This window comes from Aegilops tauschii, chromosome 3 (assembly GCF_002575655.3).
Source record: "Aegilops tauschii subsp. strangulata cultivar AL8/78 chromosome 3, Aet v6.0, whole genome shotgun sequence".
Taxonomy (NCBI): domain Eukaryota; kingdom Viridiplantae; phylum Streptophyta; class Magnoliopsida; order Poales; family Poaceae; genus Aegilops; species Aegilops tauschii.
In genome coordinates, this window is record NC_053037.3 from 555,116,344 (window position 1) to 555,183,933 (window position 67,590).

Below are 67,590 nucleotides of genomic sequence, written 5' to 3' on the forward strand. Positions count from 1 at the left end.
CGTTTGGGCCGTCGGATCTCAGATCCAACGACATCTAAGGAGTTGTTGTAGCTACTGTACTTGTGTGCATTTTTTGACTTCTCAAGGACTTTTTTGCAAAATTGTTCATCATCTCACTGGAGCCCTTGGATCTGAGATCCAACATGCGAGCTCCCACGGGAGTACCTGAGCTTAGCAGATATTTTCCCGAAGCGAACAAGTAGTTCGCTATGAGGAATCCTCTAGCGCAAACAAAAACGTTCGATAGGAATCAGTGGCGGAGCTAGGAGGAAAAAGCTGGGTGGGCCGGCCTAGAGGAGAATACAAGAGGAATTTAAATTCTGAACCATACTTTTTCAGCAGGCATTAGTTGGCATGTGTGTGTGCAATGCTGGTTGCTACTCCCTCCGTCCCATAATATAAGAGCGTTTTTATCCCATAATATAAGAGCGTTTTGACACTAGTGTAGTGTAAAAAACCTCTTATATTATATTATGGGACGGAGGAAGTAGTGTAATAATTCTTGGTGCTTAGCTGATAATAAAATCCTGCACCGGCATGTAGGGGTGAGCTGGTTCGGAGCTAGCTGGCCACTAGCCTACCTGACAGACCAGTGCATAGGAAGCAAAGAAAAATCCAGTGAAGCATGCGAGGAAATGAGCGAGTGAGTGTTGCATGCCAGTGGTGGAGTGTTGGACTGCACAGTATAAATTTGTTCTCATTGGCTGGGCTGGCCACTACCTGGTTTTGCCCTCATGTAGCTCCACCGGTGGATAGGAATAAAACCCCTCCCCCAGTTTAGGCCATCTCGTGGACAAACCCTATTTGGCGCCTTTAGCGCCAGCATTTTCACAAACTGGCGCACACTCTCCCCTTAGCGTTCGATCCAATTGGGCCAGGCCGTTACAGTTTTCCAAACAACAGCTTCGTTCCAGTTTCAGAGCTTCCAGAAGCTTCCCGGGCTAGTTTTGGAAGCTTCTGGTATGGTTTTTTTGGTCATTTTTCTATATGTTTTTTCCCACATTTTTTCTTTTCTTTTTATTTTTTCTGTTTTCTTTTTATTTATCAAATTATGAACTACTCCCTCTGTCCCATAATATAGGAGCGTTTTTTACACTAGTGTAGTGTCAAAACGCTCTTATTTTATGGGACGGGGGAGTACTATGGAACTTGCAAATATTTATAATTTTCTTTATTCCTTTTTTAAATACATGAACATTTTTCAAATACAAAAATGTTCTTCGAATTTGTGACCCTTTCTTCAAAACACATGAACTTTTTTAAGATTTGTGAAGTTTTTCAAATGCATGAATATAGTTGAATCACCAAACTTTTGTTTTAGAAATTCGTAAAAAAATCAAATCTGTGATTTTTTTCATTAAAAATGATTTTATTTTCAATATCGGCAAACTTTTTTTCAAATTAGTGAATTTTCTTTTCAAAATCAATGACCTTTTTTGAATACGTGAACTTCTTTTTCAAAATCCGCAAAAACATTTCAAATTCATGAACTTTTTTCAACCCCGTAAACCGTTTCACAAAATCCACAAACTTTTTTTTCAAATTCCTAACCTTTTTTCAATATCAATGAACTTTTTTCAAGCCCGTGAACTTGTTTTCAAAATCCACTATTGTTTTCTGAAATTTGTGGTTCTTTTAATATCACAAACTTTTTTCGAATTCATGAACTTTTTTGAATTGTTAAAGTTTTTTAAAATTCATTAACTTTTTTAAAACTCATAAATTGATAATAGTCAATGGTTGACCGGTCAACGGGTCAATGGGTGACTGGTCAACTGATAAAACACAACATGGTGGCAAACTAGGCGACCGACCTACTGTACGTGTGTTGGGCCGGCCCATGCGATGCACGTGCGTGAGCACTCCTCCTAACCGCACAAGGCACTGAAGAGGAGAGAGCAACTAATCAGCGAGTACTTTTTTGGAGCCCCCCGCTGTCGGTGTCAAAACCGGCGGATCTCGGGTAGGGGGTCCCGAACTGTGCGTCTAGGATCGATGGTTACAGGAGACGGGGGACACGATGTTTACCCAGGTTCGGGCCCTCTCTATGGAGGTAATACCCTACTTCCTGCTTGATTGATCTTGATGAATATGAGTGTTACAAGAGTTGATCTACCTCGAGATTGTAATGGCTAAACCCTAAAAGTCTAGCCTGTATGACTATGGTAATGAGTATATCCTTTCCGGACTACACCCTCCGGTTTATATAGACACCGGGGGGATCTGGGGTTACATAGAGTCGGTTACATAGGAAGGAATCTTCATAGTTGATCGCCAAGCTTGCCTTCCACGCCAAGGAGAGTCCAATCCGGACACGGATAGAGTCTTCGGCCTTCATGTCTTCACAGCCCACCAGTCCGGCCCATTGATAATAGGCCGGACGCCCGAGGACCCCTTAGTCCAGGACTCCCTCAGTAGCCCCTGAACATGGCTTCAATGACGAGGAGTCCGGCACGCAGATTGTCTTCGGCATTGCAAGGCGGGTTCCCTTCTTCCCGAACTCTAAGATAGTCTTCGGACGCAATGATAGTATCCGGACCTGTCACACGCGCCATACACAACCATAGAGAAAATATAGTTTTTACACGAATCCAATCCGCTGACACATGTTTTGTAGAATGACATCACGTTCGACCGGTCATAATTCCGGACCGTTTTATGCCCGACGCTCCACGCCCCAAGACGCGGTTGCCATTGGCACGTCCTGTCAAAGCAGAGATCGTGTCCCCTTATCGTGGGATTCTCATCAATGTGGGCATGGGTAACCCAACCGTGTCGTTTACACAGGCCTTGGGAATAGGCGAATTCTAAGGCGAGTGGGGAGGCGTTCAATATTTATTGCCTTTATAAGGGGATAAGGACTCCCTCTTCTTCTCCCACGCTCCGCCCTTCCAATCTCGAGCTCCAGCGCCCAAGTTCTCATCTCCTTTCCACTCTAGCTAGCACTCGACCATGTCCGTATCCGGAGGTCAGGGCAAGTGGATGGTCTCCTCCGTCAAGGAGGAGGACATTACTGAGCTTCGGGCGGCCGAATACTTGGCGAAGGAAATCGCCCACCATCTGCAGGCCGAGGGACAAGTCGTTGATACGTCTCCAACGTATCTATAATTTTTGATTGCTCCATGCTATATTATCTTCTGTTTTGGACATTATTGGGCTTTATTATTCACTTTTATATTACTTTTGGGACTAACCTATTAACCGGAGGCCCAGCCCAGAATTGCTGTTTTTTTGCCTATTTCAGAGTTTCGCAGAAAAAGAATATCAAACGGAGTCCAAACGGAATGAAACCTTCGGGAACGTGATTTTCTCACCGAACATGATCCAGGAGACTTGGACCCTACGCCAAGCAACCAACAGGGAAGCCACGAGGTAGGGGGGCTCGCCTACCCCCCCCCCCAGGGCGCGCCCTCCACCCTCGTGGGCCCCCTGTTGCTCCACCGACGTACTCCTTCCTCCTATATATACCTACGTACCCCCAAACGATCAGATAAGGAGCCAAAAACCTAATTCCACCGCCGCAACCTTCTGTACCCACGAGATCCCATCTTGGGGCCTGTTCCGGAGCTCCGCAGGAAGGGGCATCGATCATGGAGGGCTTCTACATCAACACCATAGCCCCTCCGATGAAGTGTGAGTAGTTTACCTCAGACCTTCGGGTCCATAGTTATTAGCTAGATGACTTCTTCTCTCTTTTTGGATCTCAATACAATGTTCTCCCCCTCTCTCGTGGAGATCTATTCGATGTAATCTTCTTTTTGCGGTGTGTTTGTTGAGATCGATGAATTGTGGGTTTATGATCAAGTTTATCTATGAACAATATTTGAATCTTCTCTGAATTCTTTTATGTATGATTGGTTATCTTTGCAAGTCTCTTCGAATTATCAGTTTGGTTTGGCCTACTAGATTGATCTTTCTTGCAATGGGAGAAGTGCTTAGCTTTGGGTTCAATCTTGCGGTGTCCTTTCCCAGTGACAGCAGGGGCAGCAAGGCACGTATTGTATTGTTGCCATCGAGGATAACAAGATGGTTTTTTATCATATTGCATTAATTTTTCCCTCTACATCATGTCATCTTGCTTAAGGCGTTACTCTGTTCTTATGAACTTAATACTCTAGATGCATGCTGGATAGCGGTCGATGTGTGGAGTAATAGTAGTAGATGCAGGCAGGAGTCGGTCTACTTGTCTCGGACGTGTTACCTATATACATGATCATACCTAGATATTCTCATAACTATGCTCAATTCTGTCAATTGCTCAACAGTAATTTGTTCACCCACCGTAAAATACTTATGCTCTTGAGAGAAGCCACTAGTGAAACCTATGGCCCCCGGGTCTATTTTCCTTCATATTAATCTTCCAATACTTAGTTATTTTCCTTTGCTTTTATTTTACTTTGCATCTTTATCATAAAAATACCAAAAATATTATCTTATCATATCTATCAGATCTCACTCTCGTAAGTGGCCGTGTAGGGATTGACAACCCCTTATCGCGTTGGTTGCGAGGATTTATTTGTTTGTGTAGGTGCGAGGGACTCGCGCATAGCCTCCTACTGGATTGATACCTTGGTTCTAAAAAACTGAGGGAAATACTTACGCTACTTTGCTGCATCACCCTTTCCTCTTCAAGGGAAAACCAACGCAGTGCTCAAGAGGTAGCAAGAAGGATTTCTGGCGCCGTTGCCGGGGAGGTCTACACAAAAGTCAACATACCAAGTACCCATCACAAACCCTTATCTCCCGCATTACATTATTTGCCATTTGCCTCTCGTTTTCCTCTCCCCCACTTCACCCTTGCCGTTTTATTCGCCCTTTTTCCGTTCGTCTTTTCGTTTGCCTTGATGTCTTACTTGGCTCGTTCGCTCGTTTGGTTGAAATAGTTGAGTATTTATTCCTAAACAGAGAAGCTAATATCTATGGAATCAACATCTACGGAGGTCAAAATACATTTTCGATTTAACACGATTTTTTGGGCAACAAGAAACGCTAGAAGCTTTGGGAAGGGTCGAGGGGACCCACTAGTCAGCCGCAAGGGCAGGTGGCGTGGGCAGGGTGTCGCCACGCCACATGGGCTTGTGGGCCTGCTGGTTACCGCCTTGACCTGATTTTGCCACCATAAATTCCTATAAATACCGAAAGCATCCTTCGTTCGTCTAGGAGATCGTCGCAAGCCTCTATTCCAAAGAGATCCCATCTGGAGCCATGTTCCAGAGTTTTGTCGAAGGGGGATGCCATTGTCGGGAGGTTCTTCATCAACCTTGTTGCCTCCATGATGATGTGTAAGTAGTTCCTTTAGGACCAACGAGTCCATAGTAGCAGCTAGATGGTTCTCTCTGTCCCTCTCCCTCTCTCTCTCTGGATCTTCAATACCATGTTCCCCTTTCTTCCTTGTTTGGCGGGATCAATTCGATGTAATTTTGTTGTGTGTTTGTTGGGACATGATGAATTGTGAGTTTATGATCAGATTGTTTATTGAATATTATTGATCTCTTGAAGTTTCTTCGTTGCATAATTAAATGGCTACGTATGCTTTCTGATCTATTTGTCTTCTCTGGCAAGATTGATGAGTAGTTCTTCAGAGGGAGTAGTGCATAGTAATGGGTTCAATCTTGCAGTGCTCTAATCCAGTGGCAATAAGGACAGAGACACGTATTGTATTGTTGCCACTAATGATAAAATGACAGGGTTTAATTTTATTGCTAGATTTCTTTCTATCTACATTATGTCATCTTGCGTATTGCAATGCTCTATTTCTTGTAAAATTAATAGAGTGAGATGCATGCTGCATAGCGGCTTCTGGGTGGAGTATTAGCAGTAGATGTTGTTGGATTAACGGTCTACTTATCACGGACGTAATGCTTATGTTAGATTATGCCATGAATTATCGTAGTCATACAAATTACTATTCTTGTCAATTGCCCAACTGTAACTTGTTACCATGCCAATTGCTTGCTTTTGACAGAGATACCTCTAGTGAACCTATGTCCCCGAGTACATTCTCTATTAATTCAAGTCTTCTATACAATTTTCTCTTTTCATTTATTTGCTTGATTTATTTTGCCGTTTTGCTACACAACTATCTATCTATCTATTTGTTTGCTTGTTATTAATATTGCAACTAGAAAGGACAAGGATATTGACAACCCTCTTTGCCGCGTTGGGTGCAAGATTTTTATTTTGTTTATGTGCAGTAGATGCTTATCTTGTTAGCTTAAAGCTCCTATTGGTTTGACAAACCTTGGTTCTTAACTGAGGAAATGCTTTGTTGCTAACAACATCACCCTTCCTCTTTGGGAAAACCCAACGACTCCTGCGGGAGTAGCAAGGATCATTGTTCAAGAAATCTTCCGATTCAGCGATTTATCGTCCGATTTATCGCTACTCTTGGGGTGACCGATAAGATTATGCCTTATCTTCACCGTTTATCGTTTCGACCGATTTATCTCTTTGACAAGCGATTTATTGAGAATCTACCGATAAATCAGGCCTATTCCTAACATTATGTTTGCAAAAACTATGTTTATTTGTGTTTTGTGGACCTTGTTTTGCAATATGTACTATTGTCCTATTTTGTTTGTCATTCTAAGAGGATTCAAAGGCTAGGAATCAAGGTAACACTTCTGTCCAATATTGTTTTGGTGTTGAATATAACATATTTTAGTGTTGGGAACCTGGGATTTGCAAAAAATGGCCGATTAATAGTCGACCGATAAAATCGATTAATCGGCCGATTTCCGATTAATCTCTAATCCCCAGCTGACCGAAACGCTAACGATAAGCGATATCCTCAACATTGGCAAGGATACCCCGGGTGCCATGTGTTCCCAGCATCAGCTTTCTTGCTAGCTCCTGAGCCCGATGGGTTGCACTAGCCTCCATCTCCACGGGTGAGTGATAAGTCGCCAACGTACCTATAAATTTAATATATTTTAGGGCCATTATCATTTAGTTATGCAATGTTTTTCAAACTTTTTGAAGGATTAACCTATTAATCCAATGCCTAATGTGAGTTCATGTGTTTGCTATTTTTGAATTTCAGGAAAATAAAATACCAAAAGTCCCCGATTTTTTTTGAGAAAATTCAGCCGAAAGTTTCAAGTCATCAAAGGACCGAGGGCAAGGCCCCACACCTTAGGAGGTCTAGGGTGTGTAGGCACCTTGTGCTGGCGCCTAGGGCCCAAGGGCGCCTACACTAGGTGCTTATAGCCCTAGGGCACCCTCGGCTGCCAACGACACCCATTGACTTTATACCCCCAAAAGTCACCTCCAATTTATTGACATTTGTTTTGCTGCCGCCACTTCGTGTTCTGAGGCAAGCTTCATTTATTGCTATGATCTGGCACTCTGCGGTAGGGGGGAATTCATCTCATCATCACCAACGTATATCCTCGATTCCAATATTAGTTGTGAGTAGTCCACCCCCTACACCACGGTTCATGGATGTAGCCAAGATGTAATCTCTCCACCTTGTAGTTCAATACAATAGCCATATGAGTTGCCCTACATGATTATGGTTAATTTTATGTGAACTCTAGCGGTGATGTTGATCACATTTATGGGCGCCTTTATGTTTGATCTATTTTTCTCCGGTTGCATGTCTTGCAAGTAAACTACCACAGTGACAGAAAGTGGAACATGGCTTGTATTGTATTGTATTGTTGGCACTAAGTAAAAATGTTTGTCTGAAGACTAAAATGAGCCATATGCAAAACAATATGTCATCTTGCTCAATGCAGTTGTTAATGTTTACACTTAAACTTTGGATGTTGCAGAGGGTATCTCAACCTAGAAGCAGTGAGGGTGTTGCTCTTCACAATTACGGACATACTGTTGGGGAACGCAGTATTTCAAAAAATTTACCTACGATCACGCAAGATCTATCTAGGAGATGCATAGCAACGAGCGGGGAGAGTGTGTCCACGTACCCTCGTAGACCGAAAGCGGAAGCGTTATATCAACGCAGTTGATGTAGCCGTACGTCTTCACGATCCGACCGATCCTAGCACCAAACGTACGGCACCTCCGTGTTCAGCACATGTTCAGCTCGATGACGTCCCTCGTACTCTTGATCCAGTTGAGGCCGAGAGAGAGTTCCGTCAGCACGACGGCGTGGCGACGGTGATGATGAAGTTACCGGCGCAGGGCTTCGCCTAAGCACTACGACGATATGACCGAGGTGTGTAACTGTGGAGGGGGGCACCGCACACGGCTAAAAGATCAACTTGTGTGTCTTGGGATGCCCCCTTGGCCACGTATATAAAGGAGGGAGGAGGAGGAGGCCGGCCTAGGAGGGGCGCTCCTATAGGGGGAGTCCAACTAGGATTCCCAATCCTAGTTGGAGTCCCCTTCCTTTTCCAAGAGGGGAGAGAGGGAAGGAGTAGGAGAGGGAGAAGGAAAGAGAGGGGGGCGCCGCCCCCTCCCTAGTCCAATTCGTACTTGCCATGGGGGGGGTGGCGCGGCCACCCCTTGAGGCCCTTCTCTCCTTTCCCGTACCCATTAAGGCCCACTAATTCCCCCGGCGAATTCCCGTAACTCTCCGGTACTCCGAAAAATACCCGAATCACTCGGAACCTTTCCGATGTCCGAATACAGCCTTCCAATATATCGATGTTTACCTAGCAACCATTTCGAGACTCCTCGTCATGTCTGTGATCTTATCCGGGACTCCGAACTACCTTCAGTCATCAAATCACATAAACTCATAATACAAATCGTCATCGAACGTTAAGCGTGCGGACCCTACGGGTTTGAGAACTATGTAGACATGACCAAGACACATCTCTGGTCAATAGCCAATAGCGGAACCTGGATGCTCATATTGGCTCCTACATATTCTACGAAGACCTTTATCGGTCAAACCGCATAACAACATACGTTGTTCCCTTTGTCATCGGTATGTTACTTGCCCGAGATTCGATCGTCGGTATCCTCATACCTAGTTCAATCTCGTTACCGGCAAGTTTCTTTACTCGTTCCGTAATGCATCATCCCGTAACTAACTCATTAGTCGCATTGCTTGCAAGGATTATAGTGATGTGCATTACCGAGAGGGCCCAGAGATACCTCTCCGATACACGGAGTGACAAATCCTAATCTTGATCTATGCCAACCCAACAAATAACTTCGGAGACACCTGTAGAGCATCTTTATAATCACCCAGTTACGTTGTGACGTTTGATAGCACACAAGGTGTTCCTCCGGTATTCGGGAGTTGAGTAATCTCATAGTCAGAGGAACATGTATAAGTCATGAAGAAAGCAATAGCAATAAACTAAACGATCATAGTGCTAAGCTAACGGATGGGTCTTGTCCATCACATCATTCTCCTAATGATGTGATCCCGTTCATCAAATGACAACACATGTCTATGGTTAGGCAACTTAACCATCTTTGATTAACGAGCTAGTCTAGTAGAGGCACACTAGGGACACTTTGTTTTGTCTATGTATTCACACATGTATCAAGTTTTCGGTTAATACAATTCTAGCATGAATAATAAACATTTATCATGATATAAGAAAATATAAATAACAACTTTATTATTGCCTCTAGGGCATATTTCCTTGACATACTACGTATATACTATCGACACATCACATATGTTTGGCATGCGCATGAAATATTTCATTATGTACTTTTTCACATGACTTTGTTACTTACTGTACTTTTATGTATTAGAGGGTTACGCTTGGTGAACCTATGAACGCTAGTCCAGTTTTTAGCACAAAAAACACCTTCCAACAATTCTATACACACTTATGTTTTTAGTTTTATTTTATTCCAAAATTTTAAAAATTGTATACCACATTATCTTTTAATTATCTATGCAACTAGCAAGACTAGCAAAAGTTGACACCCTTGTTCGTGCTATTGGGGACACAAGTGAAGTTTTATTTGTGTTGCCTATGGCTGTTACAACACATTTATCTTCACAGATTGATACCTTGGTTTCTCACTGCAGGAAAACTGGTGCTTGCTATGAACTCCTACACTTGGGAATCCAACAACATCGACTTGTTATATTCCTTGTTAGTGTTAGTGAGTCAGCGCAAAATTTACCTTTCAGGAATTATCGGGATCTGGTCAAGACCTCGTCACGCAACCCGAACACAACACGTTTAGTCAACGTCAACCTGAAGGTGGCCAAGTTCAAAGACCAGTTCAGGAGCTACTGACGGTGCCATGTACCACGGGTTTCTCGGGCCATCGAAAGTCAGACCAGTAGGCCGTGTACTAGGGACACGGTACTTGTTTATGTATTCACACTTGTATTTAAGTTTTCGGTCAATACAATTCTAGCATGAATAATAACATTTATCATGATTAAGGAAATATGATAATAACCATTTTATTATTGCCTCTAGGGCATATTTCCAGCAAAAATTTACCTTTCGGGAATTATCAGGATCTGGCCAAGACCTCGTCATGCAACCTGAAGATGGCATGTTTAGTCAACGTCAACCTGGAGATGGCCAAGTTCAAAGACCAATTCAGGGGCTCCTGACGGTGCCATGTACCAGGGATTTTCGGGCCATCGAAAGTCAGACCACCGGGCCGAGCAGAGGCTCACTAAGCTATGATACGACCTAGGCTTGCTACACTTCCTACGGCCTCCCAAGAAGGAAGGAACCGACTTGACGTCCAAGTCAAGCCTACAAGAGATCACACAAAGACTCCTAGCCACCATAGCCAATTAGGAATCATGTAACCATGACGAGGTCGAGCTAGTCGATAAAGGCATCTCTCATACAACACAATCCACCGTCAAACCCTTGATACGCCTACTGATCCTCTAGATGACAACCTTGTAATCTATACACCTTCCATCCATATGATCAAGCAGGGAGTAGAGTTTTACCTCCACCGCAAGGCCATGAACCTGGGTAACTCTTGCCTCTTGTTTCCCATCTGTGTCATTCGGCTAGTCGCGACACCCTATCAAGGGATCTTCTGGAATATGAACCAACAATTAAAAATTATGCCCAGTGGCACACTGAAAGAGATCCAAATAATGCGAAGGTAAACTTTGTTGAGGATATTGCTTGCTTAAATGATAAGGTTAGTCTGATTATTTTTATGCTTGCTACCAAACATGTTCCTACCGATCCTAAGGATGTTTCTACTGCATGGCTTGTTGAATGAAATAAGGCACACTACGGCTACCGTCAACTGCTGAAATTGCCGACATCGACCTCCCCTGCAAACACAAGCTGATGTTCATGTGGTACATGAGTTAAAACAAGTAGAGTGGCAAACAAGGCAGCCAAATATACAGAGCCAACATAGCTAGTGCTTTTTATAGTAACCTATCTAGTCTAGAGGCTAGAACTAGCTAGTGATCCACCTGCCGCACGCACTCTCTGCTAGAGCATCGGCATCGATCCATGCATCCGTCTACCCATCATGTCGCTCCGACCCCGAGGAAATCTATGAAAGTCGGCGACCGCGACGCGCCGTCCAAGTGAACGCCAGCTTGATCTGTCACGGCAAACACGGCGGCAGACGCTCCATTTGCCTGGTCGGAGTCGAACCGTGCCATCTCGTGGCGGCCGCCGCCGATCCAGCCTCCTTGCGCCGGCAGCGGCTCCCAGTGAATGCCGCCACCTCCTGCTCCTCCTCGCACGGCCATGGCGTCCGGCCACGAGAGGCGCCCGTCGTGCACCGAGTTGGACGCGGCGCCGGGCCCTGCAGCCAGACGAAACAAACACAAGCGAAACATTACTGCCATGTACCTCTGTTCTTAAATATTTGTTTTTCCTAAAAATTTCAACAAGTAACTACATACGAAGCAAAACGAGTGAATCTACGCTCTAAAATAGGAGTATGTTTATATACATTCATATGTGATAGTTTATTTGAAATTAAAAAAACAAATATTTAGGAACGGAAGGAAGGAGTACTAGTAGACACGGTAAAAACTCCGATCGGCATCGTCAACCGACGGAGAAAAGGGAACAGCTCAAGGACAGGAGAAGCGGTGGTGGTTACAGTGCAGGTGAGAGGGCCATTTATGAGGACGAGGCAGATGGATCTCCTCCCCCATACCGCTCGGCAGCAACTGCTCGGCCCGTGCGCGCCTGATCCCGAGCGTGCGTGTGCGGGATCACTGTGCTTGTCGCTGCGCCCTGTGCCTGTGAGGGAGGTGAGCGATCGACTGAGCGTGCGTGTGCGGGAGGATCACTGTGGCTGTGCTGTGCGTGGCAAAAGTCCAAAGTCTTCCCGGCCAGTGCCTGGTCTTCGTTGGTTCGATCCATCGTCTCACGCCCACATGCTGCCTGTTTCCAGCGAGGCATTTATTTCGGCTGCCGGCCGGTGGCAGTGGGGAACCGACGAAAAGGCCGGCCGTGTACCGCACGGTGGGGGCCTCCCTTGCTCTACGCGTGCGCTTCGCCGGAGTAGTACGCAGCAGATCCATTGATTTAGGAAGGAGTACGTGCTATGCGTCAGCATCCTCAAAACTCTATCCAGGTTTTTTCTTAGGGTAATCCAGGTTTTTCTTCTTCTATTTCGCACCTCTTTTGTATGTAAGGAAAACCATGTTTGCTATATTTTCACTTTATTAAAAAGGAAAAAGAATGTGGATATCTCATTCCGTCGAACATATTGCGTGTAAACGGTAGAGAGTGCAGAGGCCGGCAGGAGGTCGCCACATACGTCGTCGTGGTAGCCGGATGGGAGGGAGGTTGTGCCAAGTTTGAATTCCTAGTTTCGGCAACGCTCGAGGCTGTGGTTTGGCTCGGGCGGCGACGAAAGCCTTGCGGAATGTGCCTTGAGATGTGGGAGGAGGCTCGAAATTGGCAGTGGTTGGGCGCGGTGGCAACAGCCATGAGCACTGGCTCAGTGTCGGGAGGTAACGGCGATGGGAGGAGGCTCAGGCGGGAACATGGTCGATTAGACCTGCGCGGCTCGCTGGAGTTAGCGGCGTGGTGAAAGATGTTGTGGTATGATGGGTTATCCAATTCGGTTAGAACGCTCATAACTGGCGAACGTTTGTCAGGAAGAGTGGCATCTGCGAACGTTTTAGATGTCATTTTTATTGTGCGGGATGGCCGTTTATTCAGAATGACATGACATGTTCTTCAGAGAAGGCATTTTTTGTTTTAAAACTGTTGTCGTTTGATTTTTCTTCTCAACTGAAACTATCATCAAATGGCATTCGCTTGCCACCGCTCTCCGAGGAAACGTCTAACATTACCGATCTGTTATCGTTCGCCTAGTTTTCTTCTGAAATGTGTTTGCCCAATCTTAATGGGCGTGAAGGATTGTTTTTTGTTTGCCGTATAAAATGTGGGTACTAAAGGGGTGTTTGGATAAGTTTTAATCCCAGGTTTTTCCCCTATAAATTAGAGATGATCTAACTTTGAAATGTCTACCCTCCTAAGAAAACGTAGAAATATTTTTCAAAAAAAAAACGTAGAAATATCTACCTTTCTTCACTTATTAAAATAACTTTCGACCACTATAGAGTATTTTATGTCCCGAAAGCTCAGTCGTCTAGAATAATCAGCTAGGAATGTGTGAGGGACCACCAGTCAGTGTGAACAGTTTTGAGATTGCAGTGCTGCTATAGAAAATCTACCGCCTCTATACGTGGTGGTGGTGGTGGTGGTGATGATGACGATAGATAAGTTACTCACCGGGGAACAAGCAGAAGGTAGGCTCCAACGCCGAGGCAGCGGCGGCGCCGGCAGGGAAAGAGAGGCAGCAGTGGCTGAAGCTGAAGCCGTAGGGATCCGCAAAGATGGAGGAGTCGTTGGCGGCGAACAGGTGGTGGTTGTGGTGGTGACCAACGACGTCGGCGTGCCCGGCACCGGCAGCCACCCCGGAGGACGAGTCAAGCTTGCGCTGGACAGCCTGGTTGAGCTTGCGGCGGCGGTAGGCGATGGACTGCTCGCGGTACTTGCGCGCCATGATGACATGCCAGTGGTTCTTGACGGCGTTGTCGGTCCGGCCGGGGAAGAGCCGCGCGATCATGGACCACTTGTTGCCGTAGAAGCGGTGCGCCGCCATCAGCTTCTCCTCCTCTTCGTCGGAGAACGGGCGCTTGCTGATCCGCGGGTCAAGCTGGTTGAACCATCGCAGCCGACAGCTCTTCCCTGTATCTCGCGCACAAAAAATTAGACGTCATAGTGTCATGTACATCAGGTGAGGAGCACGGCGGCCGGGACATACATACCGGATCTCCCGTCGAGCTTCTCGGCGATGAGGTTCCAGTTCTGGGGGCCATAGAGCGCCACGAGCTCGCGTAGCTTCATGTCCTCGGCAGGACGCCAGTGGCCGCGCGCCGCGAGCCTGGACTGCCCGCTACTGCTGCTCTCCTGAGGGTCGGCGGCATTGCCGCCTTCCCCGCCACCGCCGCGGTATCCCGTGTCTATAGTGGGCGTGCCAGTGGTGAGCACGGCAACCCCGCCCTTGGACGAGGAGGACGACGATGCCTGGTCGTCGTTTGCCGCCACCATGCGCACCAGCCACGGAGGACAGGCCGACGAGCTAGGCATCCCAACGCTGTCAACGTCGACCTAATTGAACTACCTATGTAGCTACGGGGCTCCAATCGAACGAGCGGGGTAGTCAGTGGGTAGGCGGTTGGAAAAAAAGGAAGAGGAGTAGGAGTAGAAGAGGACGCAGCAGGAAGAGAGGGTAAATGGCAGGGAGAAGATGGGGCAGCTTGCTTTTCTTAACCCAAACCTGCCTACACGGTGCTAGAGCTCTCACAGTGTCACTCACTCGCTCACTCCTAATGCAGGAGTCGCAGTGCGAGCTTTGCTTTTTTACTGTTGGATGCGGAGCTCCTAGATGGTGAGATGAGCTAGGGATCGTCTACGCGCGGCGGGCTGTCGCACCTGCCCGGACATGAGACGGAGGAGCCGGCGATGGCTATGGAGGTGGGGCGCGCGCTCGTCCACTCGCTCGGAGTAAAGTCTTTCGGCTTGGGCTGCCCGGGGTAAAAAGTTAAGAAGGTACTAGTAGAGTGCCCGTGCGTTGCCACGGGCTCTTGAAATAGTTTACCAGAGTTACATGTTAAAATCCACACATACAAACAATATAACACAAATTGAAGTCCATTATTGCAATGTAACAAGCTGAGTGATGTTACAACTTAACATCTATTACAAAAATACTAATAGCTAGATGATGTGCTTAAGAAATTCTTTCACAATATCAGGAAAGTTTCCTCTAGCTTCATTCCCGCGATGTTTTAGCAAGTATAATAAAAAATGCTTCCTCAATTCATACCCATCCTGTAGAAAAAATAAATGTAGTTAGTATGAAAAATTCACGGAGAAGGTCTTAAAACATGTAACCCACAATACTCACCGCGCAAACCGGCTTGACCAATTCTTTACCGTTCCACCAGAGCATAAAATGAAAAACAAAATAGCCAGACACATTCCTGGAAAACTTTCAATTAATATTATAAATAATATAATGATAACAAACGTAAATATTCTTGTTATGAATTCATTACCCGTCTATACTCGTTGGAACACCGGCCAGAAATAAACGATGCCATTTAGATATATCAAAATTCCACCCAGGCAGCTTTATTTCGAGTGCTTCTTTGAAATCCCTTGAAAAACTTTTTAATTTCAGTGAATGCCTCAAGTTTTTATCCTCTGACGATTGTGATGATTGAATAGGATCCATAATATATAGACGACGTGCCTCTTTGTCGATGATGTAGAGGATGTATCGGCCGATGGATGCATAGGGAAGATAAATCTACAAGTGGAGCTATTAGAAACAAAAACAAACCATGCTAACAATGGTCAAAATATTTTATTTACCTTATTGCAAGATGAGATGTCGGTCTCCATCCCAGGCCAGCTATCAAATAATGTTGCCAACGTCTGGATAGTTTCCTTCTCACAAAATTTCTGACCTCGTGTTGACTCTAGCAGCATGGACTAAGTAAAAGAAAAAATATATTGTTTCAACATGTTGATACTAATAGCACCTAGAATGAAGAGTTACGGTAACTTACACAAAATCGTAGATCCATGTAGTGTATAGGAGGGTCTGTGAACAATAGTCCCTCATCACATGCCAGCATAAGCACGGCGGTGTTGAAGCAATCATTGTCCATGGGCTGCTCCATGTTAAGTATGCACTGAAGTTTCTTAAGACTTAAGCTCATTGGATCGGATGTGGAGCTCCGGACCCATACCTTCCTGTAATTTGGATGGTAAGAAGAACAATAATATACATCCGCACATTAAATATTGATACATGATACTTACTCCAAACATCCAGCATCATTGATCGACATGATGTAGTTGCAGAGGCCGGCAAGTATTTCACGTTGGTCCGCGGGAATGATAGTGATTGGGACGGGACGTTTCTCTTCGACCACGTCAGATGGATTATCCAGGATCTCAAGATCAGAATTAGCTAAAGTTTCTTCGTTGAGAGGTTGATGGTACATGGGACATCCTTTTAACTTATTAAGCTCTGAATCGAGCAAAATAATTGCTAATTTTTGTCGAAAATGTTTCATATCCTCCTACAAAAAAAATATGAAAACAATTTATAAGATATTTTGATAAAACATTATGAGATAATGTATAAAACTGAAATACCTGCGTAAACTGGTCTGACAGTCCATGTGGTGTCCAGTATTCCATATAATTTAGCATAAACAATCCACATGATACGCTATAATATTATAAAATAATGCTTCAGAATATCACACAGATGAATCTAAAAACAAACCATTGTAACAAGTGCTTACCCATCGGTTTGTATTGCCTCCTGAATTTGCTCTACAACCGTCCATTTTGTAACATTGAGATCAGGCCACTTATGACCTTTGATAAACTCCGGACTATGCTCTACAAGTTTCAGCCATTTCTCGAGCCCTAGCAACTATTTTATATGTGAGAAATGCTAAGGACGAAGTCAAACAAAATAAATGCTAAGATGAGAAAAGAAATAGATATTTACGGTAGTAGCAAGGTCATTGCGTTTGACATTCTCGCCAAGTGAGTCCAATACTTGGATCTCTCGTTTTTTGGCGTTGGCAACTGCTAGATACCAATGGTAGCCCGGCATGTTAATCGGAATGAATAACTGGTGTAAATAAGATACAAGTCACAGTCACAATTAGATATAGTTATTAATAAATTATTAAACATATGAACTAAATAAAAACAATCCATAATTATATGCATGGATTACGAGACAAAAACTAACCATATCTTGTTGTAGATAACAATTAACATGACGCACGATGCGACGATATTTTGATGGGTCTATGTCTCTTTCCCCGTCTTCTTTTATCTGGCCCGATACAAACGTGCTAATAATGTGTACCTTTTCACCCGCCCTGTCTTGTAGATGGTCGTGAGCAAGCATGCAATATATGTAAGCATTTATCACCTGTAATGGGCATTTAGATTATATTTATATTTTATGATATTATATATTGTTTGTATTATTAATTACAAAGTTTGTGCAATTGGTCTTACACCGTCATGTAAGAACATATCATCTTTAATAAGGCATTCCAAATCGTCGGTTGATAACAAGGCATCTCCAATGTCTACGAACTGGGTATTCTTCGGGGCAGACTTGATTGATTCGATGACTGTAATATCCCTAGCGGTACAAACATAGTCTGTCGAATTCATAAAAATATGAGCCAACTTAACAATCAAAATGAGCAAAATTAGTTCAATACAAAAGACAATATTACAAAAATAAGATTGATAATAATATTAAAAAAATACCTTGTGGGATAATATGTAAATTAGCATCCTTTTTTGGTTTGTTATGAGATATAACCTCTTTGACATTTTTATGTTGTGAATCTTCGTCCCCTTTCAGCGACATCGCATCTGAACCCTCAATGGATTCTTTCCGTGCATCTCCAAAGTCCATATCCATGTCTCCTGTATTCTGAAAAAACAAGAAAAATAAAGAAAGCCCTTCCGTATTATCATCTATAAGATACATACAGAGGAAGGTTAGCTATAAGCCTTATGCATATTCTGTCGTTTAGATGAATTGTATACTTCTCATATGAATCCTAATGTCTGCGTTACTCATCCATGTGCAGAGGGGAATAGCAGGTTATGCGTCTCGGTGAGAGACTACTACTGTTACATGCTCCAGACACGACCTGGGATATTCAATCCCATACTCTGTGGAGCACGATTGCTCCAGCAATGGGGGGTGGACATGTACATCAAGATTGAGAGTTGTAGGTTGAAATGGTACAGGAAGAACCAAACAAAGATCCGTGTCGACCTGTATAAAGGAGTTGTTGATGCAATTACATCCGGGGAGACCCGGGCAAGCGCTGTTGGAGTAAGGATAGTGCTACCTGGAACGTACCCACGTGGCGACCGCGACATGAAGCGGAGGCATATGGATGCCATGGCAATTGTCCATACTTACGGGAAGCCTGACATCTTCTTGACCATGACCTGCAACCCTAACTGGGAAGAGATAACGAATGAGTTGTTTCCTGGTCAGACAGCGCAAGACCGACATGATCTTGTGGCTCGTGTGTTCCATGGCAAGCTAGAGGCTATGAAAGAGATGTTGTTCAAGAAGAATATCCTGGGTGTTGTTGTTGCACATGTATACGTAGTCGAGTTCCAAAAGAGGGGCCTCCCCCACGCACACTTTTTGTTGATCATGGATTCTGCCTATAAGCTTGTCGTTCCAGAGCAGTACGACCGACTCATTTCTGCCGAGCTCCCAGACAAGCAAAAGTATCCTGAACTCCACGCCTTGGTGGTGAAACATATGATGCATGGACCATGCGGTGCTCTCAACCCCAAAAATGTTTGCATGCAACAGAACGAGTGCAAGTGCAGATACCCGCGGTCGTTCAATGAAAACACGGCACAGGGCAAGGACTCATACCCTGTTTATCGTCGTCGAGATAATGGTCGGCAGGCTAAGCTCCGGGGTAAAATGTTGGACAACAGATGGGTTGTGCCGTATAACCCTTACCTGCTGCAGATGTTCAATTGCCACATAAACGTTGAGGTTTGCTCCAGCATAAAGGTCGTCAAATACCTTTACAAGTACATATACAAGGGCCATGATAGGGCTTCTTTCAGCATCGACCAGCCTGACGCTGATGGTAACATTGATGAGATCAAAAGATACATAGACGCGAGGTGGGTTACTCCTCCAGAGGCGATGTGGAGGATATTTGGCTTCCCCTTGTGTGCCAATGACCCGTCTGTCCTACAGTTGCCTCTTCATCTCCCGAATATGCACAGGGTGGCATTCAATGAGCAAGCTGACTTGACCGACGTAGTCGCCTCTGAGAAAGCTTCCAAATCCATGTTGACAGAGTATTTCAAAGCTAACCAAAACCACCCGTGGGCTAGGAATATATTGTACAAGGATTTTCCTGGAAGGTTTACATGGCAGAAGGGTAAGAAGTATTGGAAAGAGCGGGTGGAGCGTTATCAGATAGGTCAAATTGTGTCTGCCAATCCTGCCGAGGGGGAGCGATACTATCTGCGTGTGCTGCTAAACCATGTTGCTGGTAAGACATCCTATGAGGACCTGCTCACCATGGACGGTAGGCTATGCGGGAGCTTTAGAGAGGCTGCTGAAAGGTTGGGACTCATCGAGGCAGATAACACGCTCGACGACTGTCTTACTGAGGCAGAGCAGTGGGCGATGCCATGTTCGCTCAGGAGGCTCTTCGCAACAATTTTGGTGCACTGTGAGCCAGGCGACGTGCGTGGTTTATGGGATAGGCACTTCGAGCCTATGTCTGATGACTATCGGCGATCACACACGTGCCCGATTGAGGTGGAACAGATGGTGTTGCTTGACATTAGGGGTATGTTGCAGTCCATGGGCAAAGACATAGCTGATTTCTCTCTTCCATGCATGGGCAAAAATACCTTGTGGGATAATATGTAAATTAGCATCCTTTTTTGGTTTGTTATGAGATATAACCTCTTTGACATTTTTATGTTGTTAATCTTCGTCCCCTTTCAGCGACATCGCATCTGAACCCTCAATGGATTCTTTCCGTGCATCTCCAAAGTCCATATCCATGTCTCCTGTATTCTGAAAAAACAAGAAAAATAAAGAAAGCCCTTCCGTATTATCATCTATAAGATACATACAGAGGAAGGTTAGCTATATGCACCTCTTCTCGTGGTGTTTCACTGTGGTCTATCATCGTTTCATCAGTGAGTATGTCGGAACCCGTCAATTTATATCTATGCTGAAATATAATTAGTACTTTTTACTGCATCATAAAATTATATATAATATATGATAAAACTGAATGTGAAACTAACACAACTGTTTTCTCTGCTAATAAAAATAGTATTTGGTTATATTAGGAAAAAATGACGCTTAGATCATTTTACTAACACAACAAATCGGGGAAAACAACAAAATATAATGTTCATATATAACTAATTAAGTGTCTGAAATTGCTTAAGTTATTTTAAATTATTTGTATAGGCTATGAAAAATTACCATACAAAAACTAAAACAAACAAACCAACATTAACCAAGTATATTTATTTTTATATGATTTGTTTTGTGATACCCTTAGTATATGTCATAAGAATATAAATATTTATTTTTATGCACCATATTTAGTATATATATATATATTCAAATTTGTTTAATTTTTGAGGTATGCATACTGTAAATATATATGATATTTTGTGAGGTATAAAAATAATTAAAAAAAATTCACACGTCCACTAATAACAAATATACCATGATGAAATATTTAAGATGAAATATAAATGGTATTTCATACTGCATCATATTTGTATATATAATATATAAAAAATAAAAGTGAAACTAACACAAATTTTTTCTGTGCAAAAAAGATACCTATTTAAATAAATGTTGTTTAAATAAATGTCCTACCCCATGAAACTCGGGATAAACAACAAACCTCAATGTTCATATATAAGTAATTAGTCATTTGATAATTATTTAAAATATTTTGTAGGCTATGAACAAATGTCCAACAAAAAAAACAGTTGTAAACTATTTCAAACAAAAAACTATAATGAAAAATTACACGGGCCATAAACAGCACGTCCAGGCCCAGACCAAATGCATCACGGGCTAGGCGTCGGCCCACCTCCCCCGCGTCGGCCCGCCTCCCCCGCGTCGGCCCGCCTCCCCCGCCGCCTACCTTATCCACCCAGTCGCTCCTCTTCCTCCACTCACTTGATCTTCCCACTTTCCCCTCCGCCGCCGCATCGCCGCGGGGTAGGTAGCGGCCGCCCGACTCTGCCCGCCGCATCAGTCCCTCTCCCCTCCACTCATCTCTCCTGTCCACTCACTCGCCAGCTCTCGCCCTCTCAACCCCCCACACCCGCCGCATCGCGGCGCGCGTCGCCGAGCCCGCAACCTCGACGCCATCTTGCCGCGACCACCGCACCAGTCTCCGGCGCCACCTCTCGCCCTCCCACCTCCCTCCGCCGCATCGCGGCGCTCGTCGCCGAGCCCGCAACCACCGCACCAGTCTCCGACTTCACCTCTTGCCCTCTGACCTCCCCCCGCCGCATCGCGGCGCGCGTCGCCGAGCCCGCAACCACCGCGCCATCTAGCCGCGACCACCGCACCATGCTCCGGCGAGACGTGTGCGACTGCTGTCGACGCACGCATGGAGCTTCATCGCCCAGACGCGGGTGCTGGATCCCGTCACCCTCCGGTCGGATCCGCGGTGGTGCTGGTCTCCGAAGAGTTCGACGGTGGATCCGCAGCGCGGTGCCTCGATCTACAACGCCAGCAGCTCCGGTACGCAGATCCGACCCCTTTCCTCCTCTACTTTTCTTTTTTGTGTATGCATTTATACACTGCATTTTTTGTGTATTTTCATATGATTTACATGTGGATCCGCACCAATATTTGATTTCAATTTTTTGTGCTTGTATGCTATATTTTGTATATACAGATTATTCTTGTATGGAGAGACCAGGGGTGTGCTTCAGGGGTTCTGGATGAAGTAGGTCGAGGCGTTGATGTTGTGTCCAGGCTTTTCTTTTATACAATGGTGGCGATGAGGGATGAAGTATGTGAGGATCAGTAATGTTGTCGCACGACAATGTCCGTTCACTCATGGGTTTTCTCAAGGTGAGGTGGTATCTTTTATTTCTGTGCATATGTGTGTTCGTCTGAATTATTACTTTTGCATGCACATTTGTTGTTTGCATTTGCACCTGCGGATGTACATACATAATCATACCAAAACAACATGCACTAATTTATCGATAGTTGTTTTCTAATCAGTCATATACTACAACCAAGATTTCTCTAGAATATTAACTCTTGAGATCACGCAACTGAGAGTGAGTGTAGTGAGTGTGCGGCGTTGTCCAATCCAATTTGCTTAGATTCGTAAAAGAACCTTCATGTTAAATTTTGTCGAAGTGCTTGCTTGCGTCATGATCCTTGTAACTACAACTATAATTCAGAAGAACAGGGAAGAGTGAAACACTGAATGAGGTCTGGTCTTTGCTCTGCCTTAGAATTATTGTAAAACAAACGCATAACGTACATAGTTTTTTATAAACAAAGTGGATTTTTAATTAGAAGTCAAACTGTCGTTATGATTTTTAGTCTAAAAGGTATGTGATCGTCATCTTAGAATGCCAGTATGACACAAGTAGTGCCAGTATGCACGTGCATTGCTGCCTATTTGTATGAAGGTTTGACATTTTCATTACCAACAGCCCGACTGTTAGAGCTTCAATTTTTTATTTTTTTTGCAAAACACTCTATTTGTCCATTTTGGCAAGGATAAGCCTACTGTATGTCCACTTGTTTACCCACTGGGTCCGTTTACTTCAGAACTAAAATTAGAGACCTAACTATATTGATGAGATGCCGTCAACCCAGCATATAGAAGTGTTAAAAGGAAGAGTTTTATGGCACAGGATAAAAGAGTTCCTTTTTTTTGCAAAATATAAGGAACACAAAGTAGCAACAGCATTGATCTATAGACGTTTGTGACAGTTAACGTACAAGGTGAAAATGTCCTCTAATTTGGTAAAGGCATGCAAATTTTCTAAATTTCAATATTCTAGGCGTGCCCTGAACTGATCTCCTACTCGCTGCTCTATCGAGGCGCCGTGACCCGGCCTCACAGGCAGGGCCAGGGCGAAGACTACTCCCCGACGGCCAAGACACGACCACGGTGGTGCAGCCTGTGGTCTACATCGCCTACCACTCCGCTGTCTTCCGGAACCCCCACCACTTCCGCGGCAAGGTGAGACAGACGGCCCCTCCATGACGACAACAACAATAATTACTGTAGCATGCCTCTTTCTTGGTAATTAGTTGTTGCACTCAATTCAATTAGCCTAATAACTAATCTAGTCCATTATTAATTATTGCTCTTCCACTGTTTCGGTATCTCTTGGTTTGCATTGGACAACTATGTGGTGAAAACACATCACCAGTTTTGGTTCAATTTCTATGTATGCACATTATTCTAGTTTCTTCAATGAATGAATATGCAACAGCATTTTTTGGTTCAAGCAATGTATAAATTCTGTATTACCATTGGTCCTTTAAGTTTGTTTGGCTTATTACTGCTCTCATGGCCATAATTCTGCTCTATGGTTGTTTACACCTGCCCATGGCATGCTAATGTTTAAAGCCGCCTCTGCTCTCAGACTAAAGCTATATGTAATATGGTTCAGATCGCCCATGGCGCGGACGAGACAGCGACGTCGGCAGGAGGGCACTTTGTAGCCCCTGGACTGAGGAGGATGGGCGCACATAGCCACCAAGCCCTCCGCTCCTCTTCTTCCAAGGCGAGCGATCAAGGGTCCCGAGCTCGACGAGTCCAGCCTGGCCACCACGACGCATTGCTCCCAGCAGGTAGCACGTCCCTCTCCCTCTCCTCACTCACCTGCTACTATGCTAATATTCCAGTGATTGCTATTTTTCAGTTGGATTAAACATTATATTTTGATCTGACTTGTAATTAACAAAAATAGCAAACTGCTTTCTTCAACGTTTGGGAAGAGGGTTCAGTTGTTAGGTTCTCAGTCTGCCTATCAATAAAACTAATCAAAAAAATTCTGTGTGTGAGCCGAGATGTGTGTCATGCGGTGTTGAGAACGAGCACTGAGAGCAGAGAGATGGAGCCAGGGGACGACAATTACAACTCCTACAGCACCAATATGTTAAAAGGCATGGGAGCAGGTACGTGAGAACAAAATATCGACTTAAATGACCGGTTCACATTGATTTCATACATTCGCGTGTCTGGTTAACTATCAATAACCATTTCATTATTTGTCTATGCTATGTGAGGGTGTAACGATGATGGAGTACATTTACTGCTATGTGTGTTGAAGTCCAGTTTGGGTGCGTTTGGGAGTGAAGTATTTTGGTTTTTTTCACTAAGCCGGAATCCGTTAGCACACACTGATTAATCCTTCCAACATGTTGCTTAGGTGAAGCCAAGTTAGCAGATGCTAATTTATTTGGCCATGAAGTAGTTATCTGAAAAAACCTGTAGGAAAACAATACCAGCAAAACACTTCGGTGGACTTGACAGTACTCAGAAAATGTATGTTTTTTAGCATCCAGAATATTTGTTCTTCCCTATGACCCATGTGAATCAGCATGAAACATCTCTTCGGAATATGACTGTTACAAATAAAATTCGTTTTTGATTGTAAAAATTCAAACAATTGTCTCTCTTCGAACATTTTGTAAATATTTTATATTTTCCAATAGGAAAACTTAACAGGTGTATTCATCTATTACTTGTAGCTATTTACATACATGCAAGTGCCTAAATATAATCTGCAATGGTGTTCTTTCTCTGGGATTTGATGGTATAACTAAACATATAAAAACTATTAATCTAATAAATAACACGCTATTATATAAGAGAAAGATCCTGAAATTGACATACCGAGAGGAACTCCAATTCTTGATGGTTCTTGCTTACACAACGTAGTCCTCGCAAATCATCCTCCTGGTCTGGGCGAAGGGACAGTAAGGAGGGAGAGGAGGGATGGCATAGTATTTTAATGTTAACATATATATAGTATGCCATGCGGAGGACATCTGGGTATCAGATCATGCCTTGATCCAGTCATGCCGTTAATATTTCTGTATGGCAAGGATCTGTTTCCTTTTCATATCAAACACACCTATTAATAATTTAGAAAAGATGTCAGACATATTAACTTACCAAAAAATTAAATTACTTATCATTAATTCAATGCCAATTTGCTTCTTTCTGACTATAAAATCTCTGCATAATATTTTCAAGATATACACAGCTAATAAACATATTGATATGTTTTCCCATCAATAAAGAGTTTACAAAGTACGTAATAATAATCTTACTTGTGCCAGAAAAATAGGAGGAATACAAAATTCGATGTAAATCAGCTAACAAATTTTGAGATTACTCTTTTTTATATAACACCAATTGAGATGCATATTGCTTTTTTTCATCCTATGAATCATTCGTTAGTGCCTCTTTTAATTTAATTTTACTTACCCATATGTCTATTCTATTTAGATAAAGTTCATACACAGAACACATCATATTTTGAATTATATTATATTAGAAGAAGATGTGACTCCCTTAGGGTAACTTAATAATAATTTTCTTCCTCACCAACTAAATTTAAAAATGTTGGTAACGAATAATAATTGTCGGAACATCCTGGGACAGACTTGTACTTTATGTAGTCAATAAGAAAACACTTTGGCGACTAATTTTGGCTACTATATTCAGGAACACATACAAGATAATCAATGCTATATCAGAAACATCTTGAGCATGACAGAGAAATGTGGATCCTCTGTGAACTTGAAGATCGGTGACAATTGAAGGTACGTGCCTTATGACCATTCGATTGCTGGCTTGAAAGTATACATCGTATCGTATAACAGTGCGTGTATGGATGAAGTTATACGATACAAGATTAGCTACAGCAAAAGAAAATTAACGACGTGCACAATAACGATGAAATATTAATGAATTTATTTGTTCACTTAAATAATTCACTGAAAAAATAATCAGGAAAGCGCTACGCGCTAATCATGCATTTGGCCAGCAATTATTTAGATCTCTACGTCACAAGCGTTAGGCTTTATTTCTTTAGTGTGACGAAATAGCCCAGATGGTCTGCCCTGGCCCACTTAAACACAGGGATATATTGTGGTTTTCCAGTAAAGATCGGTATGTGCATAGTCTACTCATGCCGCCTCTCCCCCTCGTCCTCTATCCTTGATGCATCATGGCGCCTCTCTCCCTCATCCTCTCTCGATTGCAACACTGATCGGGAACCGGAATGTGAAGCTCGATTTCTAGCTTGAGAAGCTAGCCCCCTCGCCGGAATAAGTTGCTTTGTCGTCGGAGCGGTTGAATCCTCGTAGGGTAGGAGATATGATTGTGGGTGAGATTGTTTTTACGGCTGATTTGCTCGACCCCTCACCGGTTAAGCTGATTTATCTCCGAAGGACATGACCCCTCACAGTAATGATTTTACTGTGAAAAAATTTCATATCCTCTTGAGTCGCTAAACATATCAGAAACGAGCATCAATACATAATGACTAATACAACTATCAAATGTGGCTCAATGATCATTGACGTCAGACAAACAGAAATTACCAAAACAACAAATATAACAGCGAAACCAACTTGTAGTAGTACCAAAACTCCAAATAGTTCTTAAATATTCTAAACCCAAAAGCAAAAATTATAGTTTCCATCCATAACCAAACATGACAAGATGATTGAAGTACTCCTGACGGTTCTACATGCATAGAAGCATATTTAGGTGTTCAAAACCCTCAAGGCCGCCGTAATCTCCTGAGGGATGTTTCCAGCAGCTAGATTGTCTTTGACCATGAGCATCTGGACTACCACTTGGCTCCTGAGCATAATTGGATCCTAGAAACTATAGAGCATGAAAATTTCTGCAGCACCTTCTAGCAAAAGCTAAAATTAAATAATAATTTATCTGTAAGAACAATACTAATTTGTTAGAATTTAAGACCAGGAAAATTTAGGTAGCACCCATTATACCAAGTTTGCTGGCTGTTGAAAAACAATATTAAATAGTTGTACTGCTGGCCGCAAAAAGTAAGATTTAATCTAAAGAAAAACAAATCAAGCAATATCATACTCCTATATCAAACAGAGTCTGCTGTGTACGACCTAGTTCTAATGAGATTTCTTTAGAGAAAATAAACATACAATAGCATAACTTACTCTAGTGTCTGCTCGTCATGAACGCCGTTCATAAAGCCGAATATATATTCGAGTGCATCTTCCACGAAATGCCTTGGTGGGGGCAGAAGATGCACGGGTGCGGGCAAATACTCCTGGGGGTCGGCCACAGCATCGTGGAGCTGCACGGCAGACTCATTGGGGTCGGGGGCAGCGGCATCCAGGGGCCTGGGCACAGAAACCTCCTGGTAAGTGCGCGCTGCCACAACCTGGATCGCCGGCGCATTGTTTCCAATGATGGGCTCCATCGCTGATCGATACGCGTGAGTGATCGTTCACTGAGGTGTCTTGGCAATTAGGATGTCGATGCAGCATATATATAAACGGATATATTTTTAATGCTTTTTATTGCCTGCCAAAAATATCAAGTCGTTTTTAAGACGTAGATGATTCTTTCTAATTATAAAAAAACGTGACGGGGGCGTATCAGATCTTTCTCCTTTTTTAGTTGAATATTTTGTTCCTAAAGCATGACATATTTACAGTTCAATCTCAACGAATCGAAAAAAATCAACCTTTGTATAAAACCAGATATCCCGAATTAAGTATGCGTACAAATAATACATACTGCCATAATGGCTACACTTAGAGTTGACATGCAAAAAGAAAACACACTTTAACAGAAATGATTGTTCTGTGTGAATACATTATTATTCCAAATGTAGATAAAAGGACCGAGGGAAACGAGCTTTTTATTGAGCCGTGTTGAAAAACAAAGTCATCTACTGTCCATTATTCCTGGCTACAACTGCAGCATTGACGTATGATAGTGTTTCGTCAAGTGTCATTAAGCAGGCTTCGTGTATATCTACGTAAAAACAATTTGTTAGTACTAATAACATCGTAATACAGAAAAGAACAAAAAGCCATAAAAATCGAAATAGTTTATATAACTTACCTTGAAGATGATGAGCATCATCATTAATGTTGGGGGAGAACAAGAATGTGCTCTCCCTCATAGCCTCCATGCACTTATCCCTCCGGTTTACCTGTATGTACGTAACTGCAATTTTCTCGAACAAATTTTCAGTGCTCTGCAAGTGGTACAAGTGACGACCAGCATGCTCTTGACTTAGGCGTATAAACAGTATCTCCCGTCTGGAATGATAAAGATATGTTGATGGTAGGCAACTATTAAATATTAATAATCATATAAAACCTCAAGTACTGATTGGAATTTACCGAAAATTCATGATGCCTATCTCAACAAAATGGACCCGCCGTCTATATACTGAATCCCACCAATGTTGTATCCTACCAGCATAGACAAGAATACCAAGAACATCTGGAAAAAATTAAGTCTGGGTGAGACAAAATGTTAAATCGATAAATATGCAAAAACAAACTAAAAGATGTTGCACCGGTAATGGTTTTGTCCCGTAGCAAGGATATGGCACCAAGTTGTGGGAAAAATGGTGGACAGATTGTCGATGCAATACTGTGCACCGATGTCCTAACCATGGTTATAGCATTTAGTTCAATGACAAACTCCATGCATAGATACCAGAAGTGACCATCTAGCATTTCCGTGGGGTTTATCCCGACGTTACTGAAGTCATATGTTAGCCCAGTCTACAGAATGTCGTTGAATCGATAAGCTTGGCTGCTGAAGGCAATTGCTTCAATCTTTGTTCCCTAGAAATATTTAAAAATTCAGATAATTCGACTTTAGAACACATGTGTATATACATTAAAAAAGGTTGCTATATTTAGTGATAACTAATCTCATACTTCCTGGTCCAGAAGTATGCAACGAAAGTATGGGTTTCCCATTGCATGCACCCTGATATGGGACTTCCACATCACCTTAGCTCGAATTATCCAACATCTTTGATAGATATGTTCCATCTGTACACTTTGAAAATTCAGGTACCTACATAAAATAATACAAAATGATGGGATAAACAAACGGTGATGTCAGATAAGCGTGCATGAAGATCTGTACACTTGCCTGTTCATTGGAGGGATGGTAGGCAGAGGCATGATGGGATCCGGTGGATTCGCCATCACCCTCCTCGAGGGCCTCGAGCTGTACGGTATCACCATCGTCAGGGAGGTAATGGATGAAGTGTTAAAGAAAGATAGAGAGGCGCACGGGCACGGGTAGTGCCATTTATATATATAGTCCAAGGGGCCCACAGGCGGGAAAATCAAAAACCTCTAGTATCGAAACTATTATAAATAGTAAGTTATGAGAGTTCTTTGGCAACAAAAAATTTATTGCTAAAACTTATTGAATCAATTAATTATTTATAGATATTTCAGATTCTTAATCTGATCGAAATCATGTCAATTATCTCACCAGTATCATTGTTTCCTTTTCGCCTGTGAATCCCATATATTCCGATTTTTAGTTAGGAACGCAATAATTGGATATATCAAAATAATTAAGGTGATAGTGCGTTAAGGTAAGTGTAGTCACGCAATTAATATATTACCATTAATTACCAACATGTAATCAATTTCAAAAATCGATTATTTACTCAGCTTTTATTATACTATATGTTTTTAAAAAAAATCCCAACATATTTGATTTTATAACATGTGATGAGACGTCGTTGTGTTACTTTGCAACGACTATTTTACGGGCATTTTAAAATAATAACAAAAATTTAAATCAAAGTTATTAGCAATAGTAATAATTTGTTCAGTCGGTCTTTGATGGCTTGATTCGTTGCTCGCGGTTGCATGCACAATTGAGTATGCGCGTGAAAAGCTAACTTCGATCTTTTTTTAATTAGCGTCTCTTTTTAAATTTGATTCTATATGCACAGTATAGTAACAGCCGCACTTTCAAAACCAGCATGCTTAATTGAGAAGCGTGTGCGTTTTGTGACGTAAGTTAGTTAATATAGCACAAACGCAGTAAATGACATTTGTAATAAAAAGAATATTTCGATGGAAGTACGGATACCAGCATTTGTACCGCGTATTCATATAAGAAAAAGAAAAAAATAGCGTGTTCGGCGACAAATCTCAAAGGGAAGATAAAAAACAGAGAGTAAGAAAGCAAGCATGAAACAATAGCTGTTCTTTATTCATACTTCCATAGTTTGACTCCAAATCGATTACAATGCAAAATGCTCTTAAGGAGCGTTGAAACATAAAACATAAAAGCTGTAAAGAATATTGTATAACTCCTCATGATTGCTCCTTTCAAGGCATTTCCGTCTTCTTCTCGCATGTTTGCATGTGCTTCACAACCATATGTTCCAACTGATTGATCTTTTGTATGAGAGTTTGCATCAGCTTGTTGCTCTCCTTGGTTGCCTGCAGAATTTGATCGTTGCTAGTACCCCAACCGTCCCCCGAACCTTCTTTCCTATCGTCTTTGGCTTTGGTCGTAACGGGATATGTACTACTAATAGGCAGGTTAATAGGCTCGACGTGATTATGCATCCTAAGCCTTTTTGGCTTTGGTGTGTTACCCTTACCAAAGGGACGAATCGGCGTAGCGCCGTCATGATCTTCCAGTTCACCGAAATCTTCACTTTCTTCTTCCTGCCAACGAAGCATGTGAATTGAACTGTTGGATGACGCCATGTGAGAGGAGGATGGAGAGGTCTGGTAAGGTCGCTGGAACGGTTGATCTATATATAAGCGTTTCTAGGAAGCTCTGAATACGAAATCGGTAAACAAATCGACCGATTTGGTCACAATCAAATATTAATTAATGGGATCAATTTTGTGATTCGGTGAGTAGAACCTACTATATTATTACAAGATAAAAAAGATAACCTACTATATTATTACCGAATAAAATAGTTAACATAACTCTCAAGTGGATATATATTCTTCATGGGCAGTTCGTCTGCCAAGGAACTTCTCAAGTGGATATATATTCTTCTGAACTCTTGAACTATTTTTTTTATCAGACCAGCTGCTAAATATATATATATACATGACAATCAAATATTTTTTTATCAGACCAGCAGTTAGTCTGTTCCTCTGCGTGTGAGGAACGTAACAATGTCCTGCATGTTCAAATCAGTTATATTGTCATTCCCCAATTTTCTTACTGTTCTTTTGGCGTTGGACAAGGTCAATCGGATGTGTGTGTTGACACAGATCTTTGATGTGGAAGTTAATATATCAGTCCTATCCGACCTCTCTATACTGTTTTGTTATATATACGTTGGGGATAGATGAAATAGTAGAAGTTAACTATGCTGGTTATTTTCATGTGTGGTCCATTACTCTGACCTTTTTGATTATCTAAAGAAAAGGGGTTTCATTCGAGCTCTGAATATATTTCATTCCGACATTTCATTTTGTCGATAATAACATTTTTCTTCTTTCTGAACATTTCTATGTGCTGCCGCGCCATCGATTTCCACGAAGTGGCCACCCCGAGCCGATTCCCCAATGTGTCAATGACTACGTCCACTGCGTGATCCTGTGGGACATGACCAATCCATTGCCTTATCAACACATCGAGGTAACAAATCCCCTCCTAATACAGGTGTTTTGGTCGGCTGCTGGCTCTACCACATAGCCTTCCGTCCACAATGAGCAGGAGTTAATATTAGAATATGACCATCTCTTTCTTAAGGATGTGTGCCTTGTATTTCCATTTTGCTTTCTAAAAATATCGATTCAGGGAACAAAAGGAAAGCATGATAATTATTATTTTTGACTTTACATTACATATCTCCAAGGTACTATTTTTTGCTTTGTACGGGTAGTCATTATGCTTGGGCTCATGACCATGGTTAATTTATAGCATGGTTTAGGGTGACCTATTTAACATAATAGTGCTATATGTTTGCATTTCTTGAACTGTCAATAGGAACCTATATACCGCAAAATATTTGTATGTCCCCTATGGAAGGTTTTAGACAGTCAATTGATTTTGTCCCATCCGACTATAATGCAGTCTGACTTCAGATGACTATGTTTTTCAGGGTGAATTGAGTTCAGAGCTTTGAGCTGCAGTGGTGCTATTCTTTATCATTTGGTATGCCATTACTTCCTACCTACTTGAATTTCTGTATTCCCAATTCATTCTTCATACCTCTCAAATTATCTCCACTACACACAATGTGTTGCCTCTTCTTAACGTCCACTAAATCTCCATCATGATTCCTTTTCCTGCCTTGATCACCATCAAAAACAAGAATTCCCATGCATAGAAAAGATATTCTAATAACACTAAAAATATAAAAAATTAACCAAACTTTAATAAATGAATCATCGTATGAATAGAGTACTCACACCTATTATCTAAGTATTTCTTAATATGCTTAATCAATTGTGGATGGACAAAAAACGACTTCCCTTAGCCTTGCAACCATTCCATCCGCTTTGAAGTGAGCTACAGAGCAAAAATCTCGACTGCCAAACCTATTTACTTCCTCCTGGGTGCTCATATTATCAATCTACCGAAGCACAACATTTGAAGTCAGTCCAAGGATATTAGTTGGATTTGTCCAAAAACTTATTAAAGTATTGTTTTTTGTAAAAATGACTAAGGCCAAATATTAAGTAACACAGGTCCTTACCCATACAAAGAAAAGTACATTTTTATTTGAGTTGTAAAAACAGGAATCCTTGTAACCAAGAAGAAGAAACAATCGTGAGAATGTTCATGTCACTGAATTTGCATTGCCTTTGCCTAGTACCCAACACGGCTTCCAGATTGTCTTTTCCTTATTTTGACGAAGGAAAACATGTTCACTTTTTCCAATGCAGTTAAAATGATGAACTGTGTAAGCCCATGACCAATGTCAAAAGCTCTCAATAAAAAGGAACATTAGTTCAACAGCCTGCAACTTAGATACACTCAAATTATGATCTTTCGGTTCTGAAGCTAGCATTAAGTTTCGAATAATGCTAAAATATGAAAGATAACAGAATTGCAACACATTACTGGACACCAAAAATTTCTGTATTTTTAGACAATAGTATTGAACAAGCACAAAGTTGCATATGTACTGCATAAAAAACGAATAAACAAACCATGAGGAAGCAAGCACCCACTGTTGACCTGAGTCACACAGGCGCACCTCCTCCACCCTTGGACGGCTTCCAGCGTCACCGGAGGGACAATGTCCACATCGTTGACATCCTTCTCCACCACCTTACATGCAGCTTTTCCCACACTTCGGTGCGGCCAACACAGACCAGATCCTCTCCGGCCTTTCACCTGAAGCCTGTTGGTGCATACCTTATATGCCTGAGTACTTGTCCGACTTATTTTGCAATGCAATTTATTTGTCAGCTGGTGCATTTGGCTGAGAGAAACCAGCACGTACAAGCTAGCCAAGTTAAGCTAATCATTCTCCCAGTCATCTTCACAATTTTGCTTCATTCGTAGTGGTAACCTCAAGGCTTTGGCATATGCTAATGAGGTGATTGAAGAATCCTGCAATTCTGATACAATATTTTTCCTGTCAGAGCTAATTATGCGCCAAAACATATTGTCAGCATTTTTCTTGAACCAAGATCTGTAATCCTTGCTAATTTTTCCTCCTTTTCTTGCATATTCAGAACCCAACCGGCCTAAGTGCAACGTTGACCTTCAGTACACCCTATAGTATTGAGTATAGAACTTCAATACGATATTTAAGAAGAAATGTCAGTTTTTCTCTGTATCTTTAGTGCAATCACTCACGTGACTGTCCCTCGACAAAAATCAATAGGTTTTATATCCTGCAAGTACAATCTTCTCCTTCAAAAAATAGAGCATGTATGTCTGTCAGAAATAAGTACTCCCTCCATAAAGAAATATAAGAGCGTTTAGACCACTAAAGTAGTTATCTAAATGCTTTTATATTTCTTTACAGAGGGGGTACATAAGGAAGAGAAATATATCCGAGAGAGGATTCCTACTTGGTACATGCCATTATATATGGACACTTCATATGAAGAGTTCGCCAAAAAATTAGTAGTTTGTATCTGCAAGGCCAACTCCTTGTTAATTAATTTATAACCCATTTGGCACAGGTCAAAACGATCTTATACCGAGAATATTTCCAGGCAATAACAAGGAAATCTGACCCATATCTGTAGCAGAAGAATATTGATTAATGCTTGCACCCATTTGGTGGTGCCCTGTAGCAGAAGAATAAGGATCTGATAATGTCGGAACCCTCTATCCAAAACTCATCATGTACACCAAAGAAGTCTGCATAGGAACAAGTGGTTGCTTTCCTTGTCCCATCGAGCACAAGAACAAGATTACGAGGCAATATTATTAATATTATTAATTGGCAACTTGCAAAGTCACAAATCCGAGGCAATATTATTAATATTTGACTTGTTGAATAAACATAATTAGTTGCTAACATCGAAAGATAAATATTTGTACAAGAACACGGAAGAGCACCAAATTGTCTGTAGCAAAAGAGTAAATCCTTTATCTTATTCAAAACCCGCCAGCTTCTTAAGAGCGGACTTCAGCCTGTAAGGACTTCCTTATAGACGATGTTCTTCATCGAGGTTTGTAAGGACAAGGCAGGTCTTTTTCGCTTCTTAGGTTTACCGCTTTGCTTCTTGGCATTCTCCTTCTCCTTCTCCTTCTCAATGAGGATCTTTATGTTTCTCTTTGCGGTGGCTCGAGACAGTGCGACATAGAGTTGACCATGAGAGAACACAGGATTAGGTAGGTACACGCCAACAATCGGAATCGTCTGGCCTTGAGCCTTGTTAATCGTCATAGCAAAGCTAAGCCTTACAGGAAATTTCTTCCTCTTGAACTTGAATGGAAACATGTCATTGTCAGACGGGCATAGGGGTATTCGAGGAAGTTATACCCTCCTACCTGCGTGTTGTCCGATCACGATTTCTGCGTCGATGGCGTTCCTCTCGAAACCTCGCACCACAAGCCTCGTCCCGTTACACAGACCATTAGCCGGATCAATGTTCCTCAGAAGTATGACGGGGCAGTTGAGCTTCAGTTTGAGTGCATGCGGAGGCAGACCGTTGGGAGTCAATCCATTTAGGAACTCGGGAGCGTAGTAGCCATACGGGTCGTCTTCTGCACTGTCAAAGCTATGGTAGATTACTTCTTCTCCCCGAAAACGCTCTACCATGCGTATGTTTATCTTGTCGACGTTGTCGTTCGTGGTGGAGAGGATTGCGCGTGAAGTCATGTAATTCGGATCGGACATGTTGTCATCTAGTCTGGGAAACACATGGTCAATCAACTTCTCCAGGTCATCACCCTCGCCTGTAGACGGCACACAAATATCTTCAGGGAGTCGTATGTTTCCTTGATCGTCAACTTCCTCAGTGCCATTGCCTACCCTTAGCAAGTAATCCGCAAACCAGGTGTCATTATGAGCCCTCATGTTGGTGACGAGCCATAGCTGGCGCATACCCTTCCAGAGGTGTGAACTTCGAAGGGTTGCATCGATTATCTGACCCCGGGACCCCCTCCTGACGACCGGAAGCACCTGCCTGAAGTCCCCGCCAAACACAACAATTTTTCCTCCAAAGGGTCGGTCCCGTCTTCCCATGATGTCGCGCATGCTGTTGTCAAGTGCCTCGACCGCCTGTCGCTTAGTCATGGTGGCCTCGTCCCATAGTATCAATGAGGCCATCCTCAGTAGCTTGGCGGTACCACTCTATTTCGTGAAGGTGCATGAGGCGCCATCGTCGCAGCTCAATGGGATCTTGAACCTCGAGTGGGCAGCTATGTCTTTGCCCATGGACTGCAACATACCCCTAATGTCAAGCAACACCATCTGTTCCACCTCAATCGGGCACGTGTGTGATCGCCGATAGTCATCAGACATAGGCTCGAAGTGCCTATCCCATAAACCACGCACGTCGCCTGGCTCATAGTGCACCAAAATTGTTGCGAAGAGCCTCCTGAGCGAACATGGCATCGCCCACTGCTCTGCCTCAGTAAGACAGTCGTCGAGCGTGTTATCTGCCTCGATGAGTCCCAACCTTTCAGCAGCCTCTCTAAAGCTCCCGCATAGCCTACCGTCCATGGTGAGCAGGTCCTCATAGGATGTCTTGCCAGCAACATGGTTTAGCAGCACACGCAGATAGTATCGCTCCCCCTCGGCAGGATTGGCAGACACAATTCGACCTATCTGATAACGCTCCACCCACTCTTTCCAATACTTCTTACCCTTCTGCCATGTAAACCTTCCAGGAAAATCCTTGTACAATATATTCCTAGCCCACGGGTGGTTTTGGTTAGCTTTGAAATACTCTGTCAACATGGATTTGGAAGCTTTCTCAGAGGCGACTACGTCGGTCAAGTCAGCTTGCTCATTGAATGCCACCCTGTGCATATTCGGGAGATGAAGAGGCAACTGTAGGACAGACGGGTCATTGGCACACAAGGGGAAGCCAAATATCCTCCACATCGCCTCTGGAGGAGTAACCCACCTCGCGTCTATGTATCTTTTGATCTCATCAATGTTACCATCAGCGTCAGGCTGGTCGATGCTGAAAGAAGCCCTATCATGGCCCTTGTATATGTACTTGTAAAGGTATTTGACGGCCTTTATGCTGGAGCAAACCTCAACGTTTATGTGGCAATTGAACATCTGCAGCAGGTAAGGGTTATACGGCACAACCCATCTGTTGTCCAACATTTTACCCCAGACCTTAGCCTGCCGACCATTATCTCGACGACGATAAACAGGGTATGAGTCCTTGCCCTGTGCCGTGTTTTCATTGAACGACCGCGGGTATCTGCACTTGCACTCGTTCTGTTGCATGCAAACATTTTTGGGGTTGAGAGCACCGCATGGTCCATGCATCATATGTTTCACCACCAAGGCGTGGAGTTCAGGATACTTTTGCTTGTCTGGGAGCTCGGCAGAAATGAGTCGGTCGTACTGCTCTGGAACGACAAGCTTATAGGCAGAATCCATGATCAACAAAAAGTGTGCGTGGGGGAGGCCCCTCTTTTGGAACTCGACTACGTATACATGTGCAACAACAACACCCAGGATATTCTTCTTGAACAACATCTCTTTCATAGCCTCTAGCTTGCCATGGAACACACGAGCCACAAGATCAGGTCGGTCTTGCGCTGTCTGACCAGGAAACAACTCATTCGTTATCTCTTCCCAGTTAGGGTTGCAGGTCATGGTCAAGAAGATGTCAGGCTTCCCGTAAGTATGGACAATTGCCATGGCATCCATATGCCTCCGCTTCATGTCGCGGTCGCCACGTGGGTACGTTCCAGGTAGCACTATCCTTACTCCAACAGCGCTTGCCCGGGTCTCCCCGGATGTAATTGCATCAACAACTCCTTTATATAGGTCGGCACGGATCTTTGTTTGGTTCTTCCTGTACCATTTCAACCTACAACTCTCAATCTTGATGTACATGTCCACCCCCCATTGCTGGAGCAATCGTGCTCCACAGAGTATGGGATTGAATATCCCAGGTCGTGTCTGGAGCATGTAACAGTAGTAGTCTCTCACTGAGACGCATAACCTGCTATTCCCCTCTGCACATGGATGAGTAACGCAGACATTAGGATTCATATGAGAAGTATACAATTCATCTAAACGACAGAATATGCATAAGGCTTACCTGCATCCTCATCATCATCATCATCACCTCGACCTCTTGGTTGTTGCACAACCGGCCAAGGGACATCACGTTTAGGAACTTTCGGGTGCCAACCGAGCTCCCCCCTGGGGTAGAAGAGTGGGTAAGAGAGAGGGTCATACGAGCCAGCCGTCACATGTATACTGTGCCTCTGGTTGTCATTCCCGCAAAGTGTAATCCTACGATCGAACCTCTTTGCTAGGTCAGTGCCCTCCACCCAAATTGCAGCGACCTCCGATGACAGAGGTCTATTATACTTCCGTTGGTCTAGTCTCTGGTCAGTGTTGAGGTCTATCCTGTAATCGTCGAGGTTGTCCCTGTGCGCACCCAAACTCCTAAACTGCTGGGAGTACAGGTTTTCCCTGAGTATGTCCACTAACTTTTTGACGACATCTTGGTCTAATTGCTCGGTGGCAGCCTTGCGATGGGTTAGGCCTGGATCGTCGTCGTAGAAGTACAATTGTAGATGATCTGGACGTGATGTTGGCCCGAAGGAATGAACGTTGTGGTAGATGGTGCCGTGCGCCCGGAACGTGTACACCCCAGACTTCATGTTTGTGTAGCTTTCATCAAGGCTGACGCCGAGGGTTGTGAAGGAGAAGTGGCCGTTGAAGAATCGTATGTTATCCCGAAAATGCCTTGAGTCCGAATCCATGCTAGACCAAAGCCTCATTAGCTCCGGGACGGGCTCCGGTTGCTTCAGCTGGATCTGCCCACTGCGACAGCAGAATCCCGGGGCCTCAGACACAAACTTCTTGGCCTTGCAGTGATCGCAATTTGCGGCATGCTTCAAGATGTGTGTGTGGTCTGGGAGGTTTGAGTAGACATAGTCCAATGGATCATGGTCGACATAGGTATTGTGTCTTGAGTCTTCCAATTCGTCGTGTTCCACGTCATCAGGATCTGAGCCTGCAAACAATTTTTATAATTAGTGTGATATTTCAAACGGGTGCATGTTGCTCAAGTGGGTGTACATACCTTCACCAGCAAACAGGTAATACTCGTCGTCAAAGAGGCTATCAGGGTTGACATTATCATTCATGAGACGACTCAGGTAAGCGTCCATGTCGTCTGCTCAGGTGCGGAACCAATAAATGAGGGTTCAGTCTCAAGGGACGCAAGGAGAGTAAGGATGGGAGTTTTACCTTCACTTCTGATCGTGTACTCCGGCGTGCTAGATGAGGTCGAGGCACCATGTGCTTCCACTACGGTAGGTTGTCCAGTTGAGCTCATTTTCGGAATGGAGATGGACCTGACGGTTGGGGTCATGACCCTACCTGCAAACTTTTCATTACGTCGATCGCGTAGAACATTCCTTTCACCATGCGCTACCTGCGTACATTTTTTTTGCTTCACAATTTTCTGTTGACGCATCTTTGCCACTACACCACCCTTGCAAGCTCGCTCTCTCCTCCCAGGCGTTGCTCTGGACTCATGACTTTGCCCGTCCACTCCATTATCCGCTATTGTACCTTTGATCAGGTCGCCATCTACAGCACCATCACCGAAGGTTCTGCTTAGGTATGCACCTACAACACTATACATCATTATTTATATCTCATGAATTATTACATGATGAAAGATGATGGTTGATAGGATATGTACCATCGGTTTCGGTGTTGCGAATGTATGTGGGGGCCGCATTGACTGTAGGAGCATGATCTATTTGTTCACTGTCGAATTGTTGCGTGAGGGCTGAAAGTGTGAGAGTCGGACAATGTGTTGTAGGGTTGGACAATGTGCTACTTAGATCTGGACGTGGCATTGCGATCGATTCAGCACATGGCATGTATTTCTTTGCAGCATACTTTGCCTTTCTCTTTGCACTTGACTCCCCCCTTTCATCCTCAGTCATGGTTTTAGGGTGTTGCACGCGCCATTCTTGCAACATCTGATTTTTTTCTTCAAGATTGATCGTTCCGTCCCCCACTTTTCCCCGATAACTTGCTCGCCTCCGCGCGTTTCTCTGCTCAGTTTGCTCGTCTGTTAAGTCACCCTTGTGTTCTTCCTCAAGCTGTTTTTCATCTAGTTGCTTGCTGGCTGCCTCCTCTTTTTTCTTTCGATAAGCAGCTCTCCTCCGAGCCTTCATTTGCTCTTTTTTCTCGTCAAGGTCCACCGAGAATGGTTCACACCCATTAGTGATATCACCGAGAGGTAGCAGGGGAATATTTTCCATATCTGCATGTAGGGTTTAGGGTCTTCATTGTCCAAGAATATTTCATGTACTACACAAACGCTTACTTTATATATATGCACGGTCAGGTTAAACAATGATGTATAGCTAAATGATCAGGAATTGTATGTTAACACAGTGGTCAACTATTGGTCAATTATTTTTATTCTCTATTCTTGGTCAATTATTTGTGGGGTTGGGGTGAGGAAACATATGTCGCCTACATTATTCACTAAGAAAGTATACATACGGTCAGTTTATAGCTGAAACATAAACATCCTTACCTGATATCGAAAGGGCAGAAAGATTTTCATCTTTTTGCTTGCTGGCTGCCTCCTCTTTTTTCTTTCGATAAGCAGCTCTTCTCCGAGACTTTAGTTGCTCTTTTTTATCGTCAAGGTCCACCGTGGTTGGTTGACACACATTAGTGATATCACCGAGAGGTAACCCACCCACATTTAGCATATCACCATGTAACATCCTCCGCGCGTTTCTCTGCTCAGTTTGCTCGTCTGTTAAGTCACCCTTGTGTTCTTCCTCAAGCTGTTTTTCAACTTTTTGCTTGCTGGCTGCTCCTCTTTTTTCTTTCGATAAGCAGCTCTTCTCCGAGACTTTAGTTGCTCTTTTTTATCGTCAAGGTCCACCGTGGTTGGTTGACACACATTAGTGATATCACCGAGAGGTAACCCACCCACATTCAACATATCTGCATGTGAAATGATATTAAAATTATATTCTGGAATGGAGGGAGTATATATAATATCATCGCAGTGCCTTCCCATAAAGCATTCTTACCTGATATCGTAAGGGCAGACAGATTTTCCTCTTGTTGCTTGACGGTAGCCTCCTCTTTTTTCTTTCTATAAGCAGCTCGCCTCCGAGCTTTTATCAACTCTCTTTTTTCGTCAAGGTCCACAGAGGATGGTTGATCTGCATTAGTGATATCACTGTGAGGATGGCGTGGAACATTATGCTGCCTCTCTTGCCAACTGACACGTTGCATGCTAGCTAGTTATTTTGTCAGATAACTGAGAGCTGGCAACGAATCTACATTATATAGTAATGAGATTGGAGGGTTGTCTGCATCATGTTAACATAACAATATATTGAACCGAAAACAAGGCAAAGTTGTAGGCACTTGGTCTTAACCTTTATACAACATAATACTTACCTGAAATCAGATGGGAAGGTTGATGAACATATGTCCTTTCACAATCGCCCTGTTCAAGTACCGTCCTGTCCGAGTGAGTAATATGGACTCCTACAAGTCACACGCTTGATCTATTAGAATCGGTTCTGCCCAAGTCTGTTAGGTTTGATTTATCACATAAAAAGCATAAAAGCAATCTCAGTATATATAATATCATCGCAGAAACAAGGCAAAGTTGTAGGCACTTGGTCTTAACCTTTATACAACATAATACGTACCCAAAATCAGATGGGAAGGCTGTTGAACATATGTCATTTCACAATCGGCCTGTTCAAGTATCGTCATGTCCGAGTGAGTAACATGGACTCCTACAAGTAACACGCTTGATCTATTAGAATCGGTTCTGCCCAAGTCTGTTAGGTTTGATTTATCACATAATAAAAAGCATAAAAGCAATCTCAGTATATATGCACAGCCTTAGTACCTGGAATACTTGGGTAATTCTTGTGAACATCATCGGCTCCAGGTATAACTCCTTGTATAGAGTCGTCACCACTTGGCCCCTCCATCGGGCCTGCAACATCTCCTGTGATGGTGTTTGACATGCATACCAAAATATGTAGCTCAACATATACAAGGAGGTTGATATATACCTGGAGTATCATATGTGCTATCACCATCGGTCTCAAGTATCATCCGTTCGGAGGGAGTAATATGGACTCCTAGAAGTAAAGATGTTGATACATTAGAATTGGGTGTGCCCAAGTCTGTTAGGTATGATTTTTCAACTAAAAAGGATAAAAATAAACCTTATACCTGGACTACGTGGGTAAATTTTGTCAACATAATCGGCTACGGGTATAATTATGTCGTTAGAGTCGTCAACACTTGTCCCCTCCATCGGGCCTGCAACACATATATAGTTGAACATATATATGTTTGACTTGTGTAGCACAATTTATAGGTGAACATATACCTGCAGGTACATGTGATGAAGTTGTCTGTTCCGCTGGCTTGCTGTGTGGAGTCCCCATATGTAATGAACATATACCTGCAGGTACATGTGATGAAGTTGTCTGTTCTGCTGGCTTGCTGTGTGGAGTCCCCATATGTAACTACTAAAAAAAGACATGTCCAACAGATTGAGTCCATAAGGGCAGGATGTTACAGATTTATGAGTCTTGCTATATATATGAAAATAGAAAGACATGTCGAACAGACGTTGCTACTTTGCATTTTTTCTGAACTGAATCTGCTGGATACATGTTAAGACATGTCATGTTCATCTTCCTGCAGGCAGATGAAGGCCGTCGAAGATCACAAGCGCAGCTTGCTATTCTACAGGTTTAGAATCTAGAAAGGTAACATATTTGGTGGGCGTCAGGTTTCATTATGTCCCTCCAAACCTGTCAGACATTGCCAATTTGCATTTTTGTGAACTGACTCTGCTGGATACATGTTAAGAATCCAAGATGCTAAGATGTCATGTTCATCTTCCTGCAGGCAGATGAAGGCCGTCGAAGATCACAAGCGCAGCTTGCTATTCTACAGGTTTAGAATCTAGAAAGGTAACATTTTTGGTGGGCGTCAGGTTTCATTATGTCCCTCCAAACCTGTCAGACATTGCCACTTTGCATTTTCTGTAAACTGACTCTGCTGGATACATGTTAAGAATCCAAGATGCTAAGATGTCATGTTCATCTTCCTGCAGGCTGATAAAGGCCGTCGAAGATCACAAGCGCAGCTTGCTATTGTACAGGTTTAGAATCTAGAAAGGTATCATATTTTCATGCGAACTTACCTATTCTTTATCTTCCCATTGTCGTGTTCATTGATTCATATGCGGTTGTGCTATTCTGACAAGTTTGGAGGGACACAATTCTACTTTGCTGATTGTTTCATTACTAATCCGAGAATTGTTTCATTACTAACGCGCTGTCGCGGGCATGTGATCCAGGTTGTTAATTCCAAATCAATTTGTGATATGTTGATTGGTGCAACTGTGCTGATTGATGCAACTATGCTGATTGATGCAACTACAAAACTACTCGGACTGCTCTGAACCTCAAATATCGTCGGCCAAAGAATTTGTGATATGATGATTGATGCAACTATGCTGTACTGTTTCAGTGTCTATTAAAAGTAGACATAACAGAAGTCTGGCATTTTAGGTCACGGAATGAGGCGTTTTAGGTCACGGAAGTCTGGCATGGCTGCATCTATTTTGAACACGTTCTGTACACGTAGACATAACAAAGAAAGAAAACCTGTGTGTTTATACCTGGGGTTGAAACCGTACAGCGTCGCCGATCGCACGTACAGCGGCGCCCCACGATCTAGATTCTGCCAGCGGCGGCGGCCCAGTCGAGTCATTCGGCGGGCGGCGCCCCGCGATCTATAAGCTGCCAGCGGCGGCGGCCCGGTCGAGTCGTTCGGCAGCGGCGGCGCTGTGGAGTCGTTCCGCGGCGGCGGCGCTGTGGAGTGCGCGGCGATCGTGATCTGGGCGTCAGGGCGAGGTGGGGGGCGATCGTGATCTGATCTGGGCGTCAGGGCGTCAGGGCGACGTGGGGGGCGATCGTGATCGGCTCGGTGGGGTTCGGTGGGTGGGCGTGGGGTGGGGGTAATTTGATGAAAAAAACCGGTTGAAAAAAAAACCGGTTGAAAAAAAACCTGTCGAAAATAAACCAGTCGAAAGTGGGGGGACTATTCAACCAACTCAGACATTAGGAGTAGAGATATTGACTGAAATGTTAAACATACGACCCCGATAACACCCGAATGTTCGGGTTGTGAGGTGATCGATCCGAACGAGTCGTTCGGTTCGGCAGGGAAGTATCAGCGAACAGTTTCGTTCGTTGCCGTGTTCCAACAGTCCGAACTATCCACCTAATCCCTCGTTAGCTGGGCCTTTTGTTAGGCCTGCTGGCCCAAACTATTCCCTTTGCAAAAAAATTAAATGCAGAAAAAACACGAAAACTGTGAAGAAAACCCAATTGAAAAAACTGAGAAAAAACTGTACAATAAAATGCCACAAAAATCTAGAAATTGCCATCAATTTTTATAATTGTTGAAGCTACTACACAGTACCTACATAAAATGAAAAACGCCATGATGGATGGCAACGAGCAAAAACTTCCATGATGTACAAAAATCGAAAAAGTTGTTGTGCAACAGGAAATAAATTGCCATGGTTTGTATGAAATTTTGAAATTTGTTCAAATATAAACTATCGTGGGCACAAGAAAATTGCCATGGTTTGCACACCGAAAAATGCCATGATGCATAGAAAAAATTGCCGTGACCATAAAACTAAATTTGCCATAGTCGCATAAGAAAATAATTTTGACAAGATGCAAAAAGAAAGAAAAATTGCCATGGTCATAAAAACACGCATTGATACCAAAAGTAAATCTATAAGTTTGCCAAATGGTGGCCAAAAAGTGGTGTAAATTTCCCATTTGTTTCAAATTTTCCGTGATGCATATTACCCCTTGCATTAACATGTGTTGAAAAAAGTGAAAACATTATCACTAGTAAATAATTTTGGCACTGCCATGAGACATGGACCTAAAATTTTGCCATGATCTATAAATTCAAAATTGTCATGGTCAATTACTAAATTTACAATGATTAATGATTTTTTTCCATGCATAGCTAATGAAATTTGCCATGAATCGCAAACTTAATTTTCCATGGTCATTTACTAAAATTTCCCATCGTCTTGGCAATTAAAAAATAAAATTTTCCATGGCAATACATCAAACTGAAAATTGCCATGATCAATGAAATAAATTTGCCGTGGGTAATGAATGAGAAACTAAAATTTGCCATGATCTATGTACTAAATTTGCCATGGTCAATTATTACCATGATCATGAATAAAATTTGACATGATTCATTAACTAAATTTGCCATCATTCGTTAACCAAATTTGCCATGGTTGTTTGCTAATAATTACCATCGTATTGGCAATAAAAGTAAATTTGCCATGGCAATATAAATGAATTTCTCATACTACAAAGTAAAAATTGCCATGTTCCTAAACGAATCATGTTATGCGGATAAAAACATATAATTATTGTGTGTTTATACAAAAACAAGTTTCAAAGTTTGCAATGATGTATGAGGCACACTTCTCATAGAAAAAAGTTGTCGTGCTACAAAGAAAAAATGCCATGGTTTGTACGAAATTTGTCCAAATATAAATTTCCGTGGTCGCAGAAATTTGCCATGGTCTACAGACAAAAAAATGGAACTAAAGTTATCCATGATATATAAACTAATTTTTCCATGGTTAATTACTAAACTTACCATGATCAAGTGGAAATTCTAGTTTCCATGGTTAATTAGTGAGAAACTACAATTTGCCATGATCTATGAACTAAATTTACCATGGTCAATTTATAAAAATTACTATGATCAACGAAAATAAATTTGCCATGATTCGTTAACTAAATTTGCCATCATTCGTTCACTAAATTTGCCATCATTCGTTAACTAAATTTGCCATGGCTGTTTGCTAATAATTGCAATCATGGCAATAAAAGTAAATTTGCCATGGCAATAAAATCAATGCTACATCGTAAAAATTGCCATGTCACGAAGATACAAAAATCATACAATTATTGTGTGATTATATAAAAAAAGTTTGTCGTGCTACGGAAAAAATTGCCATGGCAAAATTTGCCATGTGACAAAAGAGTAGTCAATGTGACTATTATCATGATTTGCAAAAGATATGGAAAAAAGCTATATTGTTATCTTTGTAAAGTTGCCATGATTTATGAAGATAACAATTGTCTAAATTTGCTATGCGACAAAAAAGTAGAAACATTTATGGAAGATGCCATAATTTAGGAAAAAATTATCCTGACATTTCCATGTGACATTATTAAAAAGAAATCTTAAAACATTTGCCATGTGAGCATTGCATAGTTCCAATAAGAATTTGCCATGTGACATGAGCACTTTCCAAGGTGTGTTTTCCCAGGGGAAAAAATGTACGCGAAATGCCATGGGACATATTGTTGTGCTAATAATCAAGAATTTATTGAGTATACTTGAAACTACAAAAAAACATATGGACAGGACGATTGCGATCGTAAACCATACAAAAAAAATGCCGAAATAGCTATAGAAATAAGTACCGATATAATTTGCCATGTGTTATTTTTAGCATGAACAAATACTAGGGTGGAAATGACAACTAAGGATGGACACTAAAAAATTGCATATCAAAATGCATCTACCCATTCTGGGCACTTGCCGACAAGAACGAGTAGCCTTTTGCTTAGCTAGTGAATCGATCAAGATGCTGTGGAATCTGTGCAAAGAAACAGAAATCCTAGTTCACCTCCTGGTTGTGCATCAAGATCAAGATCCTGCGGAATCACCATGGAATCAGCGGCTAGGTGTGACTCGTTCAAACGAGAGATTCTTACGGCGGCGGCGGTGAGCAAGGGGTTAACGTACCGGCCGGAGAGAGTGGCAAAGCCGCGAAAAGGTTTTGACCAAGCCACCGCCGCAAGGTGAACGGAATACCTGGCCATGGGTGACTCCCGGCGAGCAGTTCCCCTTCGGCACATCGCAGGAAAGAAGACGGCGTCCACGTCGACGAGCAGCTCGGCTGCAAGCGGCAGGGCGTCGTCCACCTTCTGGTTGACCTCCACCACATGCCGACGCTGAAGCACCGCGGCGGCGGACGGCGGCGGCGTCAGATCCGCTGCTGCTCTCTCCCTCCGCGCCACGCATCCTCGAGCGCCGCGACTTTCTCGAGCAGGCGCCATCGCCGAGATCCGTGGGTAGGCTGCCGCAACACCCTCGCCGGCGACCGCCGCCGCTATCCCCCTCTGCGCCCGCCTCTTAGACACGCCGCGTCGGAGACGGCTCTGCTCCTCCCCCTTCCGTGCCCAGCATCCTCGAGCGGCTCCGCTTTCTCGAACTACCGGCATGCCGCCGAGATCCACGGGCTGGCCGCCGCACACACCTTCGCCGGCGATCTGGTTGGGGTGGAATCGATTTGTGTGGTCGGGGTGGAAGAAAAAAGGAGTGGACTAGTCTAGAAATGGATAGTGAAGTGGGCTGTCTCACCGCGAGAGAAAAAGGTTCGCGCCGACCCCTCGTCCTTGCGAACAGTTCAGGACCGATGACATGGCCACGAATTTACGTCAAAAATAGTGCGGGTGATCAGACGATGGATGAAGCGTTCGGGCCGATCTCCTAAAAACCTGACATTCGAGCGTTATTGTTTCCGTAAACATAATGGGCCTAGCCCATGTTAATTTCTAAAATATCAAAGAGGCAAGTGGTGATGCTAAAGTTTACTCCCATATCGATACCATTAGTGGAGAAAGGTATTTATCTCTTTAGGGCATTTACATCCGGACTTGGCAAATCCGGTCAACTATACGTCCGCGGACGGGCAAGGGCACGCCCGCAGACGCAGCCGGACCGCCCCTCATATGTCATGCCCGGCAGTCACATACCTCAAATCCGGACTCTCAAATGCATGCAAATCCATGCACGTCCATCATACACGTCAATGTCGCATGTAAATAACAAATGTTGGTACCTGAAATACATACTTTTTACATAAAATTTATTTGCATAACTTAAACATTAACTCTTTGGTTTCCATTATGGGTCCACATATGCTCCACAAGATCAATGAGTAGTTGCGCGTGCACCTGATGATCTCGAAGATTGTGATGCATCTGCAGAAATTTCATACGTTGATTTGCATCTTGATCTTCCGGGATTTGAACTTGTTCTCCAAGCTTCAAAATAATTGGTTTGGGCTACACCATCATCCTCATCCTCGACAATCATATTGTGCAAAATAAAACAACATGTCATCAGCTGCCACGAACTTTCTAATTCCCATCATTGCAACTCCACAAACAATTCCCCAACGAGTTTGAAGCACTCAGAATGCCCTCTCCGCATCCTTCCTAGCTGCTTCATGCATTGTTGCAAAGTGGCTCTGTTTGTTCACTTGTGGTTCAGATATGGTCTTCACAAACGTCGCCCACTAAGGATAGATGCCATCGGTGATATAGTATCCGGTGTTGTAGTTGCGATCGTTGACAGTGTAGTTGCACGACGGCGAGTCCCTATTACAAAGCCTCCTGAATACAGGATATCGTTGAAGCACATTGATGTCGTTGTCAGAACCCGACATTCCAAATATCGTTGAAGCACTATGATGGTGGCCTCTATGGTGTGAGCTTGATACATTCCCCGCAAACCTTTGAGGCAGTTCTTCCATTGCCTATGCATGCAATCAATTGATCCGAGCATTCCTGTTAACCCTCTGGCCTCTTCAATAGACAACAACTTTCCTGTCCTGCATATTTGGTTCTCTAAGATACTCTGCTCCAAACACCTACACCACGGTGCGGGAAAACCTGACAGTAGTCTTCAGGCATGTGCTCTCCCCCATCCGGACCATCTCACCAACGACATCTGCGGCAAAACCAAGTGAAAGCATCCTCAGAACAGCCGTGCATTTCTGCTTGGCAGAGAAAGAAAGTTGGTCACAACTGTGAGCTTGAAGTAGTCATCATGTGCCTCCACTCCCTCCATAATGCGCAAAAATAATGGTTTGCGCATACGAAAACAATGACCAAACCATGGATCATCCGGGAAGGTTGGGTCCAGAGCAAAGTAGTCCTTGTGTGAGACCCTATCCCGATTGATCACTCTTATCCCTTTGATTAAGCCCTTGAAGTTGAGAATACACTCCACCCGTTAGTCCATTTCCTCTTGCATGCTCTGAGCATGATCCTATCCACTTCTTCGTCCTTATCCGACTAATCAAAGAACTCATGTTCAGGTATTTTATCAAGCTTCGTCAGTCCATACCCCTCGTCCAACAAAGCATCAGAATTCATCATTTTCCCCATGGATAAATCACAAAAAACCGGGTGAGACAATGGGTCGAACACATAAAGCGCAAAGGGCAACCCGATAGTTGCTGGACATACCGCCATGGCGTCCGGGCCGGCGGCAATATCCGCGGCGGCACGCACCGAAGAGACGACTGTTGTGCCGGTGTTGGTGGCGCTGAGGCTCAGAACGGCTGTCAAGCAAGGGTAGCGGCGGAGCTGCGAGACGTCCAGCGTGGAGGAGGAAGAAGAGAGGAGAAAGCAAATGGATCCGGTAGGTAAGGGGGCCGATATGGTGCATTTTGTGGTAGCGTAGGCCTGTCTGGTCTGATGTGGTGGGCACGCCCGGGCATCCCCATATCCGCCCTATATTTGGGCTGGATATGAGGGGTGCTAGTCAGCCCGGGCAATTGAGGCCGTTTGAGGCACCCGCTGAGTCAGGTTTTTCCGACTAGTCAGTAACCGGAGCCTCCACCTAGGTATTTTCGGGGGAGGGGGGGGCAGGGGTTGAGTCTTGATGACCCACAAGTATAGGGGATCTATCGTAGTCCTTTCGATAAGTAAGAGTGTCGAACCCAACGAGGAGCAGAAGGAAATGACAAGCGGTTTTCAGTAAGATATTCTCTGCAAGCACTGAAATTATCGGTAACAGTTAGTTTTGTGATAAGATAATTCGTAACGGGTAACAAGTAATAAAAGTAAATAAGGTGCAGCAAGGTAGCCCAATCCTTTTTGTAGCAAAGGACAAGCCTGGACAAATTCTTATATGAAGGAAAACACTCCCGAGGACACATGGGAATTATCGTCAAGCTAGTTTTCATCACGCTCATATGATTCGCGTTCGTTACTTTGATAATCTGATATGTGGGTGGACCGGTGCTTGGGTGCTGCCCTTCCTTGGACAAGCATCCCACTTATGATTAACTACTCTCGCAAGCATCCGCAACTACGAAAGAAGAATTAAGGTAAACCTAAACATAGCATGAAACATGTGGATCCAAATCAGCCACTTACGAAGAAACGCATAAACTAGAGTTTAAGCTTCTGTCACTCTAGCAACCCATCATCTACTTATTACTTCCCAATGCCTTCCCCTAGGCCCAAATAATGGTGAAGTGTCATGTAGTCGACGTTCACATAACACCACTAGAGGAAAGACAACATACATCTCATCAAAATATCAAACGAATACCAAATTCACATGACTACTTATAGCAAGACTTCTCCCATGTCCTCGGGAACAAACGTAACTACTCACAAATAATATTCATGTTCATAATCAGAGGGGTATTAATATACATAAAGGATCTGAACATATAATCTTCCACCGAATAAACCAACTAGCATCAACTACAAGGAGTAATCAACACTACTAGCAACCCACAGGTACCAATCTGAGGTTTTGAGACAAAGATCGGATACAAGAGATGAACTAGGGTTTGAGAGGAGATGGTGCTGGTGAAGATGTTGATGGACATTGACCCCCTCCCGATGAGAGGATCGGTGGTGATGACGATGGTGATGATTTCCCCCTCCCGGAGGGATGTTTCCCCAGCAGAACAGCTCCGCCGGAGCCCTAGATTGGTTCCGCCTCGTGGCGGCGGTGTTTCGTCCCGAAAGTTTCCTCCTTATTTTTTTCGGACGAAAGACTTCATATAGCAGAAGATGGGCACCGGAGGTCTGCCAGGGGGCCCACGAGACAGGGGGGCGCGCCCAGGGGGGTAGGGCGTGCCCCCCACCCTCGTGGCCAGGGTGTGGGCCCCCTCTGGTTGATTCTTTCGCCGGTATTTTTTATTAATTCCAAAATGTGCCTCCGTGAAGTTTCAGGACTTTTGGGGTTGTGCAGAATAGGTCTCTAATATTTGCTCCTTTTCCAGCCCAGAATTCCAGCTGCCGGCATTCTCCCTCTTCGTGCAAACCTTGTAAAATAAGAGAGAAAAGGCATAAGTATTGTGACATAATGTGTAATAACAGCCCATAATGCAATAAATATTGATATAAAAGCATGATGCAAAATGGACGTATCAACTCCCCCAAGCTTAGACCTCGCTTGTCCTCAAGCGGAAGCCGAACTCGAAAAATATGTCCAGATGTTTTAGAGATGGAGGTGTCGATAAAATAAAATACGGACATGAGGGCATCATGATCATTCTTGAAACAACAACATATATATATATTGTTATATGATTTCTTATGCTAAAGTAACAATCTATTCACAATGTCAAGTATGAATCAGAAACTTCATTGAAAACTAACAAACTATAATCTCGGTCATTGAAGCAATTTCAATTTATCATAACATCGGAAAGAGTCAATATAAGAGCTTTTCAGCAAGTCCACATACTCAACTATCATTTAGTCTTTCATAATTGCTAACACTCACACAATACTTATGGGTATGAAGTTTCAATCGGACACAGAGAAAGATAGGGGCTTATAGTGTTGCCTCCCAACCTCTTACCTCAAGGGTAATGTCAACAATAATAGTTCATGCTAACTTACATCCAGTTGGATATATATATATATATATATATATATATATATATCAGGATCTTTCCAACACAATGTGCTTGCCAAAGGAAAAAATGTAAAAAGGAAAGGTGAAGATCACCATGACTCTTGTATGAAGGTATAAGACAAAAATAAAAGATAGGCCCTTCGCAGAGGGAAGCATAGGTTGACATGTACTTTTATGGTTGGATGCACAAAATCTTAATGCGAAAGAACGTCACTTTATATTGCCACTTGTGATAAGGACCTTTATTATGCAGTCCGTCGCTTTTATTGCTTCCATATCACAAGATCGTATAAAGCTTATTTTCTCCACACTAATAAATCATACATATTTAAGGAGCAATTTTTATTGCTTGCACAATGACAACTTACTTGAAGGATCTTACTCAATCCATATAATAAATCATACATATTTAAGGAGCAATTTTTATTGCTTGCACAATGACAACTTACTTGAAGGATCTTACTCAATCCATAGGTAGATATGGTGGACTCTCATGGCAAACTGGGTTTAAGGATAATTGGAAGCACAAGTAGCATCTCTACTTGGTGCAAAGAATTTGGCTAGCATGAGGGGGAAAGGCAAGCTCAACATGTTGGATGATCCATGACAATATACTTTATTTCGGATATAAGAAAACATAACCCATTACGTTGTCTTCCTTGTCCAACATCAACTTTTAGCATGTCATATTTCAATGAGTGCTCACAATCATAAAAGATGTCCAAGATAGTATATTTATATGTGAAAACCTCTCTTTCTTTATTACTTCCTATTAATTGCAACGATGACCAAAACTATGTTTGTCAACTCCCAACAACTTTTATTCATCATACTCTTTATATGTGAAGTCATTACTCTCCATAAGATCATTTCTTTTTATTCTTTCTTTTTCTTATTATTCCCTCAAGATCATATCAAGATAACCAAGCCCTTGACTCAAGACAACTCTTTATTATATATAGCTCACGGACTTGATTACATAGAAGGATCATAAAGCAAAACTCAAAAGTAAATCATACTAAAACTTTATTCTAATAGATCAAGATATTACCAAAAAGGATCGAACTAAGAAAACGGTAAGATAGGAGTGTGATGGTGATACGATACCGGGGCACCTCCCCCAAGCTTGGCAGTTGCCAAGGGGAGTGCCCATACCCATGTATTTATGTCTCTTTCTTCGGAGGTGAAGGAGATGGTGATTACGATGACAATTGTGCCCTCAACTTCTTCATATTGTAATTGAGGAGAGCAATTTCCTCCTTTAAATCATCGACCTCTGATTCCAGCTTCAAGATCTTGTCACATAAATCTCCTTTGTTTTTCTGCCGAAAACGAGAAGGAATAGATCGGTTGTTAGACAGTTTAGCCCTCTTAGGGAGACTAGACTTCTTGAACTTCACGTGCATATCCCCAGGTTGAGGTAGAGGGACATCCTCCTCCTCCAAACTTGAATCATTGATCCTCATCAAATGAGCATCCTCCTCATCATCCGTCGTTCGACCACAAGGAGATAGATCCCCATAGGTCTTTGGTTCAGCAATGAGATGTGAGACATAGCTCTCTCCGCCGAATCCTGAATTGACATCTTGCTCCAAATCTGCTACAGAAACAACTCAAAACAAACACAGAGGATATTTGCATGGTACGGTGGTCAAAACCTTCGGGAGATTATATAATGAATTTTTACCGACCAAAGGAAGTATCGTGCAAGAAAATGGAGTCCGGAGAGCACACGAGGTGTCCACGAGGCAGGGGGCGCGCCCAGGGGGGTAGGGCGCGCCATCCACCCTCGTGGACGCCTCGTGTCCTTCCCGGACTACTTCTTTATTTCCTATTTTCTTAAATATTCCAAAACGGAGAAAAATTACCATTAGAACTGTTTTGGAGTCGGTTTACTTACCGTACCACATACCTATTCCTTTTCGGATTCTGAAACGTTCTGGAAAGTGTCCCTTATGTACTCCTCCGGGGTTACGGTTTCAATAACATTAGTTTCAACATTTATGGGATTACCTGAGATATAATGTTTGATTCTTTGACCGTTCACCACCTTCGGATTTGTGCCTTCGAAGTAGTTGATTTTTATGGCACCAGAACGATAGACCTCCTCGATAACGTAAGGGCCTTCCCATTTAGAGAGAAGTTTTCCTGCAAAAAATCTTAAACGAGAGTTGTATAGCAAAACATAATCACCTACATTAAACTCACGCTTTTGTATCCTTTTGTCATGCCATCTTTTAACCTTTTCCTTAAACAGTTTGGCATTCTCGTAGGCCTGGGTTCTCCACTCATCAAGTGAGCTAATGTCAAATAGTCTCTTCTCACCGGCAAGTTTGAAATCATAATTGAGCTCTTTAATGGCCCAATATGCCCTATGTTCTAGTTCGAGAGGTAAGTGACATGTTTTTCCACAAACCATTTTATATGGAGACATACCCATAGGATTTTTATATGCAGTTCTATAGGCCCATAATGCATCATCAAGTTTCTTGGACCAATTCTTTCTAGACCTATTAACAGTCTTTTGCAAAATTAATTTAAGCTCTCTGTTACTCAATTCTACTTGACCACTAGACTGTGGGTGGTATGGAGATGCAATTCTATGGTTAACATCATACTTAGCAAGCATTTTACGAAAAGCGGCATGAATAAAATGTGAACCACCATCAGTCATTAAGTATCTAGGGACTCCAAACCTCGGAAAAATAACTTCTTTAAGCATCTTAATAGAGGTGTTATGATCAGCACTACTAGTTGGAATAGCTTCTACCCACTTAGTAACGTAATCAACAACAACTAAAATATGTGTGTACCCATTTGTTCGACGCGGTTTTGTACCGAACAATGCAGGATACCCACGAAAGAGTGAATATGCACACATGGACTAATGCATGCATGGCTGATCTCTTGATCTTGTACGTGGTGCAATGGAAAAATTGCCTACGTACTACATGCATACATCGAAGACCAAATATTGTGTAGCAACGTGCGCGCAGGCTCTTGGGCCGATGGAGTGACAATAGGTACATCAGCACAATGCACGTCCAGCCTGGCGGCCGCGATGACTACTGTGCATGTACTGGCCAAACTACATGTACAGCGATTGGCCCGGCTAGACGCGTACGTCCCAAAGTCATGTCTAAATATCGGATCGTGCACCTCCAGAAGAGAAGATAAACTTGAACGGAGCTGATAAGATTTGACAAACGACTCATCTATATCTCGTCCAAGAAAATCGGAACGTACCAACGGCCGTGACGTGGCTCCAACGCAGCCAGCGCCCGTCTCTCTCCCTATAAATACAGAGAGCAAGACACCGTTCGGGGGGGGGGGGGGGGGGGGGGGGGGTTGGGGGGGAGGACCAGGAGGAGATGCGCCCTTGGCGGCAGCATCGGCAAGATCGGGACGGAGATGACGCCTCCACGGCGGCGGCGCGTACGGCCGGCGGCTCCGTCGCAACGATGCAAGTACCCATGACCCATTCAAGAAGACCGGCGAGAGGACGCCGCGGCGGCGGCAGTGGCACCTGTCCAAGCCCGACGATGGCGACGGCAACACACACGATGCCGTTGCATGTCAAGTCAGGCTAGCTCTTTAGAAAGCGTGGAGACATCTCGAGATGCATGATCTCGAGATGCATGACACATGCATGCAAGGGCACGTATGGTGCTCTTCTCTTCAATGACTCGTTCCTTTTTCTTTTCTATTCTTAATACACCAGATCGCATCAAGAGAAACATCAAGGGAGAACAGCTGAGGGAAGACCCGGAGGAAGTCCACCATGAGATCACATCCGGGCACACCAGAGCAAGGAGAAGACGCGCCCGTGGTGGCAGCGTCGACGAACATGGCAGCCCCGCGGCCGATCAGATGACCAGAAACGACAGCCGCCGAGATGGCGCAAGGCGGCCGGCATGTCGGCTGTGGCAACAGCGCCACTCTGACCTCAAGCAGGATCAAACGTCGATGATGATGGCCAGACACAAGGAGGTGCTTGCTGCTGTAGGCATCATCAGCTGGCTAGCATGCCCTTATCTTTCTCTTGTTCCCGCAATACGTGTTTTGTTTTGTTTCATTGTTTTATCAGGTTTCACTGGAGAGAGGTACGCATCGAGGAAGACCTAAGAGAGGCATGCACGCATAGACGCCGCAAGGCCGCCGCCTTTCACATCCGCGCACCCCAGGGTTCACGCACGGCCAGGGAGGGGAGAACCCACGCACGCAAACATCCATCACGCACACCTCCAACATCCATCCATTCACCAGCGCCCACACCCATCCATCACAGGAGGAACGCAGCAACCAGAGACCCGGAGGCCATCGAGAGATCGCATCTCGCGGAGGCGCTCGGCGGCGAGGGAATCCACAGAGCCCCGCACATCAAGTCACCACGCGTGCAACACCAACACCGACAACCGTCCCGTACAAGCGCCAGGAGGAACTAGCCGGCCGTGACATGGAGGCGGGACTCACGTTCCCGGATGGTATCATGTTCTTCGCCGGAGATGACTCGGGAGCAGCCGGAGCTCTCCAACGACGCAGCCCAAACGCTAGCCCGGCGCTCTACCATGGCGGTCTTCATGATGCTCGGCGAATAGCCCATGGTGTACAGGTCGCGACACACAGATTGCGACGAATAGGGCCACGGTGAATAGGTTCATCGCGAAGGAGAGACACAGGCGTACAGGTTTTGCACCACGCTTTTGAAGGAGACGGCGTGGCGGAAACGGAGCTCGCCGACGACGCAGCCCGAGACACGCCTTTACCTTCATGACGTACAGAGTCTCAACGGAACCAGTGTCCACAGCGACGCGGCTCACGACCGGCTCCTCCTTCATGAGGCGCACGTCCCTGACGGATAGTTCAATGGTGAACAGATCATAGGCGTACAGGTTTTGCACTACGTTCTTGGAGACGGTGTGGAGGAACCGGAGCTCGCCGGCGACGCTGCCCGGGACTCGCTTCCCCCTTCATGGTGTATAGATCTTTGATCGAACCAGAGTTTGCAGCGACACAGTACAAGACCAGTCCCTCCTTCGAGAGGTGCACCTACCGTGGCGAACAGGTCCTTGGCGTACAGGTCCACGGCATCGCGGGCATACAGGTCACCCTTTGGCGTAGCACCAGCCCAAGGCGACGCGGCCTCTACAACGCCACCTTTCCACGGCCTCGTGAGGCGGCACCTTTGCCTTGGCGGACGCCAAATACTTGGCGTCTAGCCGAGACGAGGTGCCAACCACCCCGGCCACGCCAATGTGAGCGCGCGTTAGTTTTTACACTGACGCCGATCTCCCCAAACCATTAGTCCCGCAAGGCGTAGCCCCTTGAACACCCCGATGAAGTAACCGGTCGTCGAGAAGTCTAAGCCGAGCGCGACACATCCTACCCCAACACCAACTACTCCAACGCCGCCAAGACCGACGAGGCACGACGGCGAGGGCGGGCGCGGCCACCTCTAAGGCCACGCTACATGCGGCGCATGTACCGATGAGGACACGGGCTCTGCCGCCGCCCACACACACATCATCATCATGATGCATGGAGAACGCGAAACGAAGACGACCACACAGCTTAATCGGAGGTATCCTGCGGAGCAACCCACGGGAGTAATTAACCGGGAGCCTTCCGAGGCCCCGGGAACCAGGAGACCGCAATCGCCACAGTCAGGCTAGCCGCGCTAGTAGGCCACGGAGCGCATTTGTTTTCTTTACGGGATCTTGTAATTTTATTTCTCCACTGTGATTAATGAAATACTCGTTTCCCGTACCTTTTTCTTTGTGTACTACGGTACACTGGCACGCCCGCATATTTACTTTTCCCTTTCCCTGCGCAAGAGAGAAATACGCTCCCCTTCCCTTCTCCCGGAGTCTAAGATATTTTTCTCGTGTCAAACACCATTAGAGGAAGGAAACGGTCCCATATAATCAAAGCCCCAAACATCAAATGGTTCAATAACAAGTGAATAGTTCATAGGCATTTCTTGACGTCTACTAATATTACCAATTCTTTGACATTCATCGCAAGACAAGACAAACTTACGGGCATCTTTGAAAGAGTAGGCCAATAAAAACCGGATTGCAATACCTTATGTGCAGTTCTATCTCCAGCGTGGTGTCCTCCATAAGCCTCGGAGTGACACTTGCGTAGGATCTGTTCCTGTTCATGCTCAGGTACACAACGTCTAATAACACCATCTACTCCTTTATAAAGGTGTGGTTCATCCCAGAAGTAATGTCTTAAATCATAGAAAAACTTTTTCTTTTGCTGGTATGTGAAACTAGGTGGTATAAATTTAGCAACAATGTAATTAGCATAATCTGCATACAATGGAGCAGTACGAGAAGCATTTATGATAGCTAATTGTTCATCAAGAAAGCTATCATCAATAGGTAGTGGGTCATCAAGAACATTCTCTAACCTAGACAAGTTGTCTGCAATAGGGTTCTCAGCTCCCTTTCTATCAATAATATGCAAATCAAATTCTTGTAGTAGGAGAACCCATCTAATAAGTCTAGGTTTAGCATATTTCTTTTCCATAAGATATTTAATAGCAGCATGATCAGTGTGAACAGTTACTTTAGAATCAACAATATAAGGTCAGAACTTATCACAAGCAAATACAACTGCTAAAAAATATTTTTCAGCAGTAGCATAATTTCTCTGGGCATTGTCTAGAGTTTTACTAGCATATTGGATAACATTTAATTTCTTATCAACTCTTTGTCCTAAAACAGCACCTACGGCATAATCACTAGCATCACACATAATTTCAAAGGGTAAATTCCAATCAGGTGGCTGAACAATAGGTGCAGAAATCAAAGCTTTCTTGAGTATTTCAAATGCTTCTACACAATCATATCAAAGAAAAAAGGAATATCTTTTTGTAAGAGATTAGTCAGAGGCCTAGAAATTTTTGAGAAGTCTTTAATGAACCTCCTATAAAAACCGGCATGACCAAGGAAACTTCTTATACCTTTAATGTCCTTAGGACACGACATCTTTTCAATAGCATCAACTTTAGCTTATCAACTTCAATACTTCGTTCAGAAATTTTATGCCCCAAGACAATACCTTCATTAACCATAAAGTGGCACTTCTCCCAATTCAAGACAAGATTAGTTTCTTCACATCTCTACAAAACTCGATCAAGGTTGCTCAAGCAATCATCAAAAGAAGATCCATAAACGGAGAAACCATCCATGAAAACCTCAACAATATTTTCACAAAAGTTAGAGAATATAGCCATCATGCATCTTTGAAAGGTAGCAGGTGCATTACATAAACCAAAAGGCATACGTCTATAAGCAAAAGTATCGAAAGGGCAAGTAAAAGTGGTCTTTTCTTGATCCTCTTTTGGCACAGGTATTTGAGAGAAACCAGAGTAACCATCTAGAAAGCAAAAATGTGTATGTTTGGATAATCTTTCTAGCATTTGATCAATAAAAGGTAAAGGGTAATGATCATTTTTAGTAGCTTCATTTAACTTGCGGAAATCAATTACCATTCTATAACCTGTAACAATTCTTTGTGGGATCAATTCATCTTTATCATTAGGAACAACAGTAATGCCTCCCTTCTTTAGGACACAATGGACAGGACTTACCCACTGACCATCAGCAACGGGATAAATTGTACCTGCCTCAAGAAGCTTTAGTATTTCTTTTCTTACCACTTCTTTCATCTTAGGATTTAACCGTCGTTGGTGATCAATAACCTGTTTAGCATCTTTCTCCAATTTTATTTTGTGTTGGCATAGAGTGGGACTAATGCCCTTAAGATCATGAAGAGTATATCCAATAGCAGCACGGTGCTTCTTCAGAGTTTTCAATAATTTCTTTTCTTCATGCTCTGAAAGGTTAGCACTAATAATAACAGGATATATCATTTTCTCATCAAGGTAAGCATATTTAAGGGTATCAGGTAATGGTTTAAGCTCAAACACGGGATCACCCTTGGGTGGAGGAGGATCCCCTAGGATTTTAACAGGCAAGTTGTGTTTCAAAATAGGTCCTTGTTTAAAGAATACTTCATCTATTTCCCTTCTTTCATTCATAAACATATCGTTTTCATGGTCTAGAAAATATTGTTCTAAAGGATCATTAGGAGGCACAGCAATAGAAGCAAGACCAATAATTTCATCCTTACTAGGCAATTCTTTATCATGGGGTTGTCTACGAAATTTAGCAAAATTAAAGTCATGAGACATATCCCCTAAACCAATCGTAACAATATCCTTTTGCAGTCTATCTTAGCATTAACAGTATTCAAGAAGGGTCTACCAAATATAATGGGACAAAAGTCATCTTGTGGGGAACCAAGAACAATAAAATAAGTAGGATATTTAACTTTCCCACACAAGACTTCAACGTCTCTAGCAATCCCAACTGGTGAAATAGTATCTCTATTGGCAAGCTTAATTGTAACATCAATACCTTCTAACTCAGCAGGTACAATATCATGCATAATTTCTTCGTACAAAGAATGAGTTATAGCACTCGCACTAGCACCCATATCACATAAGCCATGATAGCAATGATCTCCTATTTTAACAGAAATAACAGGCATGCCTACAATAGGTCTATGTTTATTTTTAGTATCGGGTCTACACTCCTAGCAGCTTCATCACAGAAGTAAATAACATGCCCATCAATATTATCAACCAAGAGATCTTTAGCCATAGCGATACTAGGTTCAACTTTAATTTGCTCAGAGGGTTTGGGTGTTCTAATATTACTTTTGTTGACTACAGTTGAAGCTTTAGCATGATCCTTTATTCTAACAGGGAAAGGTGGTTTCTCAATATAAGCGGTAGGAACAATAGGATCAACATTATAAGTAATAGTCTTTTCTTCAACTTTAACAGGTTCAACTACTTTTACTTCAATGGGAGGATGATATTTAAACCACTTCTCCTTAGTGAGATCAACATGAGTAGCAAATGATTCACATAAAGAAGCTACTATCTCAGAGTCAAGTCCATATTTAGTGCTAAATTCACGAAAAGCATCGGTATCCATAAAAGATTTAACACAATCAAACTTAGGTGTTATACCTGACTCCTTACCTTCGTCAAGATCCCAATCTTCAGAGTTGCGTTTAATTCTTTCCAATAAATCCCATCTGAATACAATAGTCTTCATCATAAAAGAACCAGTACAAGAAGTATCGAGCATGGAGCGATTGTTGAGAGAAAGCCGAGCATAAAAATTTTGAATAATAATTTCTCTTGAGAGCTCATGGTTGGGGCATGAATATAACATTGACTTAAGCCTCCCCCAAGCTTGAGCAATGCTTTCTCCTTCGCGAGGCCAAAAATTATATATATAATTATGATCACGAGGAACAAGATGCATAGGATAAAACTTCTGATGAAATTCCAATTTTAATCGGTTGTAGTTCCATGATCCCATATCATCACATAGCCTAAACCATGTCAATGCTTTTCCCTTCACAGATAAAGGGAATACCTTCTTCTTGATAACATCCTCGGGCATACCTGCAAGCTTAAATAATCCACAAACTTCATCCACATAGATTAGGTGCAAATCGGGATGCAATGTTCCATCTCCTGTAAAGGGATTAGCTATCAGTTTCTCTATCATACCTGAAGGAATTTCAAAGTAAACATTTTCAGTATGTTCAGTAGGTTGAGGAGCAACTCTTTGCTCTACTGGTCGGGTTGAAGATACCCCGAACAAGCCCCTCAAAGGATTACTTTCCATAGTAACAAGTGACAGTAAATTTCAGCACACTATATAAGTTTTTCCTTACCAAATTCCACTTACCAAAGGTGCTTCACTCCCCAGCAACGGTGCCAGACAAGAGTCTTGATGACCCACAAGTATAGGGGATCTATCGTAGTCCTTTCGATAAGTAAGATTGTCAAACCCAACGAGGAGCAGAAGGAAATGACAAGCGGTTTTCAGTAAGGTATTCTCTGCAAGCACTGAAATTATCGGTAACAGATAGTTTTGTGATAAGATAATTCGTAACGGGTAACAAGTAACAAAAGTAAATGAGGTGCAGCAAGGTAGCCCAATCCTTTTTGTAGCAAAGGACAAGCCTGGACAAATTCTTATATGAAGGAAAACGCTCCCGAGGACACATGGGAATTATTGTCAAGCTAGTTTTCATCACGCTCATATGATTCGCGTTCGTTACTTTGATAATCTGATATGTGGGTGGACCGGTGCTTGGGTGCTGCCCTTCCTTGGACAAGCATCCCACTTATGATTAACTACTCTCGCAAGCATCCTCAACTATGAAAGAAGAATTAAGGTAAACCTAACCATAGAATGAAACATGTGGATCCAAATCTGCCCCTTACGAAGAAACGCATAAACTAGGGTTTAAGCTTCTGTCACTCTAGCAACCCATCATCTACTTATTACTTCCCAATGCCTTCCCCTAGGCCCAAATAATGGTGAAGTGTCATGTAGTCGATGTTCACATAACACCACCAGAGGAAAGACAACATACATCTCACCAAAATATCAAACGAATACCAAATTCACATGACTACTTATAGCAAGACTTCTCCCATGTCCTCAGGAACAAATGTAACTACTCACAAATAATATTCATGTTCATAATCAGAGGGGTATCAATATGCATAAAGGATCTGAACATATAATCTTCCACCGAATAAACCAACTAGCATCGACTACAAGGAGTAATCAACACTACTAGCAACCCACAGGTACCAATCTGAGGTTTTGAGACAAAGATCGGATACAAGAGATGAACTAGGGTTTGAGAGGAGATGGTGCTGGTGAAGATGTTGATGGAGATTGACCCCCTCCCGATGATAGGATCGATGGTGATGATGATGGTGACGATTTCCCACAGCTCCGCCGGAGCCCTAGATTGGTTCCGCCTCGTGGCGGCGGTGTTTCGTCCCGAAAGCTTCCTCCTTCTTTTTTCTCGGAAGAAAGACTTCATATAGCAGAAGATGGGCACCGGAGGTCTGCCAGGGGGCCCACGAGATAGGGGGCGCGCCCAGGGGGTAGGGCGCGCCCCCCACCCTCGTGGCCAGGGTGTGGGCCCCCTCTGATTGATTCTTTCACCAGTATTTTTTATTAATTCCAAAACGTGCCTCCGTGAAGTTTCAGGACTTTTGGGGTTGTGCAGAATAGGTCTATAATATTTGCTCCTTTTCTAGCCCAGAATTCCAGCTGCCGGCATTCTCCCTCTTCATGCAAACCTTGTAAAGTAAGAGAGAAAAGGCATAAGTATTGTGACATAATGTGTAATAACAGCCCATAATGCAATAAATATCGATATAAAAGCATGTTGCAAAATGGACGTATCAAGGCTCCCAGCTGTAGATGCTCTTATTGTCGGTGTCAAAACTGGCAGTTAATGGGTACAAAGAAATTTATTGTTCATTATGGGCTAGAGTCACCGTGGGCCACTAAAGGGCCTAAAGATACGAAAGGCCTCATATGGGCCGAAAGACGTCGTGGGCCATACATGGGCCGAAAGTGAAATGGGATGGTGTTATATTCGACGGACCACATGACGTTGTTGGTCCGATTTCGGGTAGGCCCTAACGGGTCGTGAGTTACCGGGCCGTAAAATGGGCTATTTGCGAAGAGACCGTTAACAGGCTTTTCATGGGCCAGCCCGCTAACTTTTGACCAAGTCAAACGGGTCGGCCTTTGTAAGCTAAATGGGCCAGTGGTGGGCCATCACATGTGTCGACATATCATAGGCACCTATCTGACCCACTGACGAGCTGACACGTGTTTCCTCCGGCCAATGAGAATTTTACACGTGGAAAATCCTCATTGGTCCGGGCTGTTAACGGGTTATCGGATCCAAAACCGGACCCGATAGCTTAACGGCGACCCATTACGGTGGATGCCACGTGTCGGTTACCCTTGACGAAAGCACTTCCATGACGCATCATTTATCGTCATAGAAGTGAACACTTCCGTGATGATAATTTTGGTATTGTCATGGAACACTTCTACGATAGCACAGGTATGACTATCTTGATTCTCTCATAAAATCGTCATGGATGTACATACATGACAGAAAAGGTGACCTACTGTGACAAACACGTATCATCACGAAAGTGTATTTTTTTGTAGTGAAAGCTCGACTTGCCGCAAAAGGTTTTCGACAAGTTCAATGGGTTGACTATTATGAGACTTTCTCACCCATAGCGATGCTTAAGTCTGTCTGAATCATGTTAGCAATTGCCACATTTTATGAAATCTGGCAAATGGATGTCAAAACTGTGATCCTTCATGGATTTCTTAAAGAAGAGTTGTATATGATGCAACCAAAAGGTTTTGTCGATCCTAAAGGTGCTAACAAAGTGTGCAAGCTCCAGCGATCCATCTATGGACTGGTGCAAGCATCTCAGAGTTGGAATATACGCTTTGATGAGGTGATCAAAGCATATGGGTTTATACAGACTTATGGTGAAGCATGTATTTACAAGAAAGTGAGTGGGAGCTATGTAGCATTTCTGATATTATATGTGGATGACATATTATTGATTGGTAATGATGTAGAATTTTTGGATAGCATAAAAGGATACTTGAATAAGAATTTTTCAATGAAAGACCTCGGTGAAGCTACTTATATATTGGGCATCAAGATCTATAGAGATAGATTAAGACGCTTGATAGGACTTTCACAAAGCATGTACCTTAATAAAGTTTTGAAGAAGTTCAAAATGGATCAGTCAAAGAAGGGGTTCTTGCTTGTGTTACAAGGTGTGAAGTTGAGTAAGACTCAAAACCCGACCACGTATAATATATAGAGAGAATGAAAGTCTTTCCCTATGCCTCAGTCATAGGTTCTATAAAGTATGCCATGCTGTGTACCAGACCTGTGGTATGCCTTGCCATGAGTTTGGCAAGGGGGTACAATAGTGATCCAGAGCATTATAGAAATAGAAATTTGTAAAATACATACGGATCTGAATGTGGCAGACCCGTTGACTAAACTTCTCTCACAAACAAAACATGATCACACCTTAGTACTCTTTGGGTGTTAATCCCATGGAAATGTGAACTAGATTATTGACTCTAGTAAACCCTTTGGGTGTTGGTCACATGGCGATGTGAACTATGGGTGTTAATCACATGACGATGTGAACTATGGGTGTTTAATCACATGGCGATGTGAACTAGATTATTGACTCTAGTGCAAGTGGGAGACTGAAGGAAATATGCCTAGTGGAAATAATAAAGTTGTTATTTTATATTTCCTTATTCATGATAAAGGTTTATTATTCATGCTAGAATTGTATTGATCGGAAACTTAAATACATGTGTGAATACATAAACAAATATTGTGTCCCTAGTAAGCCTCTACTAGACTAGCTCGTTGATCAAAGATGGTTAAGGTTTCCTAACTATGGACATGTGTTGTCATTTGATAACAGGATCACATCATTAGGAGAATGATGTGATGGACAAGACCCACCCGTTAGCTTAGCATAATGATAGTTTAGTTTATTGCTATTGCTTTCTTCATGTAAAATACTTATTCCTTCGATTATGAGATTATGCAACTCCCGGATACCAGATGAATACCTTGTGTGCTATCAGACATCACAACATAACTAGGTGATCATAAAGATGCTCTACAGGTATCTCCGAAGGTGTTTGTTGAGTTAGCATAGATCGAGATTTGGATTTGTCACTCCGAGTATCGGAGAGGTATCTCTGGGCCCTCTCGGTAATACACATCATAAGCTTGCAAGCAAATGACTAAGGAATTAATCGCGAGGTGATGTATTTATGGAACGAGTAAAGAGACTTGCCGGTAACAAGATTGAACTAGGTATAGAGATACTGACGATCGAATCTCGGGCAAGTAACATACCGATGGACAAAGGGAATTACGTATGTTGTCATAACGGTTCGACCGATAAAGATCTTCATAAAATATGTAGGAGCCAATATGGGCATCCAGGTTCCGCTATTGGTTATTGACCGGAGAGGTGTCTCGGTCATGTCTACATAGTTCTCGAATCCGTAGGGTCCGCACGCTTAACGTTCGATGATGATATATTATTATATGAGTTGTGTGATTTGGTGACCGAATGTTGTTCGGAGTCCCGGATGAGATCACGTACATGACGAGGAGTCTCGAAATGGTCGAGAGGTAAAGATTGATATATAGGACGATAGTATTCGAACACCGGAAGTGTTTCGGGGGGTACCGGGTACTTATCGGGTCACGAGAAGGGGTTCTGAGCACCCCCGACAAAAGATATGGGCCTTATGGGCCAAGAGGGGAAACACACCTGCCACAAGGGGCTGGTGCCCCCCCCCATATGGGCCGGCCTAAGGAGGGGAAGGAAAGGGGAGAAGGGAAAGGAAAGTGTGGATTAGGATTCCCACTTTCTTCCCTCCCCCCCTCTTTCCTTCCCCCTTGGTTATATATGGCAGGGGGCGCCTTGGGAGGGACTCCAAGTAGGATTACTCCTACTTGGGTGCCTCCTATGGCTGCTCCTCCCTCCCTCCCACCTATATATACATGGGAGGCGGCGCCTAGCACACCCCAGATCAATTGTTAGCCGTGTGCGGCGCACCCCCTCCACCGTTTACATGAAGGAAATATGCCCTAGAGGCAATAATAAAGTTATTATTTACTTCCTTATTACATGATAAATGTTTATTATTCATGCTAGAATTGTATTAACCGGAAACTTAGTACATGTGTGAATACATACACAAATAGAGTGTCATTAGTATGCCTCTACTTGACTAGCTCGTTGATCAAAGATGGTTAAGTTTCCTAGCCATTGACATGAGTTGTCATTTGATGAACGGGATCACATCATTAGAGAATGATGTGATTGACTTGACCCATTCCGTTAGCTTAGCACTTGATCGTTTAGTATATTGCTATTGCTTTTTTCATGACTTATACATGTTCCTATGACTATGAGATTATGCAACTCCCGAATACCGAGGAACACTTTGTGTGCTACCAAACGTCACAACGTAACTGGGTGATTATAAAGGTGCTCTATAGGTGTCGCCGATGGTACTTGTTGAGTTGGCATAGATCGAGATTAGGATTTGTCACTCCGATTGTCGGAGAGGTATCTCTGGGCCCTCTTGGTAATGCACATCACTGTAAGCCTTGCAAGCAATGTGATTAATGAGTTAGTTGCGGGATGATGTATTACGGAACGAGTAAAGAGACTTGCCGGTAACAAGATTGAACTAGGTATTGAGATACCGACGATCGAATCTCGGGAAAGTAACATACTGATGACAAAGGGAACAACGTATGCTGTTATGCGGTTTGACCGATAAAGATCTTCGTAGAATATGTGGGAGCCAATATGAGCATCCAGGTTCCGCTATTGGTTATTGACTCGAGATGTGTCTCGTTCATGTCTACATAGTTCTCGAACCCGTAGGGTCCTCACGCTTAACGTTTGATGACGATTTGTATTAAAGAGTTATGTGATTTGATGACCGAAGATAGTTCGGAGTCCCGGATGAGATCATGGACATGACGAGGAGTATCGAAATGGTCGAGATGTAAAGATCGATATATTGGAAGGCTATATTCGGACATCGGAAAGGTTCCGAGTGATTCGGGTATTTTTTGGAGTACCGGAGAGTTACGGAAATTCGTATTGGGCCTTAATGGGCCATACGGAAAAGGAGAGAAAGGCCTCGAGGGTGGTCGCGCCCCTTCCCCATGGACTGGTCCGAGTTGGACTAGGGAAAGGGGGCGCCCCCTTCCTTCCTTCTCCTTCTCCCTTCCCCTTTTCCTATTCCATGTGGGAGGTTGAATCCTATTAGGACTAGGGAGTCCTAGTAGGACTCCACACTTGGGCACGCCCTATGAGGGCCGGCCTCTTGCTCCCTCCATCCTTTATATACGTGGCCAGGGGGCTCCCCATAGACACACAAGTTGATCATTGATCTTTTAGCCGTGTGCGGTGTCCCCCCTCCACCATAATCCACCTCGGTCATATCGTTGCAGTGCTTAGGCGAAGCCCTGCGCCGGTAGCTTCATAATCACCGTCACCACGCCGTCGTGCTGACGGAACTCTCCCTCAGCCTCAACTGGATCAAGAGTACGAGGGGCGTCATCGAGCTAAACGTGTGCTGAACTCGAA

The 67,590-nt window shown here is 43.4% G+C and overlaps 6 protein-coding genes across 9 annotated transcripts; 1 reads left to right on the top strand and 5 right to left on the bottom strand.

Annotated features, from left to right (window-relative positions):
* Window positions 1-11,163: 11,163 nt before the first annotated feature.
* On the bottom strand, window positions 11,164-14,741 carry LOC109770008 (uncharacterized). Its single transcript, XM_020328709.3, has 3 exons — window positions 14,180-14,741; window positions 13,641-14,099; window positions 11,164-11,688 (listed from the first exon to the last, which is right to left on the bottom strand). The coding sequence occupies exons 1-3, from the start codon at window positions 14,499-14,501 to the stop codon at window positions 11,405-11,407; spliced, it is 1,065 nt and encodes a 354-aa protein (XP_020184298.1). The 5' UTR covers window positions 14,502-14,741; the 3' UTR covers window positions 11,164-11,404.
* A 3,442-nt stretch (window positions 14,742-18,183) lies between these two features.
* LOC141020664 (uncharacterized) lies at window positions 18,184-19,899 on the top strand. The gene has a single exon (XM_073495587.1). The coding sequence runs from the start codon at window positions 18,184-18,186 to the stop codon at window positions 19,897-19,899; it is 1,716 nt and encodes a 571-aa protein (XP_073351688.1).
* Window positions 19,900-33,072: 13,173 nt separating this feature from the next.
* LOC109769977 (uncharacterized) lies at window positions 33,073-40,477 on the bottom strand. 3 transcript variants are annotated; one of them, XR_012205604.1, is made up of 9 exons: window positions 40,213-40,477; window positions 39,361-39,933; window positions 38,901-39,284; window positions 38,734-38,826; window positions 37,738-38,664; window positions 34,231-37,651; window positions 34,063-34,128; window positions 33,845-33,901; window positions 33,073-33,761 (listed from the first exon to the last, which is right to left on the bottom strand). XR_012205604.1 is itself a non-coding variant. In XM_020328684.4 (6 exons), the coding sequence occupies exons 1-6, from the start codon at window positions 40,406-40,408 to the stop codon at window positions 35,799-35,801; spliced, it is 4,026 nt and encodes a 1,341-aa protein (XP_020184273.3). In that variant the 5' UTR covers window positions 40,409-40,477; the 3' UTR covers window positions 33,073-35,798. The 3 variants fall into 3 exon arrangements, 1 of the variants encoding a protein (XP_020184273.3); XR_012205603.1 differs by having other exon boundaries at window positions 33,073-33,901; XM_020328684.4 differs by having other exon boundaries at window positions 33,073-37,651.
* On the bottom strand, window positions 34,629-35,774 carry LOC109770006 (uncharacterized). The gene is made up of 2 exons (XM_040402781.2): window positions 35,013-35,774; window positions 34,629-34,928 (listed from the first exon to the last, which is right to left on the bottom strand). Exons 1-2 carry the CDS (start codon window positions 35,772-35,774, stop codon window positions 34,629-34,631), a joined length of 1,062 nt encoding a protein of 353 aa, XP_040258715.2.
* Window positions 40,131-45,043, bottom strand: LOC141042510 (uncharacterized). Of its 2 annotated transcripts, none has more exons than XM_073511066.1 (9): window positions 43,360-45,043; window positions 42,055-42,196; window positions 41,895-41,984; window positions 41,732-41,800; window positions 41,563-41,664; window positions 41,357-41,446; window positions 41,100-41,189; window positions 40,724-40,858; window positions 40,131-40,634 (listed from the first exon to the last, which is right to left on the bottom strand). In XM_073511066.1, the coding sequence occupies exons 2-9, from the start codon at window positions 42,185-42,187 to the stop codon at window positions 40,444-40,446; spliced, it is 900 nt and encodes a 299-aa protein (XP_073367167.1). In that variant the 5' UTR covers window positions 42,188-42,196; window positions 43,360-45,043; the 3' UTR covers window positions 40,131-40,443. The 2 variants fall into 2 exon arrangements, with proteins under 2 accessions (XP_073367167.1, XP_073367168.1); XM_073511067.1 differs by having other exon boundaries at window positions 41,563-41,652; window positions 43,360-43,696.
* Window positions 45,044-46,226: 1,183 nt separating this feature from the next.
* On the bottom strand, window positions 46,227-47,029 carry LOC109769978 (uncharacterized). The gene is made up of 2 exons (XM_020328686.4): window positions 46,620-47,029; window positions 46,227-46,459 (listed from the first exon to the last, which is right to left on the bottom strand). The coding sequence occupies exons 1-2, from the start codon at window positions 47,027-47,029 to the stop codon at window positions 46,423-46,425; spliced, it is 447 nt and encodes a 148-aa protein (XP_020184275.1). The 3' UTR covers window positions 46,227-46,422.
* Between the last annotated feature and the right edge of the window lie 20,561 nt (window positions 47,030-67,590).

What these genes read in the sequence shown, in the direction of transcription:
- LOC109769978 (XM_020328686.4), bottom strand. Translation starts at nt 47,029, where the DNA reads ATGCCGGTAGTTCGAGAAAGCGGAGCCGCTCGAGGATGCTGGGCACGG. An exon ending in CGGGAGTCACCCATGGCCAG is followed by an intron (nt 46,460 to 46,619) that starts GTATTCCGTTCA and finishes GTGATTCCGCAG; the next exon opens with GATCTTGATCTTGATGCACA.
- LOC141042510 (XM_073511066.1), bottom strand. Translation starts at nt 42,187, where the DNA reads ATGGGGACTCCACACAGCAAGCCAGCAGAACAGACAACTTCATCACAT. An exon ending in TTCATCACATGTACCTGCAG is followed by an intron (nt 41,985 to 42,054) that starts GTATATGTTCAC and finishes TATGTGTTGCAG; the next exon opens with GCCCGATGGAGGGGACAAGT. An exon ending in GAATTACCCAAGTATTCCAG is followed by an intron (nt 41,447 to 41,562) that starts GTACTAAGGCTG and finishes TGTTACTTGTAG; the next exon opens with GAGTCCATGTTACTCACTCG.
- LOC109770006 (XM_040402781.2), bottom strand. Translation starts at nt 35,774, where the DNA reads ATGGCCTCATTGATACTATGGGACGAGGCCACCATGACTAAGCGACAG. An exon ending in ACGCCATCGACGCAGAAATC is followed by an intron (nt 34,929 to 35,012) that starts GTGATCGGACAA and finishes TTTCCATTCAAG; the next exon opens with TTCAAGAGGAAGAAATTTCC.
- LOC109769977 (XM_020328684.4), bottom strand. Translation starts at nt 40,408, where the DNA reads ATGTTACATGGTGATATGCTAAATGTGGGTGGGTTACCTCTCGGTGAT. An exon ending in GTACACGATCAGAAGTGAAG is followed by an intron (nt 38,827 to 38,900) that starts GTAAAACTCCCA and finishes GCACCTGAGCAG; the next exon opens with ACGACATGGACGCTTACCTG. An exon ending in TGATGATGATGAGGATGCAG is followed by an intron (nt 37,652 to 37,737) that starts GTAAGCCTTATG and finishes ATCCATGTGCAG; the next exon opens with AGGGGAATAGCAGGTTATGC.
- LOC109770008 (XM_020328709.3), bottom strand. Translation starts at nt 14,501, where the DNA reads ATGCCTAGCTCGTCGGCCTGTCCTCCGTGGCTGGTGCGCATGGTGGCG. An exon ending in GAAGCTCGACGGGAGATCCG is followed by an intron (nt 14,100 to 14,179) that starts GTATGTATGTCC and finishes CGCGAGATACAG; the next exon opens with GGAAGAGCTGTCGGCTGCGA. An exon ending in TACCTTCTGCTTGTTCCCCG is followed by an intron (nt 11,689 to 13,640) that starts GTGAGTAACTTA and finishes GTCTGGCTGCAG; the next exon opens with GGCCCGGCGCCGCGTCCAAC.
- LOC141020664 (XM_073495587.1), top strand. Translation starts at nt 18,184, where the DNA reads ATGTACATCAAGATTGAGAGTTGTAGGTTGAAATGGTACAGGAAGAAC.